The 61851-nt window shown below is 39.7% G+C and overlaps 4 protein-coding genes and 1 long non-coding RNA gene across 7 annotated transcripts; 3 read left to right on the top strand and 2 right to left on the bottom strand.

Moving 5' to 3' along the window:
* Positions 1–15567: 15567 nt before the first annotated feature.
* nubpl (nucleotide binding protein-like) lies at positions 15568–21581 on the bottom strand. The gene is made up of 11 exons (XM_026152661.1): positions 21392–21581; positions 19314–19458; positions 18861–18895; positions 18618–18708; positions 18479–18518; positions 18278–18368; positions 18109–18202; positions 17870–17955; positions 17654–17774; positions 16595–16677; positions 15568–16276 (listed from the first exon to the last, which is right to left on the bottom strand). The coding sequence occupies exons 1-11, from the start codon at positions 21518–21520 to the stop codon at positions 16214–16216; spliced, it is 978 nt and encodes a 325-aa protein (XP_026008446.1). The 5' UTR covers positions 21521–21581; the 3' UTR covers positions 15568–16213.
* Positions 21582–21697: 116 nt separating this feature from the next.
* LOC113012445 (uncharacterized) lies at positions 21698–24476 on the top strand. Of its 2 annotated transcripts, XR_003270697.1 has the most exons (5): positions 21698–21838; positions 22657–22920; positions 23093–23148; positions 23281–23323; positions 23442–24476. It is a non-coding gene; the product is annotated as an uncharacterized LOC113012445 (long non-coding RNA). The 2 variants fall into 2 exon arrangements; XR_003270696.1 differs by having other exon boundaries at positions 22657–23148.
* An 8783-nt stretch (positions 24477–33259) lies between these two features.
* dtd2 (D-aminoacyl-tRNA deacylase 2) lies at positions 33260–34799 on the top strand. Its single transcript, XM_026152185.1, has 3 exons — positions 33260–33659; positions 33955–34024; positions 34130–34799. The coding sequence occupies exons 1-3, from the start codon at positions 33549–33551 to the stop codon at positions 34453–34455; spliced, it is 507 nt and encodes a 168-aa protein (XP_026007970.1). The 5' UTR covers positions 33260–33548; the 3' UTR covers positions 34456–34799.
* A 2809-nt stretch (positions 34800–37608) lies between these two features.
* On the top strand, positions 37609–52346 carry LOC113012302 (uncharacterized). 2 transcript variants are annotated; one of them, XM_026152404.1, is made up of 19 exons: positions 37609–37847; positions 38485–38608; positions 39114–39250; positions 39345–39514; positions 40183–40366; positions 40641–40894; positions 40978–41063; positions 41208–41269; positions 42692–42930; positions 44121–44310; positions 44386–44427; positions 44520–44643; positions 45151–45292; positions 45375–45539; positions 45648–45720; positions 49538–50136; positions 50260–50377; positions 50860–50929; positions 51897–52346. In XM_026152404.1, the coding sequence occupies exons 2-19, from the start codon at positions 38485–38487 to the stop codon at positions 52223–52225; spliced, it is 3108 nt and encodes a 1035-aa protein (XP_026008189.1). In that variant the 5' UTR covers positions 37609–37847; the 3' UTR covers positions 52226–52346. The 2 variants fall into 2 exon arrangements, with proteins under 2 accessions (XP_026008189.1, XP_026008190.1); XM_026152405.1 differs by having other exon boundaries at positions 44523–44643.
* A 157-nt stretch (positions 52347–52503) lies between these two features.
* LOC113012303 (uncharacterized) lies at positions 52504–58226 on the bottom strand. The gene is made up of 4 exons (XM_026152406.1): positions 57478–58226; positions 55881–56081; positions 55122–55332; positions 52504–53923 (listed from the first exon to the last, which is right to left on the bottom strand). Exons 1-4 carry the CDS (start codon positions 58181–58183, stop codon positions 53671–53673), a joined length of 1371 nt encoding a protein of 456 aa, XP_026008191.1. The 5' UTR covers positions 58184–58226; the 3' UTR covers positions 52504–53670.
* Between the last annotated feature and the right edge of the window lie 3625 nt (positions 58227–61851).

The following is a 61851-nucleotide window of genomic DNA, read 5'->3' on the forward strand; positions in this document are numbered from 1 at the left end:
GCTGCAGAGCAGTCAGGGTGCCCAATGCTCACCCAATGTGTCGAGCCAGTCATAGCGTTTAATCTCCTTCCTGACTCTAACAGGGGCCACAGGGATCAATTTACCAAATGACCATTATTTTGTATTCAATAGGGCTTTAAACTAGGGACAACAGATACATTCATGGGAAATGAAGTGGAGAAAAACTGGAATCATCTTTAAAGAGAAGGAGTCTGCAGAGACTTGGGACAACAAAGGCATTTTGGAGACACAAAAGCAATCTGCCCCACAAAAACTGCTCAGGATTTTCCCGTAGCAGAGATGAATGCACCTGTAGAATACACTGACAGGAGTAACTAAAACAGTCAACACATACGGGAAGACTGCATTAGTGAGCACGATGAGGAAACAGAGCAACAATTAAAACAAAAGCCTGCAATGAATCAGCTCTGTCTGAAGCATTCAGGTTCTTTCTTTCCAGTAAAGCGTGACCAGCAACCTCTCCAGCGCTCAGTGACTCCACAGCTACAGGATGAGCGTTATTCTGGAGTTTAAACAAAATGTTATACATAGCTAATAGTGTGGTTTCTAATCTAAATGAACAAGACACAAAAAGATGAAATCCACTGAATTTTATGAAGATAAAAACAAATCATGACAGCTGCATTTTTCTTTTTTTATTTTATTTCTTCATCTCTTCTTTATCTTGACTATTGCTTTAGCTGTTGGACAGACTGTTGTTCCCAAACACAACAGATATATCTGCTTTATTTCAACTTCTTTCATATGGTGGACAGGAAAATATGATTGGTTTAGTTCATTTTCCTTAATGTCTTGCTTTCTGCCTCTACTTCCACAAAACTGATTTAGTGTCTGGCCTGTGGCTGCAGTGGCCAGAGTCTCATGAGATTCACAAGTTCCTGATCCAACTGCCAAGCTTCAAATCACGCAGACCAGTTGACTTGAAATGAGGAAATGCTCAACCCTCCATTTACAACTGTGCAATTGTTTCAGGCGCAATATAATTGGTTAATCTTGTCATGTGCCAGATTTGTCGAGCTGACTCAAAAGTTGTTGTTTTTTTGTTTTAGTTTCTTTTGAACCGCTTGTCCTCATGGTGATTTTGGAGCTTTAAGAATTTAGTAAGTGGTGGTAAGTGTATAAAAAAATTCAAAATGCAAATATGTCATAAATCAAAAGTTTCATCATTATGGTATCAGAAAGATTCTTGACTTTTTTTTAGAAATCATTGTAAATAATCTGAATAGGGAAATGAAAGCGGAAGTATTTAAAAAAGGATTTTTTTTTCATCGCTAATCGGAAAACCCCCAAAACAGGATACTAAAAAGTGAACTTTCCTCTGCAGTGAATCAACGGCTGCCTCCGGGGAAAGGAGGAAGAACAAGGAGATAAACTCATTAGCAGAAGGAAGACAATTTGAAGAAGTAAAAGTTAATATAAAAAGAAATAACTGAGCATGTTTGATTTTTCAGCTCCTTATCCTAATATTTTTTGCATTGCCTTCTTCTCTTACTTATGAAAATGTCTCACTACAAAGAAAGATGGCAGATTGTGTCGCCTAATCCTATCAGTGGCTGCACAAAGCTGGACTGAAAGACCGCTGAGGCACTGATCATGGGAGCACAGGAACAAGCTCTGAGCACACGATCGATAGAGGCTGGGGTTTACCGCACCAGCCAAGGGCCAATGTTCAGGCCCCTGAGACAATCCAGCACATAACAGCAGGGTGCACGATGCTAATAGACAGGGCATACATGGAACTCCATAACCAAATGGAAACCATAGTGTACAGGAACATCTGTGCCGAGTATGCCGAGTAAGATTTAATACATTTATTCTATTATTGTAATATGGAAATTTTTATATCTGAGATAAACAATATTAATACAGTGGAACCCTGACTTACAAAATTAATTCGTTCCCGAGGGTCTTTCGTAAGTCGAAAATTTTCGTAAGTCGAAGCACCCATCGCACCCATTGCTAACTGCAACAACAATACGTCGCTCAAGTGGAACAGCGAAGCGCAAGTACGAAAGCCAAGGGGGTTTTCACATGATTCGGAAGGCATTCTGGGCATTCTGGGCTCAGCCAATCAGAGCCAGCAGATTTCGTAACACGGGCAGAAATATTGCCGTTCGGTGCCTTCGTAACTTGAATTTTTCGTTTAACGGGGTATTCGTAAGTCGGGGTTCCACTGCCTATATTTAAGGTTCCAGGGTGTCAGAATAAAAGCAGCAGGATAAAAGGTTCGAGGCAGGACTAAAAGATTAAACATTAACCCAGACAACTAAAGCATCCACAGAACATTTTGTTCTCTGCTGGAGGTGTACACCAGTCACTTGGTGAGTCTATTAGCAATATTTCATAAAGTACCTCAGTTCACCTGTATCGCCATAGCAACCTCAGCCTGTTTTTAATTGGAGCCTGAGGCCAGTCTGCATCCCTTTCATCTTCCATACACACACACACAGATGCACTTATTATCTCAATCGCTCACACCCACACACACCATCACACACTCTGAGGCGTTGGCTCCCGGTGGGACGGAATGACGATGAGTGGGCGTCAGCAGTCTTGATCTTAGAGGTTCAATATGGAGTTAAATTCTTGCTTCACTGAAAAGGTTTCCTCCATTCAGGCTTCAAAAACATCTGTATTGCAATTCTGAATATACAAAAATGTCTGCTCAATATCGATCGATCCCATTTTCTTATCTGCTTAAAGGCCCACCATGTTAGTAGATCATTAGTGCTACTCAGAGCTTTGCAGCTTCTATATGTTGAAGCTGTGTTAGCTCTTACATTTGACCTACACAAAATGCCGCTGCTGTAAGGTGAAGAGCTGTTGGCTTTCATCAGGACTGACTTGAAGTACATTTCCGCAGACTGTGCATTCATTCATTTTCCATATTTCTTTGCTCTAGGCGGCATAAAAACGTGAGGAGGAGGACCTGCTTGAGGTGGAAGGGGTTGTTATTCAGTAAACCCCACCTATACTGCGTGATCCCCTGCAGCACCATTTAAAACCCAACATATACAAATAATAAAAAGTATGGGTCAGCATGCATACGCAATGCCTGGACCCTACAACCGATACACTCCTGTCAAAAGTAATAATATCTATGCTTTTCCTGTTATTGCATGAAGACGTGTGCCATCTTAGCCTCACTGAGGACAACGTTTGGTGAAGGGGCAGCGTCTCACATTTTATGCTTTCTACAGGCTCTAAACAGCAAAAATTCCTTTTCTTTTCCACACTAGAGCACAAACAACAGCCATCTCTGCATGTTTCCTTTGATGCACTTTCATACCTGCGAGCCAAGCACGACCCAAAAATAGACAACTCACAGACTACATCTCTAAAAGCCTTGTTTAGAGGAGAAGGGTTGGACCCTGCATGGTTTTTGTATTAGAGCCCAGATCTTGTTAAATATAATTCTTAATTAAAAACATGAACGCTAAGCACGCTTTAGCTTTTGTCTCATTTGTCTTGGTGTGTTGTTCTAAATAAGGTTTTTGCACATTTTTGCTTCAAGTAGTTCCAAGCATTTTTACATGAGTCACCAACTGATGTGGATCCCTACTTTTTTCCTGAAAAACAAAGAAACAAAAAATCAAACATCTTCTTTATCCTCAGCAAGGGCTGCTGTCATGAAATCCCCATAGTAGATATATAAAAAATGCTGTTTTGCCCACATCCTGCTACATCACCATGTTGATGTTACAATAAGCCAAAAATAAATAAATCACTGCATCTGGGTTTATGCACCGCCTCCATCAGGTCAGACTGCACATGCACGTCCTTCATAGCTTCCTACACAATATTCTGGTCACAGAAAACATATTATTATTATTATTTTTTTACATAATCATGTTTGAGTTTGTTATTGCAGGGACTGCAACTATGACCATGGCTGATAAGGAGCAGCAGCTCTGACCCATCTGGATATGCCCCATCTGCAGCAATGTTTAGGTGGTTGGAAAGTGTCAAAGTGCACTGCAAAAAGAGGATAACTGTTATACTCTCCACACGCCATACCTTTGCTTTCATCAAGGAGGATCACAAAAGGTAAAAATTTTCTTGTTATTTAACGACTATGTAGTATTTAAGATTCTTGTGCATGGCCCCTGCTTATTTTAAAGGAATCATGAAAAATTGTGGTTTAGTGGGATTTATATAGTGGGTTGTGGGTGTAAGGACTGTCATGATATGGATGCGGCACGTTAGTGCTAACAGCTGTGTGAAGTTTGGGTTTCTCACTATACAACTGGTTAATGTTGACAAACACCAATTATGAACAGAAAGAAATGATTTTATCTTCCTTGTAGCCATAGATTATGCACACACACACACACACACACACACGTACACACACAACACAGACATCTGGGCGTCTGTCCTGAAGGCTTGAGGGACTCTTGTGAACCACAAAGCTTATTAACCCTGGAACATGCACGCACAAACTCACAGACAAAACACACAATCAAACCCATGCATCAACGGGCATATGAATGCACTGTCTCGTCACACACACCGACCTATAACAAGACAAAGGGACGCTCTATCTTTTAACAGGAGAACTGAACAGGGCGTTGTACTCTATCTTTGTTCTGTTTCAAACCAGTGGTGCACACACAGTATCATGGGAAATGAGAGGAGCGGGAGGGGCTCTCAGTTTCCCCTGAAAATACAGAGGAAAGGAAAGGAAAAGAAAGGAAAGGAAATGAAAGGAAAGGAAAGGAAAGGAAAGTCCTAATGTGTGCTGAGGTGTTTGCATTTACACTTAAATAATTCAATAAAAGAAATCATCCAGCTAAAATGAATGAGAGAATAAGTATGTCATCATGGAGGTGCGGTTTGATCATCATCCAGGTGAACTGCAGAATAGATTCTTGTTATGCAAATGGGATTTTCTTAATATGATCACAATTCCGTAATAACTTTGCACGTTTGCCTACCACTCAACAAAAGAGTACTCCATACTTTTTCTGATTGTAGAGGAGAGTTCATTTTCCTACCTTTCCTAAAGAACACAAGATACAATTTGTTTATTGCACTTCTCAGCAGTCTAGCTAAGCTAATGCTAAAAGATTTGACACTTCCATCTATAAACGGCATGAGGTTACATTATTTACACAGCTAACTGTTTACACATTGTTTGATTACAATTATTATTTGCATGTTTAGATTCTTAAATGTTGATGTGCTTGTGTTTAAAGCAGCTTGTTGAATCTACCCTAGTGGATTCCCACTTTAAGCTCAAGATATGACCTTGTAGCTTCTGACTAGTGAGATCAGTCAGGGACTGATCATGGAAGTTGAGCAGTGGAGTTAAATGACCGTGAAGAGTAAAGTTATCTGCATCATCATCCATTTCTGCTCATTATACAGGATGTCCCAGGTAAAACAGGACGGTTTTCAAAGATCAATAAAAGCACAAAATTACAACAGAGAGATGTCAAACTTCTGGAAAATATTCTCATCTATGCATTCAGTACTTGGTTGAGGCTCCACTTGTGTGGTGTGGCAGGGAGGCAATCAGTTTGTGTCACTGCTAAGGTGTTATTGACACCTGGCTTACTTTATTGGCTTTTGGCTTGTCTTTATTATTGGGTCGGGTGTTGACTAAATAATCAAGCACAATCATAACATCCATCCATCTGCTTCCACTTATCCTTTTCAGCATCACGGGGGGCACTGGAGCCTATCCCAGCTGTCTTAGGGCAAGAGGCAGGGTACACCGTGGACAGGTCGCCAGTCTGTCACAGGGCTAACAGAGACAACCATTCACGCTCACATTTACTCCCACTCACAGCATTTTACAGTATTTTAGTGTTTCCAGTTAACCTATCCCCACTAACTACATGTCTTTGGACTGTGGGAGGAAGCCGGAGTATCCGGGGAGAATCCATGCAAACACAGGGAGACCATGCAACCTCTGCACAGAAAGACCCAAAAAACCATTTGGTAGTTTAGGCACCAAGTCCTGCAGGAAACGTGTTAGTATGTCCATAAATCTTGTCAACAGACAGTATAAAGTGCTCTGGTAGAAGTCTTCAATGACTGAGTGACCAACCACCAATGCCAGCAGATCACATGATGCTCCAAATCATCCAGTCACACTGTAAGTGCCTTGGCTTCTTCCTCAGACTCGTGGACCTTTAGTTCCAAATGTTTGGAAAATTATCTTTTATCTGAAAAGACTTTGGACCACAGAGCTGCAGTCCAGTTCTGTTTCTCTTCAGTCCATGCTTGCTATTGATGTTGTGTCTTAAACAAGAGAGAAGGAGTGGCTCAATATTAGGAAAACAACAGTTGCAGAAGCTTTCCTGAAGACATCTGTGGGTGGTGACTCTTGATGCACTGACACCAGCCTTAATCCACTCCTCATGAACAACGTCTAGGTCCTTCAATCAACTTTTCTCAACTGTGATGGCTGCACTTACAGCCACACAGTGGTAATACCCACCATGTTAGTGTAGAGGTAACATTGCATTCACATTTGTCTTTCTTTAAATATAGGAATTAATTTACAGGACAATAAATAACTGGTTTTGGTTTAGAGTTAATTCACATATCCACATAACACTGCATTCTAAAATAAGTGCGCACATTTTAGTTTACACTGCTATGTATGATTAATCTTTTGTTTTCTGAGTTACCTTAGTTGCAGCTGTTCCAGTCCCTTGATTAAGGAGCCAAGAGGTGGAAAAGGGGCGGAGCAAGCTTTAAAGGAAGACTGCAAATTGGTTCATGCTATAACTCGGGACCATGGGAGGGGGGGGGATTGGAGTTCATTATGTTAGGTTTAGTTAGGTTTTGTGTGTTTTACCCCTTCTTGTGTTTTTTGTGGGCTGATCAGCCACTATTTAAGTTTCCCCTTTGTCTCGTTAAGTTAGGTCAGTTTGTTGGAGGTGTCAGTTGTGGTGTCAACTTTGAGTAGTGTTGTGTTATTTTGACCTCTTTTATAGGCCCAAGATTTTGATTCTTTTTGCATGATTTAACCAATTATGTTTTTTGGGTTACATAAAAATCTTTTTTTTTGGACTTTAACCTGTGCCTAAGTTTTCTTTCACTGCTCGGTCCATCACACAACAATCCTCTTAACAGGTCATCCCTGTTGCTTGTGCACCTTTTCCTTCCACTCATTTTTCCATTAACATGCTCAGATACGTCACTGTGTAAGCAGCCAGCCTTTTCTACACTGACCTTTTATGCCTTGTCACAGATGAGCAGATAGTCACCATTTACCCCTGTGCATGGTGGGATGGGTGAGTGAATACTTTTGGTAACATAGTGTATTTATGGTTGAAATAAACTGGGATTGACCTTAAACATTTTTCTGTGCTCACTCTGCCAAAATGACTGAAAATCAAATCAAGTTCTTAGATTACATGTGCTAAATTATATATGATTGACTCCACAGACACAAATATCACTCAAGGTAAATTTAAAGACTGGATAAAAACCTCTAACTCTGCAAACCCAATGAGTGGATCGGGAGGGAGAGGTGAAAAAAATGAGAAGGGAAGAAGTTTATTTTTTTTACCTCATTCTTGAGAAGATGAAGACAGATTACTGGAGAAGTGTGGGGTTGATGCCTTAAAAACAGGACACACATACACACATACGTTCACAGTGACACAGTACAATTGAAACCAGCTGCTGCTGTTTATCCGACCACAAGCAATGCAGCTGTTGCCACGGGAACAAGGCTACGCTCTGGGGCTGTGGGCAGAACAGTGATCGCAAGGTCAAGGAGAAGTGTGTCCATGGAGAGGAACAAAAAGTATGTGGGGGAGACTTTCTTTGAAAAGAGAAATGTGAAGAATCTTTGACCTTACTTCTGAAGAACCAAATAAAGAAAAGGACCCTCCGAAAACTAGAAAGTCACTCCTGACTGCCAAACTAGGCAATAACCCTTGTCCTGGTAAAGGCAACCATTCAGGAAAAATATCAAGACTTCACACTGTTTCACAAACATTGACTTTTTATTGCAGCACTCAGTTTCTTTCATGTGGTACCTTTGCAGAAAAGAATGATTTTTTGAAAACAGTTGGGTAGTGTAAGTGCAAACACTAGGTTGACATGAATAATCACATTCTTCAAAGACCATTTGTGTCATTTTGTAACAGCGCGCATACAATGTCAAGGTATAGCCAGTGTAAGCAGCCTTAGCACCAGCAGCCTTCCCACCCTGCAGGTTAATCTCCAAACACTCGTGCAAATCGTTGTTCCCCTTTTCTCTAGTTGGGTCTGACATAGTCTCCATCCAAATCTTTCTGCAGAAAGTTCTGCAGAACCACCCTGCTTAGTCATAGTCGTACTTCTTACTTTGCTTGTTTTAAATTTTCAGTCATCATAACTCATGCGGAATCATACCTCTTTAAAAACTGGTTCAAAACTCCATGAGTTGTAGTGATTTTAATTGTGCGCAGACCTCCTGGCTTTATAAACATGGTATATTAGGAGCATTGGCTCCAGAGTAGTAGAAGTAAGGAACAGGCTGAACCCTGAAGTTGTAGTTTGTATTTATCAGAAATCAGCTGGCGCTCTAGAAGGGACTGTTCTGTCTCAATTTCTTCTCATCCAGCATTCTTTATACTACACATACAATACAGAAACAGTTGACTTACAGAAGTTTTTCAGTGGCTTGGTAGTTTCTGGAGCACCAGAACAGCATCAGAAGGTGGTGGAAAGCCTTATGGACACATAACTGGACTATGTAGGGTTCACTGGAAGCAGACCCCTGACACTCCTCACACAGATACAACTTTGTATCTGTGGATTTTGTAAAATCCATTTTGTAAAATCCACAGAATTTTACAAATTCTCAGGAAATTTCAAAGTCTTGTCCTTCCCCATTTGCATCATTATCTAGCAGATGTGGCTTGTGTCATTTTCTACATTATAGTGTCCGGGGACACAAGTCTGATCAATCACATTTACTTGTTGCTTACCTGGGGAACACCTCCCACCAGGATGCATTATGGAAGAATGCAGTCTGATGCTTTGGGCAATGTTCTGCTGGGAAACCTGTCATCCATATGAATGTTACTTTGACACATACCACCTACCTAAGCATTGTTGCATAGCATGTACATCGTTTGATGGAAATGGTACTCCCTGATGGCCGTGGCCTCTTTCAGCAGGATAATGCACCAGGCTACAAAACAAAAATGGTTCAGGAATGGTTCGAGGAGCACATCAATGAGGTGTTGATCTGGCCTCCAAGTTTCCCACATCTCAGGGATGTGCTGGGCAAATATGTCAGATTCATGGAGGTCTCGTTGCTAAAGATTTAAAGGATCTGTTGCTCACATCTTGGTGCCAGATACCACGGCACGCCTTCTAGTGGAGTCCACGCCTGGATATGTCAAAGCTGAGGACCAACACAATATTAGACAGGCGGTCATAATGTGACTGGTCTAGAAGCTTTTTGCATTTTTTGGTTTTTTTTTACTCTAGCTTCAACATTTTTTATTAAAATTTATTTGATTTATTTGATTAAATTTAGCTCAAAAAAGATAAGAGAAAGATTAAATGGTGCAGACTTGACTTTACCAAACAAAGCTACACATATGAATGGTTTGACTGAAATTAAATGCTCTGATGTTTTTTCTTTTGAAGTTTGTTGATATAAGTGATATAGCTTCAGCACACAGGTTCTCATCATCTTCATTTTTTCACTTCCATTGTTTACAAATCAAAGGTTTCACCTGTGTTCCTGAACACAGTTGCAGCAGAAGAAGAAGATGGGAGGGAACCGGTGTTTGTTTCTGTGTTTGTAAAAGTCAGCTCTCTCCCACTCATTTTCATCTTCTTCTTCTTCTTTTGCTTATTCTCTAATTTGGGAATGCAGGATGTGGTTTTCATAACAATGCGGAGCTATATTTCATTTCATTGCTGACTGAGGCACAAACACACACACACACACATACACACATATAAATATGTCTGTAATAATCATCTTTCAGTGCAGAAACTTGCTGGTTTTTATAGAAAACACACACTCGCACACATACTTGTAGGGGTGTTTGCCACAATGAGCAGCAAGCACAAATTCATGCACAGAAATCTGGAATAGGGCATTAACATTCCCTGACTTTCACTCACACACAGACTCGCTCATTATCCAGTCACACACACAGACACACACACATATTCGTAAGTGTTATGTGTATTTCACATTATGCAAATATGCAACACTGACTGAACACTGGCACAAAAGCATCTCGATGAAACACACACATACACACACACACACACACACAAAGGAGGAAGAGGAAAGTGGAAACGCTCCTGGAGGAGTAACACAAGTAATTCAACTGCAGCAGATCTTGCGGTTACTTAGATTTTGAAAACTGTGAAGAAAAATATTTGATCTCTTTTCATTACACAAACAAAATTACAACTAAATAAAACGTCAGATTTTAGAAGGCTTGCATTTTTGGCAAGACATATGCACAGTTTGATACAAAGCCTTGTATAACCATGCTAATCGCACTGGTAACAGACAGCATATTGTACAAAAGAAGATGAAAAATCAATTATGTGTTCATGCTAATATCCATCTACACATCACTATGCTCTCAAAAGGAATGAGAGCCTTTCAGGAAGCAGTCAGCCTTCCTTTATCAGACGTGTGGTAGATGTGGACGCTCTTTGGTTTTCCTCTTGGCGTCCACCGTTGTCCAAGTTCTTTCCGCCATGTTGAAGCAGACTTTGGTGCTGTGCAAGTAAACAGTCCATGCTAAAATTGGCCTGACTCAAAAAGAAAAAAGGAATTTAAAAAAAATTCAGCAGCGGGCTTTTTCCTCATTTGGTGAGTGTATCAGAAGTGTTTGGCAATCAGCAGTAAATCAGCGTACACGAACCCTCTTAAAAAGGGACACAGTCAATCAGTTGTTCAATGGACCTCAGTCTCCATTTAGATAAATGTTTTGCTATGTTTTGTTAAGGCTGAGGGCAACTCTGGACTTCCTTAAATACAGCCTTCAATTATGCAAGAAGGACGGGGCACTTGGTGGCCTGCAGCGTAAACAGAAAACAACCCAAACCTGTGTACATAGATGCAAAAAAAGGAATAGAATGAGAAATAATGATAACGTAAAATAACCAGATGGCTCTGGAAAAGAAAGTCTGATGGTTGATAAACATTTCTTTTACTTGTTCTACCTTTTCGATTGATTATGTATGAAAGCTGCTTGTTTTATAAGGAGGGCACCTGTTAAATATGGAAAGGTTTTCATGAATTTGTCAACATTAGGCAAGACAGAAGTTAACATATCCTGAATCTGTAATATATTCCACCCTGTTATATTATTCATCTCTCTCCTCAGTGACAATTACTTGCACAAAGAAGAAAAACTGAAAACACATCTATCTCTTTTTTACCTCCTGGGTCTGGCACAGAGGGGGAAGAAAAAGAGCGAAATAGCTGGCAGAAACACAATTTGACAGAATACACTCAGGAAACAGTGTTTTATGTGCATGTGAAGTTTTCCCATGAGCCGAGGATGAGAAGCTTCACCTCATCTCCTCCCGTCTGTCTGCTTCATTTCCTGAGCTGAAATAGAATTGACTTCCTGATACAAGGTTAAATGAGTTTGATGTCAATTCTCCACAGAGGTACGCACAGAGAGAGAGGGTTAGTCAGTGAAATTAATATGTTGAGTGATGGGTCGACATCCTCCCGCTGGGTTTACCTGCATGTGTGTGTGTGTGTGTTTAGCATCCATGATTTCAAAGCAGCGTTGTGCAGTCAGACATCTTGCGATCTCAGCTCTCAGCTCACACACCATAAACTGAGGATCATGACAGTGTCTCTAGTTTACGCAGAATAGTGTAAAGACTGAAGTGATGGAGCTGCCAGAGAGGCAACAGTAACTCAGATAAGCTGTTTGTTGACCTGAGCAGAAAAGCAGCTCAGGCTCACAACGCTCACGTCCAACCTTGAGCCAAAGCCTTGTGTCAACAGTCTGGAGCGCTGCTGGTGGTTTAATGGTGCAGCGAATGCTCTTTGGCACACTTTGTGCTCCTTAGTACCGATCGATCATTGTTTAAATGGCAAAGCCTGTCTGAATATTGCTGCCATAGCTGCCACGTGGTCAGTTTAGGATAATACAATGTGTCAAAATTCATATCTAAATAGTCCGATGAACATGACAGAATTCAGCTGACTCCTCAATCACCTGAGCTTAATCTAGTACCACATCTCTGACATTTAGCAGCGTGAATGTGCAGAAATGTCATGCAGCCATGTCAGCTATGGAGAAGAATCCCAAAGGAAGGTGTTATCTCGTGGAGTTGAACACTCTCCTATTTTTGACTAGCTAGTTTTTTAGTAACAGTAGTTCATCTTAGACTTCTTTTTTCTTCCATTAGGATTATAATCAAGTGTTGTGATCCTGATTAGATTCATCCAGTGTGTTATTTGTAGAGAATTTTCAAATCAAAGAATCCAGGCACCAAAAAGCCCCTTCATGTTCCATGTTGCTGCAGGGATCATGGGTGCCTAATTCAGATCCCCAAGTGAAAGTAATTAGTAATTCACTGATGGAAAGTTAATCATTTATTCACAGAGAGAAGTTAACTATACACGATAAAACACAAAGCAGTGACATGACACAAATCCAATCCATGGAAAAAAACCTCATTAGACTAAAAACAGCCTGAAAAAGATGCAGAGCAACCAAAAAGACACAAAATAACAACAAAGAGATTTAAAAAAAAAAAAGAGACACAATATGATCACAAACAGATACAAAATTACCTCAAAGAGAAACCAATTAAAATTACTCTAAAGGTTTTTAAAAACATTGTTTTAGTTCAGTCGTATTCGATGATGGGTCCAGACTTTGACTATAGGCCAGTGCGAAAACTTAATTTTGTTTTCTGAATCATTCAGAGGTGGGCTTATAACACGAGTGTGCTTGAGCTTGACAGTGCAAAATAATCCTTCAGGATCTTCTGGTAAAGAGCAGTTTATGGTTTCATCAGTTATGACAAATCATCCAGATCCTGCAGCAGTAAAACAGCCTCAGACCATCACACTACCACTACCTTGTTTGACTGTTGCTATGATGTTGTTTTTATGAAATGCTGTTACTTTTTACGCCAGATGTAACGGGACTTGAACCTTCCAAAAAGTTCCACTTTTGTCTCGTCCACATAATATTTTCTTAAACTCTTGGGGAGTTTGGGGGAAGAGTTAGATGACCCTTTGTGGAACTTTTATGGTCAGCAGTGGTTTTGGCTAAGAACTCACCCATGGATGCCATTTTTGTTTTGTCACTTTTCTTATTGTTGAACCATGAACACTGACCATGACTGAGTGAGGCCTGGATGAGTCATCAATAGAGTAATTCTGGTAGGCCAACCACTCCTGGGAAGTTTTCTCCATTTGTGGATAACGGCTCTCACTGGATTCTCTGGAGTCTTAGAAAATAAAGTCACTGGATTACATTTGACTGAGATTCAAATTTGTCTGATGATCTGAAACATGCATGTGTGACAAATATGCAAATAAAATTATAATTAAGGAGGAAAATACTTTATCATAGCACTGTAAATGTTTTGTTTCATTTTGTATTCGTCTGTTACATCTATTTTACATATAAAACGAAGCAAAAACAAAAAGCAGCCTTCATTCTTTTGTGAAAAGCAGAGGGGCCTTTGTGTACGGGCTGATTCACACACATACCGAGTGGGGAGGGGGAGTTCTCTGGAAAACTGACAGAAATCAGCAGACAACTCAGATAAGAAATCATTGTTCATTCCTTGTGTGTATGTGTCTGTGTATGAACCTGTATGTCGCTGTAACGCTGTGTGGATGAACAGAAATGTGCCGAAATTCTTAGTTGAGACGAGTAGCAGTGAATGTAAGGTCCTCTAAAGTGACAGAAATGTGTGTTTTATGTGTGGGTGTAGTTCTGCGCCAACACACTCAGACATTTCACAGCTGTGGTCAACAGTTTCTGGCAGAGAGCGTGTGAGAAAAACGCCTGTTTTAACCCAAAGACTCAGTCTGGTCGTGTCACTGACTCCCTCCTCTTTGTTTTATGCCCCCTAAAAGTCATGTGACTCTTTCCTGGTCAAAATAAACAAGATTTTAATATATTTAATGATTGCAGCTATCATTAATGAGCTATTGCACTTTAGCTTGTCTCTGAAGCCATTCTTCATCCCCATGTCTCTTTATCACCTTTACTATAGTAACAAGTTTGGACATTTCCTAAAATACTGCAATAACAGCAGTGATTCAAATCCCTTTAAATAACAGCAGACATTTAGCCTGTTATAGCAAGACACTGTGAACACAATGCAAAAGGTGAACCCGCGAATAAACAACGACTCATCAGTTTCACTAGAAGAATAGATTTTACAAGAAACCACGTCATTAAATTGGCCTAACTCAGACTGGATGATGACTAGTATAGAAAAAGATGACCACAAACACACACACAAAATATAAAGAGGCACAAAACAACATCAAAGAGGCACAACAAAAAGCCCTAGAGACACAAATATACACCAGAGACACAAACGTACACTAGAGACACAAAACAGCACTAAAAACACACTAAAGAATAGAAAGACACCAAACAGCCACTGACACACAAATGTACACTGGACACACAATTAAAAACACAAAACAACATCAGACACACAAATATACACCAGGGATGGATAACAACACTAAAAAGGCACAAAACAATCTCAGAGAGATACAAATGTACACCAGAGACACAAAATATATAATTTTTAAAAACCACACACACACACACACTCGCAAAAACACACACATGCACACAAAACAGGATTGGAGGTATGTAATAATAACAGAGTGACACAAAATGACACAAAACAATTTTAAAGTGACATTAAATAATTAAAACAACACACAAAATACAAATAGGATAACAAAAAAGACACTAAATAACCTAAGAGAGGCACAAACACACACTGGAAACAGAAAACAACATCAACAGGAGACAAAAATGCACACCAGAGACACAAAAGAAAACACAAAACCTCAGACACAAAGAGTAACCACAAAGAAACACACTGACTCAAAACAACCCCAGAGAGAAACGCACTGACGGCGGAGATGCAAAAACGCCTTCAAAAAAAACTACAAAAGGACACAACCAAGACAGGAAACAACCTCCAAGAGACACACAACAACCTGAGAGATACAACATCCTCAGGAGACACAAAATGACGCTGCACGGACACAAAACAATCTCAGAGTGACAGGCACAAACACCGGGAAGACACAAAACAACCTAGGAGCAAACAAGGACAACTCCAAAAAGAGACAAAATGTCCAAAAAGCAAACATACGACCTCCTGAAAACACCTCTGCAGACACACAAGAGAAATTGTCCCTATTTGCCACACAAAAGAAATGGCTTTAGTTTCGATGTAAGTACTGCCTGGGCATCAAACTCTTTATCGAGTGAACCCTGACAGCGTGACGAGGGAGACTTCTGACCTGTGTGGAGAAAAGATGAACACAGAATAACAGCCAAGAAAATCACAGAGGAGCAGCCAGAAACCAAAATGTTTCAGGTTACACATCCTGATGTGTAATTCATTTATTTAAATGCACACAGCCCTCTCTGCTGGTTATTCATGGAACTGCATAAAGCAGATGAAAAGGTCATTTTCGTACAGGATCTATCACTTTTACTCTGTATACAAATAAGAGCAATACTTCATAGAGGCAAAAATCCTTGATGTTTTTATTACTTTGATTTCTCACTAAAATGACAAAAACACACCAGAAAAACAAATTCAAATTGACTGTTAAATCATTGTGTATATCATGATGCAGACAATTATCTAATACAATAATATTCAACACTTTTTTTTCTGCAGGAAAAGAAAAGGAAAACAAGACAAAGGAATTATTATATTACTGTCTTTACTTTACTGGCATCCAGCTAATGTGCTGCCATTTATGGCCAACAGCATGCGAGCAGATCAGAAAGGGTTAAGACTAGGGTTGTGTAGCTGACCGTTTTATGAAACGCTGTCAGAGAACTACATGGACACACAATAAAAATACTGTTACAACATGGATAAGAATCGACATTCTTTTGTGCGTTTTGGACAGCAGATGACTTTGTGCGTTAGTCTGTGTTCTGTATACGTGTCATTCAACGTCTTCATGCGTCACCCAGCTGACTTCATCTTGAAGCGTCTGTCAACTACTGACTTTCTGTAGTCTCTGGACCACAGCAGACGCCACCGTCCTGTATGCTGCTGCCTGGACAGTGAAAATAAAATCAAGTTACACCTCAGTGCTGCAGTGTAGCTGAGCAGGTATATGAACAGATTTCTACTGAAGCTGAAGAATAAATAACTAGGACATAATATTATATTTTTGTTGTATTGTGTTATCTGCTTTCAGTGAGTGGTTTACCGATAAAGTTTGAAGTTTTACTCATACTATTTTGTTCATTTATAAAATAAGAATGAGAAAACGAAAGAGAGAAATGTGGGGTAGAATAAAAAAAATAAATAAATATTTCTTTTTTTGAAAAAAAGAAGAGCAAAACAGAATAGAATAGATTCAAACAGAGACCTCAGGGCTGTTGGGAGAAGAGATGACCACTGGCTGTCCTCTGTCTGATGTCTCTCTGATGGTTATGTGAAGAGGGATGTCACCTGGAAACAGTCACATATACATGAAATCACATGTTAAATATAAAAGAAATCAAAAATGGTTTCAATGTTTTCAAAAACAGAAAATCAAAAGCTTTACTTTGTTGTTTTCAAATGAAATAGTTCATAAAACCAATGTCAAATCATCCTTGTGACGGCAATGAGACACATCCAAGTCACTCGGTTCATTCCAGATATGGGGGTGTTGAGGCAAAAAGCTTTTTTTCTTTGCAAAATTAATGCCACTTTCCAGACAGGTCTGGGTTAGGACTCTATAGTAGTCTAACAGTCAAAACATAGCAACTAGAGGCATTTGCAAAAAGCAAGTGTTAGATCTTCAAGGTCACACAAACATCTACCACGATGCGGATAAAACTGTCTCATGTGACAGGCCAGGTCCATGAAAGTTGTGTGCTATGACTTAAATATGGGGTTTGTTCACCATCAATAAGATGGCGAAGAAAATGATTAAGTTAAATTGTACGATGTGTGTTAGGACTATCCACAGCTTTGTCCCAGGGAATACAGAGAGTGCTGCTGAGTTCATGCTGTCAGGCTGCTGTGGTAAATGTGAATCTCTAAGCTGCATTCCTCTTGGTAATCTATATGAACTATAGCTTTTGGGTGCCAGTTTAGCAGACTGATTGAAGAGGTACCCATATTCCTTCCGACTGAAATGTGGTGGCCCGGGTTTGAGTCTGACAAAGGTAAAAAGCCCAAAAATAAATCTTAGCTTTTAACAGATAAAAGAAAAATCTGATTCCTGAGTCTTACTTTGTCAAAAGCCCACTAAAGAATTTAGGAATGACAACATGAATGAAAAAATTCCTATAAAATATATATGTTCCCTCAACTTTATGCATGCCACTTTTACTGCACCTAATGTCTTGGAGCATACGAGGGTTAATACGGACAGCAAACTACTTCGAGCACCCTCGGACATCACTAAAAACAAATTAAATGAAAGTGACGGTCCAACCTAAAAATGTGACTCCCAAAGTGTCTGCAAGCTGTCGGGCCCCATCAGAGCCGAAGATGTGGGTCTCATGATTGCATTTGGGGCACTGGAAGACGCTCATGTTCTGAACCAGACCCAGAACCTGCAGGAAAGAAAATATCACTTCCTGTTGTATTCATCGACCCAACCTGAATCCAATAGTTTATGCATACACTGACACACACATCAACACATTACCGGCACGTTCACTTTCTTAAACATCTCGGCTCCTCTGCGAGCATCCAGCAGAGCGATGTCCTGCGGCGTGGACACAATAACCGCACCTGTACAAGACAAACATCACATGACCCGACTTAACTTTGAACTAAACATGTGTTATTTACTTCTGGGGGCTACAGCAATGAGGATACTTTTAAAAAGTGAAGTTATGTGTTTAGAAAACATCATTTGTATTAGGTGATGTGTGACAAACCCACCTGCTATGGGGATGTTCTGGGTGATCGACAGCTGGACGTCTCCAGTCCCAGGAGGCATGTCCACTACCAAATAGTCCAACGACCCCCAGTCCACCTACAATCACAAAACATGTTTCATCAGCTTCCTTTAAATTCAATAAACTGACAGTGCAATCTAAACTGGTCTCACCTGTCTGAGCAGTTTCTCTATACCAGACATCACCATGAGCCCCCGCCACACTATCGGAGCCACATCATCAACCAGAAAACCCATAGACATGCTGGCAGAGAAGAAAGTGAATCAGAAGAATAGGTCACATAATAGACATGATTTAGGGCTATTTATGAGTATAACAAAAAGGTTGTGATGTAATGTTGATGACAGTCTCACCAAGGAACCCCATAGTTGGTCAGGGGGATCATCCGATTATCTGAAAGATATGTAAAAAAAAGAAATAAAAAAACACTTTTCTGTTATAAAATGTTTACTGGAATTTTAGAAACCTTCAGCTGAATTGAACTAGCCATACTGTCACTGAGCTCTGGGTTTCCTTTCAGGTTCATAAGTTTGGGAATCGATGGACCAAACACATCGGCATCCAACAGACCCACAGACTTTGACTGGAAGAGAGAGAAAAAGTCATACAGTATAGCTCTGAGGAGGACAGACTAACAGCTCACTGTCATATGTGTGTTGTTTTTTGTTGGCTGAAATTACATACATATATAGTATATAAAATATATAATATATAATGATAAAGCAGATTCCTTACCATGTCATTGGCCATTAATCCTAGAGCCAAATTCACTGGCATGAGAGAAAAAACAGACCAAATCAAATCAAATACTTCTCATTGAAAATGTTCAAACATTAGGCCACCTGAAACATGATTTTCTTTTAATATTTTTCTATTTAAAGATCTTTTATGATCAGTGCCAAAGTAAAAAGTATAAGATCTTACGTTCAAAATGGTTTCTTGTTAAGTAACGTTTAGCAGAAAACACTGCAATAGCAGATGAAATCTACTTCACCAATTACTTTTCCATTTCAGAACCTTTTTTCTTCCCTTTTTTTTGGCATTGTTCTATAAACTCCAAACAAGGCCATACCTAAAAAGGAATTCATTCAAAAGCACCAATTTTACCCTCTTAAAAATAAAATAGCTCTGGAAGAAAAAAGATGGTGAGAGAATTTTCCATTGTTTAGTATGAGTTTTACTGAGCACCTGCAGTAGTGGACTTCCCAACACCACCTTTTCCTGAAGCCACAACAATGACTTGCTTGACCCCTGGGATGGGCTTCTGTTTGGGGAGACCTCGGGCCATCTGCTGCCTCTGCCTCTCCTGCAATGCCTTACTGTCCACTGACCTCTGTAAAACAACAAACCAGTAAATAATGTAAACAACGCAAAAGTTTAGTTTGTGTTTGAGAGATTAAAAGACCAAAAGACACATTAACGCTGAAATTACAGATAGTCCCAGATGACACTGTGGTCTATGATAAATGGACTTTGATCTGAACATAAAATGTAAACAAACCTTTTCTTGATGCACGCAGGTAAGTAAATCCCAAAAGGTTGATTCTATTCATCTGGACATAGCATTTTTCAGTGGGAGAAACGTTTCATCACTCATCCAAAAGACTTCTTCAGTCTCAGCTGACTGCAGGTTTCCCCAACCTTATAAAAAGACCCCAAAGTCCATCTTTTAAATGAACTGCAAAAGAAATTTCCCTCGTACCGACCATAGCTGGACTTGCCATCGGGCATACTGGGCATCTGCCCGGTGGGCCGATGGAGTTTTTTTTGTAACGGTATAAACAATAAATAGGTGGTGGGTTGGCCAGATGCTGGCCGATGTGTAAAAATAACTCAGTTGTTTGGTGGTGGCTGTGGCGGAGCTTCGACAGAGGCCAGCAGGTGGATGAGGGAAAAACGGGAGGCAGGAGGAGGAGAGACCCTGAACTTCAGGTAAGAAGTTTCGACCTGCAGTCTATCTGGGTCAGATGTAAACCAAGTTTAGGTGTAGTTTATTTTCGTTGTGCTGACTTTTTACAGTCAGTTATAATAACTCACACTGCATACTAGCTAGCATGATGGAGTTTCTATACATCTGGGTGGGTGCTATGATGTTACTGATGTTGAACTTTATTCATAAGGTTAGTTAGTAGAGTTGCCAACCGTCCCGTAAAAAAACTAATCGTCCCGTATTCAGAGAAAATATTACACTTTTCGTATGAAGGTGAAAAGGAACACAGTTTGTCCCGTACTTCAGCTAGAATGGAAAAAGACACAAAGCTGGAGTTATTCTGCGTCTTTACACTGTCAGCTGCCTCTTCTTATGTGACGTATATATGTGTATATATGTGTATATATGTGTATATGTGTATAACACATATATATGTATATATTGTACTATTCTTAGTTAGCGTATTGTCTGTTTTGTCTTAATGTTGGTTTATAATGGAGCACTGTAACAAAAAATAATTTCCCCCAGGGATCAATAAAGTATTCTGATTCTGATTCTTCTCTCATTCTCTCCCCCTCCCTCTCCTGTTTCTCCTTCTTTAGTGAAAATGCCTGGGCCGATTTTATATATTTCTTTAAGCAAGTTCTTCATGACTGAGCCAAGTGTCCTCTTTTTTGGAAATCAAAGTATGGTCACCCTAGCATAAGGTTGGGGGAACCTGTAATCAGCTGAATCACTTGAATAAGTGACATAACGTTTCTCTCACTGAAAACGCTACGTCCAGATGAACAGATTTAACCTTTTGGGATAAACAAACCTTATACCATCCTCTTCATGAGGATTAAATAGAGAGTGCACAGAGTGGGATTACTATGCTTGCTACTATTCTTAGAAACATGTTCACGATATGTAATTGGTTGTTAATAGTATTAAGGTAACAGTATATATATATATATATATATATATATATATATATATATATATATATATAGTTCTATAATTAACAGTCAAGTATTTATGAAATCAATAACCACTTCCGGTTTAAAGTTTCAAAATTATCTTTTCGTGTTCTAAATGTGGGTGTTACAGCTAAAGTTTAGAACGCTACATAAAAGAGAACAGCAACATCTGATCAAGTAAAACCATTTTAACTCTTGTGTGTGTTAAAATAAAGGTGTGTTCCGGATTGTTTAATTCCCTCAGTATATTTTACGATTGTCGCTTTTATTCTGAACATGTTATTTCCGGTCGTGTTGTTGAGTTTCCGTTTAGCTTATCACCAACAGAGAGCTACATTAACTGAAGTCGTACGAAGAGAAACACAGAAAAACATTACCTGGCAGCGTTTAAACTGTACACAGCACGTAGCTCCATGTTTTATTTCGCTCCCCGTTCGTAAAACCGAAGATTTATAAACTGATATTTTCAGTAAATGTGACAGTCTGCTGTATGCGAACAGGGCCATGTTTAGCTGTTTAGATGCCCCTCAAGTCGAGGCATGTTTGCGTCATAGTTGCGCAAAATGCGCATGCTCGTGGCGGGTGGGAGATTTGTTTATCCATCGTTAGTCCGTGAGAACTAAGCGCTTTCTAAAATTTAATATGAAACATTTAAAACTGTACGTTAAAAAGAAAGAAACTCGTGTATCAACAACACAGGTTTTAAAAATTATATTTTATTCTTCATTTTTCCCCCCTATTTTGATCCTGAGTGGTGAAAGGTGCTGAAAAGTCAATTTAAGGACGACACTACAAGTAAATAGACGGGGAGGGGGAGCAAGTAGGTAAGGACGGTATGCGAAAATAGCGCGCAGTCCTGAACATGTCTGAACAGTTTCAGTTAACGTTGACACGGAAGTGGGTTAAATGGGTCATGTGTTTTCTTCTCATTCATTAACTTTATAACAATAAAAACATATAAGGCACCATTAGTTATCCAAGCATCTAAATATATACGGTTGAGCATTGCAACAGACGAAAAAGAGAGATAAAAAAAAAAACAAAACAAAAACGAGAAATAACAAAAGAAAGAAAAACAGGGGCAATGTAGAATCCAAGAACCTATGCATAGTGTGAACAGAAAGGGAAATCATGATCCACATCTTATATAGGGAGGAGGCGTCCTTTTAACATGAATTGAACTTACTGAAAAGTGTTAAAAGTTTATGGGCTTTGTTTCATTTACAAGTTTCAGCGACTTCTGTCACCATCTGTTTATACATGGTTTAGCTTTGAGATGTCTGCATTTAAGAATAAAAAACTTTCCCACTAACAAGACATTTCTAATCACCAATATACTGAAACTTAGCATTGTGCTAATCAGTACAATTTAAGCATTCATTGCACCTGTATATACACCTGTGCAGCAAATGTATGGTAAAGATACAGCTAATGAAACTTAATTATTAATAAAATATACATCATGAAAAACAAAATCTGAAATTGATTCAGTTTAGTAATGTTTAGTGTGCTTATAAAGGCCCCAAATGCTGTGATATATACAGTAAATGATGTGGAAATAATGAATAATATATGAATAATAATGAAATCACTGCTGATTGTCTGGTTGTTTATGTTTTCAAATGTTTTTGTGTGTCCGTAGGTCTGTTTGATGACGATTTGGACTCCTCTGAGAGATGAGAACACACCCACATCTGTTTCATAGATGTGGGGTGTTACGGTTCTGAGTCAGCTTTGTGGCATCAGACACACACCTGAAAACCAGCACCTGGACTTCATGCAGGAGAGACTGCCTCAGTAATGATGGACTCTGCTCCTCTACTGTTACATCCTCACGAAGGAGGTCTAGGGGTGTGTGTGTGGAGCGGTAACAAAAGGGTCCAGAACAGAATGAAGAGGAAAACAGGTGTTTAGCAAACATAATTCCAAAGAATAACGCAGGAGATCAAAGTCCAGCTATGTATGAATGTAGTTTTATGCACATCTTCTCCTCCCACTGATCACTTCTTCCACCGAGTGGATAGATCACAGCATTCCAGCTTTTCTCATCATCTGTTGTGTGTTTTGTGTGTTTCAAGCGTAATGTGCTCGGGATTCCACAAATGATCCAGTACCTGCATCCTGCTGGAGAACTGTACGTAAAACACACAAACACAAAGTGCTAACATGCAGTTCATACATGTGCCCATCACTGCACTGAATTATGAAGCAACCAGTGCACAGAGTTTGGATCAACTGATGAAAATTCTCATATTTTTGTTTTTAGGGCAAAAAGAGGAAGAGAACACGAAATCGCACCTCGAGCACAGGTGAGAGGAGATTTCTGGGAATTACGACGTTTTTTCATGTGAAATGTGATGAAAAGAAGACGGAAATCTGTTAACAAAAGAAGACTTACTGTGTTTTTGTTTGTGTTTGTTTGTGCAGCATCTGAACCTAAACAGGAAGATCAACAGGCCAAGAGGCTTTGTGTGACGCCAGCTCAGACACAGCCATCTTCTTCCTATTCAGTTGCGAAGGAGCCTCTTGAGCAGCCACAGAGACAGCCAGCTGTTACCAACCTTCCTGATCAGCAGTCAGCGTGTGTGCAGCTGCAGAACACACAGACAACAGTTGATGCACCTGTGTGTCAAGTAAATCCGGTCTTCCCAGCTTCTCGTATGGATTTCTCCCCATCTGCATCACTGGCCTCCTCTGCTGCACCCGTCCAGCTCCAGGCCACTTTTGTCAGTGACACTGATGAAGCACTGCTGTCAGTGGTGGAACAGCTTGACCCCCTCCTCACTTCTGAGCAGTCTCAGCAGCCCTCCTCTCCACTCACTGGTCATCACCTAAATCAGACCAACCCTGCTTCTCCTGTATATACATCTCTATCCACATCATTTACCTCTTCTGCCACATTCTTTCAACACCAAAAAGAGCCTATTGGTTTCGCTGACATTCAGGAAGACATGTGGTCACTCCTTAACCACCTCCCTGCCGCTCCACAGCCGGATACATTCTCCTTTCCTAACATTCCTACTCTGATTAGCCCTGCTTCTCTGGAGAATTCCTCTCCATCCAAATTGCTGGCCTCCCCTGTTGTGCCCACTGAATGCCAGTCAACGCCTCCCTTCTTCAGCCAAACTAAAAAATATGATGTCGCTACTTAACGACCTCCAACCTTTGTACAGCCTCTACAGCCCTCCTCTCCTCAAGCAGACTGGTTCTGACCATAATCAGATCAGTCCTGCACCCCCCAAACCACGGCTACCTTCTGTAATAAAGTCTTAGCTCACTGCAGTCTTTCCTCTGTTTCAGAACTGCTTGCCAGAAATCTCTCCATGTGTGTGTGTTTGTGTGTGTGTGCACGCGTGTACAGATAATCCTTGTTTTGGTGTGTAAATAAAGCTTGATCAAAAAGTAAGTCAGCTCTTGAGTCTGCTTTTGGATCAGCCTCTCGTATGAACCCTCTGGGTTTGTGATGATATCACTCATATAAACTCTTTAAATAAGGCTGCCATTCCCTGGTGGTATGTGGTCTCACACACTGAGGCAACGAGAGACCTTTGGTACTTTATGCTAGGGAAATGGCCTCCAAAATCCAGTGGCAGTGTATCTGTTTATGTAAAGCTTTATACCTGGCTGTCAGCAAAGCAGACGAACAGTCTATCAGATAAATGCACATCCTGAATCTGGTTAATGAAGCAGCACATCACAGGACACAGAGGTTCACAGGGCTGCTGCATTCCATTTGTAAAAGAGCACTGGAAAGAGAAAACACACCTACACTTGCCATTCATAGGCACACAGCTCTTGTAAATTAAGCCCTCACACTTTTGATCATTGCCACCATAGCTGCAAGCAAACCTTTAGCTGAGCTGACCTCTCAAGAGGCAAGACAGAGAATGAACACTGCAGGTAGCAGCTCCAAATACATGATGTACATCTTGCACTGGGGCAGTAATGTCAACTCCTCATTATGGAAAATCACTATAGGCTGTTCTAGAAGTCGCTAGAAGTGATGCCATCGCCTAATTTGCATAATTGGTCATGCTTGTAAACTACGCTGTAGGAAAGTGAAATAACATCGTGGAAAAGACATAAAGTGAGTAAAAAACACCCTAAATGCATTTAGAATATATTTAGAACTACAAGTTACATTTATCTTAATTCCAACCCTCCTCCTTTATTCGGGCTTGGGACTGGCAAAAGTGACCCGAAATAGGCACGCTTTTTAAGTAGTTTTAAACCACACAAGACTAAGGGTAAAAGTTTTTAACCATCATTTTGTTAACAAACTACATTAGCAATCTAAATGGACCAAAAACAGACAGTAGAAATAAACAGTGTCAATGTGAAAAAAAGATTAGTCTGGTCCTAATTCAGGCTGATTGCTTTGTTTTGTTTTTTCAGACATCCCTCCACACACACACACACAGGCTGTGCTGGCTCACAGAAAGAGTAGGTCATCCTCATTTTCATCTCATGTTCAGCAACTGCAGCACTTGACTTAAATGAGTAAGCAGCTGATGTGCCAAAAAGCTGCAAAACATTATTGTATTTGGCTCTCGGAGGAGGCGGATGCACTTTTTCTCCTCTCCTCTCCCTTATCTTCCCTGCTTATGTCCTTGTCTAGTCTCATGTTTTTTGTATTACTTTCCCTGGAACACACTCTCACAGTCTGTTTCTAAAACCTAAAGAGAATTATGGATTTGATCAACTGGTCTCTGAATGCTATTGACACCCTTTTCTCAACGAGAAGTCTGGGCTCGGGAGAGCCCGAGTGCCCTGGAGGGACTTCCCCTGCCGGATACACGATGGACGGGTGACAGAAATGGAGGATCGTGTGCCTGGCGGGACTGTCGATCGAGGACGCTGAAGATATCTATCTATTCGAAACCATGATAACAGTGTTCTTCCTGATCGGAGCTGGCTTGGCCCTGGCTTATCGGAGAATTAAGACAGCGGAACGAGCTGTTCAAACCCCCCCAAGGCTGCCCGCTGGGATTGAAACGATGGGACGAGGCGCGACTTCTCAGAACAGGCTCATTGAAAGCAGCATGGTTAAGACCTTGGAGACGCTTACAGCTGCCGTGAATACTCAGAATAACACCTCGCAGAACAGCTCACTGCAGTTGTGAGTTCTCAGAATCGGCTCTCTGAGCAAAAGAATGACAACACCACGGAACGCAAGTTTGATACCATCATGGGAATCTCGCGGTTCTCCAACGGGAGATTGAGAGACCAGTGTCGGAGTGTTAAAGAACAGCTTTGAAATTCTCATGAGTTGTTGCAAAAGAAAAATTACCATCATAATCCGGCTACCCCTTTGGCGCCAGCTGTGAGCTCAAGGCTGGAGCCGAACAAAAACTCCCTGATAACGACTGTGTTTAGACTGTTCCTTCCCATTCCCTACAAGGCCACCTGGGTTGGCTGGAAGACTGTTTACTTAGCCTGGCAGGGCGAAGGACACTGTCTCAGCTGAACTATGGACACGCAAACACATATACTGATACTGATAAGCACTCACTGACGCATCACCCTCCCTACCCCGGATCCAACGCCACCTCCAACGCTTACCTCCCCTCTGATGTGGACATCGGGTCAGCTGGAGGCGCAGTCGAAGATTGCAGCGGTCCCAGATCAGATGTACACACTGGAACGCTTTCCCATGTTGCTTGTCTGTGTTTATTGTGCTATGGTGTGTTGATATCTGTGCATTCCTGTATTATCCTTTTGTGTTACACATTTCAATGTTTTTTTTCCTCGCTACCTGGCCTGACCTGTCTCCCCAATGTGATGTTGGTGTATTCTATGTACGGTCGGCAAGGTCTGTCATCTCGGTTGTGGGCAAAAGACCTGCAACTGACAAATAAAGGCTATCTCATCATCTCATCTCGTTATCAGGCAGCTGGTGTTTTTTGTTTGCTTTTTACCACACTCATCTGGCTGAATACTCTCTCAACTTCAGCATTTGAGTGTGGCAAGGACAATACAGACACATCAGCCTTTGCAAGTTCTTGAAACGGGTTGATATCAGCTGCATCCCTGTACTTCCAAAACTCACTCCAGAAATTTTTTGTCTCATTCCAGATGGATAGCATGCCATTGGTGGACACTCTTATCTATCGCTTCATGGGAGAAGCCAAGGAGGTTAGCAATTTTTTCTATTTCTCCAGGGCTCTTGTTGTGCTTTAGAGTTTCCTCCACATTGAAAACTGACATGTACTGCAATGCTCCAGTGTTGTCCGGCAGTCTCACTCTCGACTCATTAGTGAGGGATAAGGCTACTCACCACTTTGTGACATTTTTTTCATCCTCAGGTGCAAGGTGCAACTCAGCTGCTTTCAACTCAAAAATGTAACCAAGGTATGGTGTCATGGTGCTGGGTCGTTGACCCAGCGTTTTGTGTTTAGTATGATTATTGTCTTCTGTTCTAGTTTATTCTTATTTTGGTATTCTGTGTCCTCCCCTTGTGCCCTGTTTGTGTCCCTGAGTTCATGTTGTGGATTTCCTGTTTTACTTTGAAGGTCTTGTCTCATGTGAGTGTATTCTGCTTTACTCCCTTGTCTTGTCTTGCCTATTGAGTCCCAGCTGTGTGCCCACCTGTTCCTCGTTTCCTCATGTGCCTGCCAGTGTATTTTAGTCCCTGTCAGTTAGTTATTGTTGTCGCGTCGTTAACGTCGGTTACCTTCAACTTGCTGTGTGTTTGTTATGTTCAGTCCTCCAGCACCTCTGTTTAGAGTCTCGGTTTTGCGGCTTTTATTTTACGAAGAGTTTGTCCAGCAATAAAGCTGCGTTTTCAGAGTCCTGCATTTTGGGTCCACCACTTCTGCCTGCCTGCTAGTGATGGGATTTCCGGCTGTTTTTAGAGAACCGGCTCTTTCGGTTCGGCTCACTAAAAAGAGCCGGCTCTTTCGGCTCCGAACCGGCTCTTCAGGTTGTTTTGTTGCTTTAATTAATTAATTATTAAAAATAATATCAAATTATGCACAAAAGGAATTACTAATGTAAAAAAAAAGTGGTTTTATTTATATATGTTTATATATAAATATATGCGGTGGCCCCTAGAGACAAAACACGTACAAACTCCAAAACACATTTCTAGCATGAACTGAACTTCTAAAACAGAGCTACTAGATCACTTACACAATTGAAAAGCATGAAAGCATATGTGTATTGTTTGTGTATTTATACACAAGCACTATATTCATATATAGTCAAATAATTAAAAAAATTAATTTAAAAAACAAAGGTTCATTTACAGTGTTGGGAAGGTTACTTTTAAAATGTATTCCATTACAGAATACAGAATACATGCCCTAAAATGTATTCTGTAACGTATTCCGTTACGTTACTCAATGAGAGTAACGTATTCTGAATACTTTGGATTACTTAATATATTATCATGCTTTTTACAACAACGTGAATGTACTATTGCTGTGTGATTTATTACTATTACTGAAGGTCCGCGACTCCGAACTGTAGTAAAGGGACCTCTGACTAATACGGCGGGGTCCATGACACAAAGCACCACAGAAACTTACTTTGGAGTGGAGGTGTTGGATGGGGGAGCAGGAGGGACAAAATCCCAGACTGGAACACAGATGCAGAGACGGGTACAAGATAACAGAGTTTATGAAGATACAGATGTTCAGCAGCTGTGTTCACTGGTGTGTTTGTGTGTTTTACGTACAGTTCTCCAGCAGGATGCAGGTACTTGATGATAAGATATTTAAAAGTGTTATATTTGTACTAATTCAAACTAAACAGAAAAATACAAAAAACTAACAAACTAATTAACAGCCTGTTAACCGTCATGACTTCACTGCATTTATATAACAGCAACTGTTCTTGCGTTTGTAACACAAACATTTTATATATTCAAGAATCTGTAATTCAATAACACTAACAAGGTACATGAGCACTTAGAATTTGATGATTTAAACAACATTAAATATTGTTTACTTTTAATTTTGCATCAGCTTAGCCAGTTACGACATTAAAATAATGACTTTTGTGATTTAAAACCTGATTTAGCTGACCTGCACTGCAGAGGGAAATATGGGTTTTTTAAGCTGTAGTTACAAGTTGCTCTGCAACACAATAAGATGCATTGAGATGAAATCACCCCAAAGTTTGATTAAAATGTAACAAGAATGTGCTGTATGAAGGCAGTTACTGCCAACAGGTTTATTTAAATACTGCAGATATATTTTAAAGTACATTTTTCTGATCATTGCAGTTTTTGTTTAAATTTTAATTGGATACTTGTTTTTTTACATGATGTGGATTACTTAGGTCACTGCAAAATCACACAGTAGCTCAATAATTCAAACATCACTTTGCACACTTTGTTTACATGTTGAGGGACACAGTAAAACAGGAAAAATATCGATTTTGAAAAAGTAATTGTGTGGCTTAAAGAGTCAAGTGTATTATTTAGATGTTCCACTGCATTAGATGATCTTAAAACTATGCTTTAAGTACTCACCAACAATTTTCAGCGATGGTTCAGTTACATATTTTAAAATGCTGTTCAAAAGTAGTTTTGAGGTTTGCTTTTGAGGCTCTGAAAAGTACTTGTTCACACAGTGAAGACTCTGTCCTTATCTGTCAGGTTCTGGAGAATGTTACTGTTTAACTTCATTGTGTCACCAGGTAACCAAAACATTCCACTTCATTCCTGTCTGTTTCCAGCATCTCTTTATCCACAGTCATCATCATGGCTGGATCAACCTTCTCAGGGACCCTGGGGCAGACAGTTGATGTTGGGCACCGACTGAGAACACAGCACATGTCAGGATCATTATTGTCTTAGTAACCAAATTATAAGCAGAGACACAAAACCATGCTTAGAAAGGTTCATGCTTGTTTTTTGAGTGTATTGAGTGTATGAATATTTATGTTACGATATGCAAAAAGTCCATCAGTTATTGGAGGAAACAGCTGTGTTGCTTTACACTGTAAAAAGGAATCTGTAGAAAAATAGAAAATGTCCGGGTAATGTCCTGGTTCTGCAAGTACATTTTAAGATTGAGGGCCGGTGTCCTGCAGGTTTTAGATGTGTCCATGATACAACACAGCTGATTTAAATGGCTGAATGACGTCCTCAACATGTCTTAAAGTTCTCCAGAAGCCTGGTAATGAACTGATCATTTGATAATATCAAAAACCTGCAGGACACCGGCCCATGATATGCTATACATATGTAGTCAGTTATGGCCAAAAACTCACCTTTGATTACTGACTTGCATTCACTTCAGTGAATACTTGTCCTACATTAACACTGTATGGCTGACAGGACTTTTCCCCATATAATAAATCAAACACAAAATAGATTAAGACAGATTACTATACCAAACTTAAAGATGAAAGTGCATTTAGTGGATTTGGTTTATCAGCTCTTACTTTTCAAAGACATTGAGGAGAAAAGTACAACTATAAGTGCTTGTTCTGATGAAGACTTTTAAACTGTAAACAGCAGCTAAGTGAATAAGGATCTGTGTCCACGAATCCTCGGCAGTGACAACACTGAAACGCCATAGTTCGAAATCCTCAATGCGCACCTTTTGTCCACTGTGTTCAAAATGCTCTCAACTGTTAAAGTAGAGGAGAAAAGTTTGACATATTTCACGACCATTAAACGTTAGAGAAGCCTCTCAAAAAGAGGTCACGGTTACTTCCCAAGCAAAAACCTCTGCTTGTGCTCACAAACCCTAAAAAGCAACAAATAAGACAATAATAAGACAAGTGACTACAAAGTGACACCAGAGGTTGGTGAAGAGCAACCATGAAGTGAGACATTGTGTGCACACCTTCTAGTGATACCACTCTTCATATACCTGTGTGATAAAGTCCTGGTAGTCCATCAAATTCCATCGGAGCTTTAAAGAAAATACACTCAGCTTTTCCTCGGATTTTCAGAGTTGTTCGGTTCATACAGGAACTTGAGCAATCACACTTAACGTGTCACTGTTTTGCTCCACCACCTCAGCCAATAAGCCCGGTCACAATTTATTTTGAGGAAAAAAGAAACGAAAAAAAGACATTTTAAGAAGTTTGTTTTTTGGTGCTGTTGTTTACATTTAAGCTAAAATAAAAGTACAAAGTTTAGTATTGAGAAAAGTAAGGTCGGCAATGACTTCAGTCTTAGCAGAGGGCAGTGACACTATTGGTTTAACCCCAAAAAGATGATTTTGTTCATCTGGACGTACCTTTTGTGGATGGATACGTCCAGATGAACAGAATCAAGATTTCCATACACAGGCGATTTAGGTGCATTTAGAAACTACTGATTTACGTTAATAAGCGAGTGCACACATTTCCGGCCTCTTATCACTTAGATTTCTGAATCTTAAGAGTGAATCGATTTACAGCAGGAACTGCACACTTAGCCATCAAGCGTTTTGGTAAAGTAGCACGAGTAGTGTAAAGTTTTGTAGGGTCCTGTTAAAAATTACACAAGCATCACAGCACATCTGGCATATTTAGTTCCATTTATTATAAACTATAAATTCCAGTTATCCACTGATCAGTAGTTTTTGAGTAAATGAATGTCACTGATAAATCAGTGGTGATTCACCTGCAAGTGTTTTTATAAACTGTATTTTGTTTTTGTAGAACTCACCAGCAGCTGTATTTGAATATCTCCTGTTCCACTTTTCCCTAACCTGGAAGCAAAGGATGGCGTAATTCTGACTAGGACACAAACCTTGGCGCTTATCATAGACGTTACATTGTCCGTGCAGCAAGAGAGAGAGCAGTGACTACTGATTAAGATCATTCAGAAACGTGTCCCTTTCTGGCAGCTGTGGCAACTTCTAATAAGAAAGTTTGCATTCTTAGAACAATGCTGGGTCATGTGTGATGTGTCATCGTGTGAGGTGTTACATTTGGACTTAATTCTGCTCAATTAAGTGTTTTGATCTTTCATTAAATATGGCAACTGTGTGGTGTGCTGCAAGTTGAAACCCACTGTCCTCATGAGCACAGTATCTAACAACTCACCTGAAAAAACTGATTGAATTCAGCTGGACACAATGGTTTTCAGTGGGAGAAATGTTTCATCACTCATCTGTGACACTGGAGAAGTCACTTGAATGAGTGACAAAACAATTTTCCTTGGAAACATCCAGGGGAACTAAACCTTCGGGCATATCCTTGCCTGTAATTCATTCATCAACAAATGTTTTTATGTATAAATCTTTTCTTTTTTTTCAGATCTTGTTTCTCTTGGCTTAATTTCACAGAAGAAAACCTCTCTGGAGTTTAACACAAAAACTGAAGTCAAATAGTGAATTCACGTAAGACTGGGATTTATAGGAATAAAAAGAAATAAATACTGCTTAAGCTGAATAATTGTTGGGTTAAAGTTACTACTGAAGTTCTGTATTCTCTCTCTCTCTCTGTGTAATATATATAATACACACACACACACACACATACATACATACATATATATATATATATATATATATATATATATATATATATATATATATATATATATATATATATAATTTTTAATAACATTTTTATAAAAATAGTTTTTATTTTAAATTAAATTGTTAAATAATAAATTAATTTAGTAATGTCTGAATAAATAAAATTATTTAAAAACGTATTTGTAAATGAATGTACAAAGGCATAATTTATTGTACAATTCATTATTCAAAGACAGAATTCTTTATTTCGATGCATGTGGCTCCTCCATGGAGTACTAGCGATGCCTTGCAGAATAATCTCTGCACAAAGGTGTCTGGAGTTACCTTGGGATATGCATTAGCCTCTCCTCCCACTCTTCCAGCAAGATCGTGCTGAGAGTCAAAGACAGGTGGCCATATCTCTACAGTCTTTAATGTAGATGTTGATAAGTTTCTGTAAGACTGCTGCTTCACTGATGATGTTCACATTAAGGAATAAACAGCACTTATAAATTCATAAATAGTTTGAACAGCAGAGGGCAGCATAAAGCAAAGCAGTGAATGAATGGGAGATTTCAACAATTACAGAAAAAAAAGATACACAGATGAAAATATGTTATTTTCATACAGTAACCTGATACCCTATGGAGGGACAGGTCTTTAAATATATATATATATTATGAAACACTTAAAAATTTACATTAAAAAAACACGTATCAACAACAGGGGATTAAAAAAAAAATTTATTCTTTATTTTTTCTCACCTATTTTGATCCTGAAACTCCGAACTAATTCTCTGAGTGGTGAAAGGTGCTGAAAAGTCCGTTTAAAGACGACACAGAGGAAAAAGGCAAGTAGGTAAGGACGGTATGCGAAAGTAGCGCGCAGTCGTGAACATTTCTGAACAGTTACAGCCAATGTCGACACGGAAGTGGGTTAAATGGGTCACATTTTTTTCTCATTCATTTCTCTCAGGTGTTAGAGAGGTTTAGCGCTTTTAGGGAGAGACGGTTAGTTAATATTATACATGTTAAGCAGTTTCTCCTGGACGCTAAAGCACTGTTTTGAAAAGTGGAGATTGTTAAGACGTATAAACAAAGGAGACAGGAGTTAAAGCCTGGCAGTAATGACGGAGAAAGGCTGCAATCCGGTGGCCCGGACGGTACTGCAGCAGTGTTTGCAGGCCAGGCTGCAGGTGAAACCAGCAGATGAACACTCCGAAGCTCAGTTTGTCCAGGTGAGAGACGCATTCTCTATCACTGCTTTGCAGACATAAACCAATCAGTGCTAGCAATACTGATAATATGCTTAAAAAGCTATCAATATAAAACAAAGACATTAAGTAAATATTGACAAAATCAATATCAATTACTAGTTCAGAAATACAAAGTAATGTATATATTGATTCACGGATGTGTGTGTCAGACCTTTTCTTATTTTGACTTTATATGTGTTGCACATGATGCAACATCTTGGAGAAAGGACATAATTTTTACTGTATTTAACATTTCTGCTTTTATCTGTACTCTCAGATTGAAAGAGGGATGGTGATCTACATCTGCTTCTTCAAAGGAGCCACAGATGACATCCTACCCAAGATGGGTCAGTGAATTTTTTACTTTTTTCTTTGTTCTTAATAGTGAACCCCTGCTTCCCTGTGAATCCCTCCACAGATGATAAAAAAAGTTGTGTCCTCGCTCTGTCCAGTGTCCACGCTGTTGAACCTGCGGCTGAGCGAGTCGGATTCTGGGAAGATGGTGTCAGTGTTGGACCTTCCCGGGAGTTTGCTGATTGTCCCTCAGGCCACGCTGGGAGGAAAGGCCAAAGGCAGAGGCATGCAGTACCACAACAACATCAGCAAGGAGGATGGGCTGCGACTGTACAGCGCATTCGTTGCTCTGTGTGAGAAGGAGCTGAATGCTGCTGTAGCTGAGAGCAGCGCTGAAGTGACAGTAAAACACGGGACCTATGGTAACAGACAAGTGCTGAAGCTTGACACCAATGGACCATACACACATCTGATGGAGTTCTGAAGCTGAGCTCACCATCTCAGAGACAACATGTCATACTATTGTGTCTACCAATGCAGCTAGAAAGACTGATGTACTCGTATCTGAGTTGTGCATCTTTCAATATAAACAAAATAAAAGAGATTTAGAATTTGTCAGTTGTTTGTGTAATCGGCCAAAACTGGATTGTGTATGAAGGCTTTCTGATACTGTGGGACACTACCAGTCTCTACAAACACATGAAAAACTGAAAAATGAAGAGAGAAGGATGGAAATCCCTCAGCCAGACACAGACAGAGTGCTGTATTGTTTTTATTTATTGTTTAGTTAGACTGGGAGGAGCTGCTGGCACTCTTTTAGTCATGCCTTGGAATAATTGTTTTGCCTAACTGAACAAGTCGCCATGCATGTTGTTTTTCAGTGAGGCTTAAAAATGCTCTCAAAACAATCTATGCCACATGCTTTAGTGATGATTCTCTTATATTCAAGTTTTATTTATATTTCTTCAGCTTCTTCAGATGATGATAACATTGTGTGTCTTGTTAATTCTTTTAACAATCACTGCTTTGCCAAACTCAATCAAGTCACTCAAAAATTGTTTCTCATTCACTGTGGATAAACAATCAATCTCATGGCCTACGAAACACCCATCAAACAACCGAATGACTGTGATTCCATGGGTTTTGTGGTCCATCATAAATATTTCCATAAACCCTTTTGATTCTTATAATGAATAAATTGTAATAATTATTGGATACTAATAAGAGCATTACTTTCATTATTGTTCTTTCCTCCATCTCAGCATGCTGTGTTACTGTCTGATGATCACTGGAATGCATTACTCAGTTACTTTGTAAACAAAGGGATGCACTTGAGATCCCAAATCTCTCTAACTTCCACCCTACTTTTAAAATACCTCCTAACTTTAATGTGTGTAAACTTGATGTTATATTGCTACTCTAGCACTTCATTTTCTTGGTTATATTACCCTATTAATTCACATAAAATAAACAAATATAATAGCAAATATAAAAAAACAAAAGTAATAAACAATAATATACCAATAAAATAATCATACACATTTAAATAAAATTACATATTTGTGTATATTTACTTGCAGGTATTTGCACAGCTGTTGCATTCAGATTGATGTGGTTCTGGCAAAATTTAAACATGATAATTACCCAGCTGCAGGACAAATGTGTACAATTCTAGGAACTATAACTCACAGACAGTAATCATGTAGCTATATAATGAAATCATTAATACGATCTTGTTAAACAGTTTTTATACTACACTTTATCACTGCCATATAACATAAGATGTGAAACTTGTTGTACCATCTCACTATAGATGTAAGTAAGCTGGACTGCTGAAATAGCAATACAATTTACCTCGTTCACCCATTCACGCTCACTCATAGAAGCACTTTTTGCTATGCTTTTCCATTTTCCAACAGTTGTGATCATAATATAAAATAAATGTAGACTTATCTTTTTATAATGAGAGTTTACAGCACATGCTGTTTCGCTCTCTTCTCTGAAAGTTAAAAGGAAAGAAGACAATAACAGACAATAACAAAAAAGAGAAAAACAAGACAAGAGGAAAGTCAATAAATGATTTCAGCAACTACAAAACCTGCTGGTTTCAGGAGGAGTTGCCATAATAATATAAAGTAATCATACACTTATCTTTTTCTAATGAGTTTACAGCATTTGCTATTTCGTCCTTCGTCTCTTCACTGAAAGTTAAATAAAGATAATAACAAAAAATTAAATAAATAAGAAGAGTTACCGATCAGAGTTCTGATACAGTCATAGAATAAATATGTGTCTACTTATCTTTTAAAATTGTCATTGTTCTTGTTTTCTCCATTCTCTCTGAAAGGCAGACAGCAGATGAAGAAAAGTAAGTTAAACAGCAAAGTAGACAGAACAAGTACCTCTCAGGATATCTCATAATGTGTGCATTTCTACTGGACACCTGTCCCAATGTTTCTCATAAGAATCGAATATCTTTGCCACCAAGCAACAGTGAATCATACCAAGAAAAATCTGAGGCATCAGAGTGAAAAATAAATAAATAAAAATCACAGTCAATAATAATTTGGGACATAAAGTCTTCAAAACTAAAATAATACTGTCATTTGATGACTTCCTAATTAAAATACACAGCTGGGGGAATAAAGGCTCTGTATGCCTCCTTTTAAGCCATCTATCTATGTATGTTAACTGGCACAGGTCAGTAACAGACCGGGTGTAAAAAGAGCATCTTAAGCTGGGAGATTTTGTCAGGCATAAAGATGAACAGAGGGTCACCAATCTGCAAAAATAAAAAAAACGAGAAACCAAACAAACAAACAAATAAAAACTGCATCTACAAATTGTGGAACGACTTCAGAATAATGCAGAGAATCAATATTGGATGGCTGTGGGTTTGGCAGTACTGCATCTAAAAACGAGCATTGATCTTTGTCCCCGTCTGGTGGAAACCAATTCCTCTGCCCTTGCTCCTTGATGGCTGGAAGTATCATTTACTTACTTAGACTTATTCGTCACGATCACATGACTCTGGTCTTGCAGAGAGAACAATGCGTCCTCCGGAGTTGCGAGGGGCGCTCTTGTTTCTGTCAGAGAACGGAAGTGAGCTACACTCAGTAAGCTTGGGTTACGGCAGCTTCTGCAACCTGTGTGAAATCATTCTTCTGTCAAGTGATGACCATGTGACAGCAATTAAACTTCCGTTAAAATTATTTCCTGTGAAAATAAAAGCACTGAAAACGCAAACAAACGACTACCATTCAAGAAATAGTTTTATAAGTGTACTTTATTTTCTTTTATATATGTATTTTCTTCCCATCACTACCCATCCGTAAAACGTTGGGGTTTTTTGGTATAGCTTACTCATTTGATTCAACTTATTGTTGTTTGTTCAAAAATATCATATAAATCGTTTTTGAATGAAATATATCATTATAATGTAATTTATTACTATAGAATACTTGGCATGACTCAGTCCCTGCGACCAACATAATACTTGTAATTGTTTCGCGAACATGAAAAAAAATGCACTTTTCGTTTTTTAAGGGCTAATTACTTAAAAAAAAAATAAAAGAAAATGAAAAAATAATTGACAAACGTAATAACCCTTATTTTGAAATTATCCATACCGGAACGTGAAAGATTATTACTGCGGGACAAGTTTGCGCGGAACAAAACGCCACAGTTAGCTATTAATTTGCTCTTAAAATATGTTTCTTTAGAGCACGTGTGTATAAATTCAGATAATTTGAAAGAAAAAGATTTAATTATTTGAAGAAATCTGTGGGAAAAATAAGTACTTGCAGTAGAATTTATGTTAAAAGTTGGAACCGGTGTAACGAGGATTTGTGTCGAATAGACGAAAGATGATCTAAGGTAGGGAAACGTCTGCTTATTTCACGACACGTTTCCACAATTAAAATAATGTCGGTTTACATTTGCGCATGTGCGCGCCACAAGAGCAGGCCTAAATATGAGACTACGTTTTTTATTACAAACCTCTCGGCATTTACTTTTTATTTTTTTATTTTTGTACTTGTCAGTGAACTAATTGATTAACAGTAACTAAATGTTAATTGCTTGTTTTAAATAAACCACCGCCAAAAGCCAAAGTGAGTCAACACATTATTGACAGAATACCAGTTATTTAATCATAAGCACCAAGAAAGAGAGAAAATTCATATTTAGTTCATAATTGACAGACCATTGTGAACTTGCCTTTAAAATTTACAGTATTTAATGAAACATTTTAACTTACTATTGTTCAGTATGTATTGTACCTGCATTTTCTTGGATATCATTTATTACAACAAAACGTTATCATGTACTCATATTTTCCTATAGTGATGTCTTTAATTGACTTCTTCTGTCCAAAATACAGACCAAAAAGTGATTTAAAATTTGTCATCACAGAAGGCAAAGCTTGTAATTGCAATAATCTTTTGTGATTGTTAAAGTTTTAAATCACCTTTCTTAACCTCTCTGTCCTTGTTTCCCACTTTTCCACCTGCAGATGCCCTCTTATGCCTTTCTGGATTGTTTGGAGCATTATTTACTGACAGGAAAGTTTCAAGTAAATACATCAAAAAGCTGGAAAAAGCTGGTCTCTAAAGATAGCAAAAAGTTTACTTACAAAGGTACAGTAGATGTTACACACAAAAAAAACCAGTTCTCAATGTTTGGCAGCATCAAACAAAATGTTTGTATGGTGTTGAAGAGACATTAATTGAAGTTTAGCCAGCGCTGTGACCCTGTGCTCAGTTTGGTGTAATACCTATATTGACCACAAGATGGTGCTTTGTTGTGAGAACTACTACTACTACTGTTGTGACTAAAATTTATATATAATTCATTGTGCTACATTTAGGTGGAAGTAAAATTTCTGATATGTTTTTAGATCATTTTAAGTTGAAATTTTGAATAGCTAATTAAATATTAAAATGTATGGATTGAAAACCATTGAACCATTGCCACAAAAGTTGTTCCAGTAACGTCACATCTTCAGAATCTATGAATTACCCAATGTTCATACACCCATGAACATTTTGTAGATCACCTGGATAATGCATGAGAGAAAGCACTGCACTGAATATAGCCTTTCAGTCACTTATTAGGAATGTTGCTGAATGCTCAAACCTCCAGATGGCTGTTTGTGGCGGTCTTATCGAGGCCGCCTCCTCCGTGTCGTTAGGAGTGACGAAGAAATACGTGAGATCCTGATACAATACCACAATAACAACAACCATGCGCGCCGGGAACGGGCAGTAAGGGAAATAATGGTGAGTTTAAATGAGGTGTGTTCTTTAAGTCACCAAAATGGTTAAAATTAAGGCTATTCATAGAAAAGTGTTTTAACTCTTGATGTCCATCCAGCTGATGTATTACTGGGTTGGAGTGACTGCGGCAGTGAAGAACTGGATAAAGGCTTGTGACGTTTGCCAGAATCAACCTACTAAAGAGCTAGCTAATCTGCGCGTCCAGTTTTGCCTGGTTTATGGTTGTGATTCTTCCAGTTACATACACCCTGAGATCACCTTCCACAGGTCAGGTGGCGTTACACACTGGGCTCAATTGTCTCAGATCTAAAACAAAAAAATTGTATTTTGCACAAAGAATGATTGAATAACTAAAACAGAACTTACCATTCATGTTGTAATAATATGTGAATGACAGGTTGCCATAACTTGCCGTAATTTGTGTTATGTGTGTATAAATTGACAAATAAGAACTTTTTCCAGTCAATACACATTTTAAAGATATGAAGATGTGAGAGAGATCTAGAGATAAAGTCAGCCAGAAGAGGTCAGATTTCAGGCAGTTCTTTAAAAATAAACAAATGAATTTCATATGTAATGTTTTAACCGCAGGAAGGATTTTAATTTGAAGAGACATGGTATTAAGCATCCTAAGAAAATAACTGATTTGTTTGGCACTTTTTAAATTACAAGCGGAGATAGCAGAGGGCTAAAAAAGCTTATGGGGGCTTTGGAGTTGAACCATTTTGAGCTATGAGCCACCCAGGATTTCACTTTGATTCACTGAAGACAAAGTATTGTTGGAACACAATATTCTTGTATTTTCCAGAGTGCATTTACTTAGAACTATAGTGGACCTTAAATGGAGCCTTGTGGTACACCACAGGCAGACTTGGCTTTTGTTCAGCTTTCTCTGTAAGTTCTCCAAAGCAAAACTGGCCTTTGTGCATCTGCAGGTTTCCAAAGGACCCCGGGCAGCGGCAGAAATGGCTGACAGTTGCGCAGAGGGATGAAGGCTCGCTGCGCTCAAACTCCTACATCTGCTCCCGACACTTTGACCCATCCTGCTATACCCTGAATGAGGACGGTCAGCCGACACTATCATCAGATGCTGTACCCAGCATCATGCCCGATGAGGAGGTGACACAAAAGACTGAGAGCACATTAAAAACCTGTCAATTGTAATTAGCAAGTCTGCGGATTTACTTTTGGGTTTTTTTTTACTCACTTCATTCTTCTTAGTGTTTGGACCTGCATATTTACTCATTTCATTACAAAATTTGCAGTGCTTTCAGAAACTTTAACAGAATTAGGCAATAGTGCTTTTTTCCCATCCAGTCCTGCAGAAGCGTACTAAGAGTGTGGACTTGAGTTAGTTCTCAGAGCTGATCAGGTAAACCTATGTGCCTTTCAGGTGCCCATTCCTTCAGATGAGGAAGTCCTGCTTTCCAACACGCTGGAAGACCTCATCTCTGCAGCTGCTGCTAATACCGAAACCGAAAAGCCCCCTCATCCAGCCACTGATCAGTCGGAAACCCCTATGGAGCTGCAGGAACACCAGTACTGCTCGTCAGCTCCAGACTCCACCGCAGTCCAGACAGTGAAGGAGCACACAAGGAGGAAGACTGTCATTGAGCCAACTTTCACCACGTACAACCATGTCGCCAGGTATGTGTTTGATGACACGAAAACTTCACACCCATGTGACGCATGTTCGTTTAAATTAGCATGTTTTCTTTTGCATACTTTAGATATCTGAGCCACAGGATTTTACCAACGCAAAGCAAGAAAAATAGAAGTGCCTTAAAAAGGATGGCCAAGCGCTTTGGCCTAATAGGTGAGTGGAAAGGGTTTTAAACACAACAAGCAATACTCATTTTTATTTGACTGCTTCAGTGCTCTAAAGGAACACATTAAATCATTTATAAAGGTGCTGAAATGTTCATAGTAAAACTTTAGAAATATGTCTTTTCTTTTTAAGATGGAGTGCTGATGTACACACGGGCTTCTCGACCTCTCAGCGTGCCACGCAGCAGAGAGGAGGTAATTGCTAGCTTACAGATTTCAAATGAAGACCTTTTGTGCTGGTGGTCAGTGGTCAGCGGAGGAAACACTTTGTTTTATGACAGTTTACGCCTTATTATAACACATCTGGAAGTGTTAATTTCAGAGACTAAACACAACTGGTTAAAACCATCAACTAATCTGTATCTTTACATCACTGAGGAGTGGATAATGGCATCTTAAAGTGAAAGAGATTTTCACTTTAAGTACAGGTTATATTCTTTATTTAGTTCTTGCAGAAGCTAACAACAAAGAAAATTCGTTCAGCAGTTATAAATGGAATCAAACAAAACAGTCAGCCATTAATTTCATCTGACCCTCATCACTTCATCTGCTGCTCTTCTCATGACCCTCTGAGATTGTGTGAGCTGGCAGGTCCCCGTTTTCTGCAGGTTGTGGTCCTGTATGGACCAGCTCCGACTCGTAGTCAGACCACATCAGGATCCTCTTCAGTTTGCGTTGAGAACGCCATCATCTACCTGCTCAATCGTGTCTGCACCCATCCGTACTAGCCAGCGAGCACTGCGAGTGTCATGTTTTTTAACTTTTCCAGTGCATTCAACCCCATGAGGCCAAACCTCCTGGGTGACAAGCTGAGAATGATGCAGGTGGATGCTTCTCTGGTGTCTGAGAGGCAGATGTTGTCCAGGATAAAGACAATGCTGGACAATACCTCCCACCCACTCCATGACGTGCTGGCTGGAACACATTCAGTGAGAGACTGAGATTACCAAAGAGCACCACTGAACGACACAGGAAATCATTCCTGCCTGTGGCCATCTCCCTGTACAACTCATCCATCTAATAGCTACACTGTAAACACTGCAATAGTTACACCCTTTTTGCACATGCTCTTTTCTACTCTGTAATATTCTTGTGAGTTATTGATATTTATTTATAATGATCTCTGTTAATTCTTGATATTTATAATTGAGTGATTTGTATATATTAGCGCTATCTTTTTAAATTAGTAAAATCTGTAACATATTGTATTGTTTAAATGGCTTAGTCTGTTACTGTTACTGCCTTGGAGCAACCGTAACCCACATAATTTCCTTGGGGATTAATTAAGTATTCTGATTCTGATTCTGTATGGGCCACTTGGTTCTGTCACCTTTGCACCTGGAGCACTACACCAGTGTCCTTTTTGCAATGAGCATTAAGGTGTCTTCGTGTTGTTGGAGGAAGCCTCCTAAGAGCTCCAAAATCCAGGATTTTTTAAATACTGTTAACATCTCTATTTGCACATCTTTCCTCAGCCCATGCCTCAACTATTACTCAGACTGACATTGCATGATCACATAAGACTTATGTGATCTGTAATTTGCATAATGGTCTTACAAATACTATTAAATATCCAACCATGCTTTGCTAACCAACTGTGCTTCCTTTTGATCCCAGGTAAACTCAATCCTGCGAGAGTTTCATGACAGCAAGGGCCACTATGGTCAGGGGGTCTGCCAGCAAGAAATTTCAAAGCACTTCCACTGGGGCAGCATGACTCGAGACCTGGCTAGTTGGATCGCCAACTGCCAAACCTGCCTTAACAGAACCAAGAGGAAGTGGATGCGCTGCAGTGTTCTTGGGTGCACAAACTGCTGTGGACCAGTAGAGAGACGCCTGGGCCTCACCTTCCACAAGTATGAATCGTTTTTTTTCTTGATTGTTTGCTGCTTATACTACGAAAGTAAACAGAGAAACACAGAATTAATTAATGAAAAAATAATAGTCCTAAAACCTTTAGGACTTCTGCGATAAAACATACGGTGTTCGCTCCTGTTCTGGTGAGAGTTTAGTGTGCAGATTATGCTTTATTTTTGCTCATTTCTGTTATTTTATCATGAATGTGATGTCACAAAGGCAGATGTTATCCCTCTAAGTTAAAAGATCAGGCGTTTAAGCTAACTGCTGGGTTAGCAATGTTTTTATTTCATACTTATATGTTGAGCTGTTTTTTTTAAATAGGTTTATCTGGTGCAGATAAAGTACATGCACAAAGTATACAGAGTTTTGCTTATGTTTATACCAAGTGCATTTGGAAGATGGTCGATCAGAAAATTAAACTGGGTTTTAGAGAAGTTGTTATTGATAAGCTGCTGCTTTTGTTTTAGCTATAAGATGAACCTGCCCTGAGCCAGAATAAGATAATTTAGTTTGTGTTTTTGAAATTTGAAGCATGGAGAACATAATAGAACCACTTTAACCACTTCTATATCTTACTTTGTTCTTGAAAGGACAAAAAACCCCAATAAATATTAGTTTTTGTGCTATAGGTTTTGGACCATTATACATTAGAAATCAGTAATGGTGCATTTGACTGAATATAATTGGTACACTTAAGAATTGATGTTGCTTTTGCAGCACAAGGATGCCCAAATATTGTTCAGGGAAGGTTTGAAGAGCACAATAGCTTTGAGGTGTTGACTTGGTCTCCAGATTCAATCAATCCAACCAAGCATCTGTGGGATGTGCTGGACAAACAAGTCGGATCCGTGGAGGGCTCACCTTAAAACTTACAGCACTTAAAGGATCTGCTGCTAATATCTTGATGCCAGATACCACAGCACACCTACAGGGGTCTAGTGGAGTCCATGCCTTGATGAGCCAGAGCTGTCTTGGCAGCAAAAGGGGTACCAACACTTTGTTAGACAGGTGGTCATATTGTTATGCCTGATCAGTGTACTCTGACATGTTACTTCTTGGCTACTTAATGCAATACCCCAAATAAGGCTAAAGGCCTGCCCTTAAACCCATATTAATCATGTAGCTGTGACTTCAATGTGCTTTGGTAAAGTGTGCGTACTTCTTCATCATTAATATATTACCCTAGGTTTCCTCTTCACAATGCAACTCTGTTGGCAAAGTGGTTGAAGGCTACCGGCCGTCCAAACTGGCATCCTCGGCTCCGGTCTTCCATTTGTTCGATACATTTCACTGACGACTGTTTCAGCCATAGTGGGGAGGTCATCACCCTAAATCCAGATGCTGTGCCTGCACTCTCGGTCCACACGGACTCCGCAGTGAGCATCACAATTACTTAGTATTATTAATGCAACAGTGTCACAATTCTAATAACTGATCTGTTTCCTCCAAAGGTCCCATCCAGAGGGGCGAGCCAGCCTGCGGTGGGGGAGGAGGTATGTTGTAGATTTGTCAGGTTGACAAAATTTTATTTGCTGCAGAGATTCATGAACCATATGTATTTACATGATCTACGTCTCTGTGTTAGCAGGCCATTTTTGCCAAGTACGATGCTGTGGAGCTCTACCTTACCAAACGCACTTACCCACCTGGACTGAACTATGTAGAAAAGAACACCTTTAGGAGGTTCTGCAAGAAGTTTGCCATTAAAGGTTCGTACAAATCTGTGTGTTCAAAACTCCTAAAAACAAAATACTAATAATGCCTGTGTAGTGCATTTTCCATGATAAAACACAGGCATGCAGGTATGCATAACAAAGGAGTTTTAATTCCAATATTATTTAGGAAAAGAATGTCAATATTTTATACTATGCACTGCTGGGAACACAAACTTTAAAAAGGGTGGTGGGAAAAATCTCCTTAATAAAAATAGAACCCATTATGCTAATGTCCAGCTTCAGATTTCTGTTCTTCATCTTTGTATGAGTCATATTTTAAATTAGAGCCCTGCGACAGACTGGCGACCTGTCCAGGGTGTACCCTGCCTCTCGCCCCATGACAGCTGGGATAGGCTCCAGCTCCAGCAAAAATCCAAATATAATGATACAATATACACAATGGCACTTGTGCCTCTGCTCAAACATAACTGGAAAGACAAAGGTGTCAATTAGTCTGTTTCACACTGTGCTGTAACATTTACCCTACCCCTGCTTTCCCAGACGGTGTTCTTCATACGGTGAAGGGAGACCAAATGCGTTTGGTTCTGAGGAACAGGCAGCAGGTTGAAACCGCGCTGGTGGACTATCACAACGAGCTCAACCACCTCGACGTCAACAAGTGTCTCAGACTGCTGAATGAGAGGTTTCCCCTCGCGCTGTTTCTCGTTAGTGACACGTTTCAGTCAGAATCATCAACACGGTCTCAGATCTGAACTTTCTTACAGATACTTCTGGAGAACCATGAGGCCTGATGTTGTGCAGTGGATCAACAACTGCTCTCAGTGCAGCATGAAGAAGACGAAGAAACCGAATCACCAAGCAGAGGCGAGAGGTTTAGCGGTTCAGACATCAGCTCAACTACAGGAACTGACATCTCACGACTTAGACAGGTAATTTCTATCTTAGTATCTCAAAGTACTAGTGAACTGTTGATATGGTTTCCCCATTTTTATGTCTAATATCTACCTGCTCTTCTCTCTCTGTCTGCATGTTGGCAGTGCGAATGATGAGGATACTGATAGTGATGGTGATGCAGAGGAGCAGCTGACAGTGAATTCCAAGGACACAGTGGTGGGTTTGCCAAAGCTTTAGCTCCTTGACTGAATGATTTTAGGCCTGTGGCTCTGACTTCTTTAGTGATGAAGACATTTGAGAAGATAATTAAGAAGGAGATTTTAATGCATGTTGAACACCATCTTGACCCCTTCCAGTTTGCCTATAGAGCAGGGAGAGGTGTGGAGGGTGCTGCTGTCACACTCCTGCATCTCTTGTATAACCATCTTGAGGCCCCCCACACCCATGCAAGATTATTATTTGCTGACTTTTCATCTGCATTTAATACAATTCAACCCCTCTTACTTGCTGACAGGCTTTACAATAATTTCAAGCTTGACACTAGTCTGGTCGGCTGGGTGACAGACTTTCTGACTAATAGGTCACAATGTGTGAGGGTAAATCATGTCTTTTCTGATGTGCTCTCCTCCTGTACTGGATCACCCCAGGGTTGTTGCCTCTCTCCCCTTCTGTTCATTCTGTACACAAATGAGTGTCGCAGCAATTTCACAAACAGACACATCCTGAAGTTTGCTGACGACACAGTGATCGTCAGTCTTCTAGTGGGGGACGAGTCAGGCCATGGGCAGGTTGTAGATGATTTTGTGAATTGGTGTGATGAGTCCTTCCTTTCACTTAACGTGTCAAAAACTAAAGACATGATTATTGATTTTAGGAAGTCCTCTTATAGCTCATCACCCACTATCATTAAAACTGCCGATATTGGGATCGTTGAGAGTTATAAATATCTAGGTGTGGTACTTGACCATAAACTGTGTTTTGAATCTCATGCTGATGCCACTACTAAAAAAGTTCAACAAAGACTGTTCTTTTTAAGGAAAATGAGATCTTTTAACGTCTCATCTGAGATGTTGTCCTTGTTTTATAGAAGTTTTATCGAATCTGTGATGTCTTTTTGTATCGCTGCCTGGTTTGGTAACCTGACGGTGAAGAATAAGAATCGGTTGGGACTTCTGGTAAAAACTGCTAGCAAAATTTCAGGGCGCTCGCAAGATGGACTTTTGGCCATTTACAATAGAAATGTGCTTAGAAAGGCTCATTCTATTATTAATTGTGTGAACCATCCACTTCACAGTGAGTTTGAGTTGTTGCCTTCTGGCCACCGTTTTTAGAGTACCTCCGAGGAGGACTAAAAGACTCCAGGTCTCTTTTATCCCTACTGCGTCTTGTCTCCTTAATGGCAAATAATTGTTCTTGAATTTTCTATCATTATTATTGTTATTATTGTTTTATAGTATTGTTCTGTTTGTTCTTATCCTCCTGCTGCTAAACTAATTTCCCCTTGTGGGACAATAAAGAAATTGAATTGAATTGAATTGAATTGACCACTTAGACAGGCTCCAAACGTGAGTCAGAATTAAAAAGCACTTTTGCAGCTTCCTACTCAAACATTTTAGGATAATTTCTGCATTCAAACATACAGTGGCTTGCAAAAGTATTCGGCCCCCTTGAACTTTTCCACATTTTGTCACATTACAGCCACAAACATGAATCAATCTCATTGGAATTCCACGCGAAAGACCAACACAAAGTGGTGTACATGTGAGAAGTGGAATGAAAATCATACATGATTCCAAACATTTTTTTTACAAATAAATAACTGCAAAGTGTTGTGTGCGTAATTATTCAGCCCCCTGAGTCAATACTTTGTAGAACCACCTTTTGCTGCAATTACAGCTGCCAGTCTTTTCGGGTTTGTCTCTACCAGCTTTGCACATCTAGAGACTGAAACAGCTCCAGCTCAGTCAGATTAGATGGACAGCGTTTGTGAACAGCAGTTTTCAGATCTTGCCACAGATTCTCGATTGGATTTAGATCTGGACGTTGACTGGGCCATTCTAACACATGGATATGTTTTGTTTTAAACCTTTCCATTGTTGCCCTGGCTTTATGTTTAGGGTCGTTGTCCTGCTGGAAGGGGAACCTCCGCCCCAGTCTCAAGTCTTTTGCAGACTCCAAGAGGTTTTCTTCCAAGATTGCCCTGTATTTGGCTCCATCCATCTTCCCATCAACTCTGACCAGCTTCCCTGTCCCTGCTGAAGAGAAGCCCCCCCAGAGCATGATGCTGCCACCACCATATTTGACAGTGGGGATGTTCAGAGTGATGTGCAGTGTTAGTTTTCCGCCACACATAGCGTTTTGCATTTTGGCCAAAAAGTTCCATTTTGGTCTCATCTGACCAGAGCACCTTCTTCCACATGTTTGCTGTGTCCCCCACATGGCTTATGGCAAACTGCAAATGGGACTTCTTATGGTTTTCTGTTAACAATGGCTTTCTTCTTGCCACTCTTCCATAAAGACCAACTTTGTGCAGTGCACGACTAAGACAGCAGCTGTAGATTCCCCCACCTGAGCTGTAGATCTCTGCAGCTTGTCCAAAGTCACCATAGGCCTCTTGGCTGCATTTCTGATCAGCGCTCTCCTTGTTCGGCCTGTGAGTTTAGGTGGACGGCCTTGTCTTGGTAGGTTTACAGTTGTGCCATACTCCTTCCATTTCTGAATGATCGCTTGAACAGTGCTCCGTGGGATGTTCAAGGCTTGGGAAATCTTTTTGTAGCCTAAGCCTGCTTTAAATTTCTCAGTAACTTTATCCCTGACCTGTCTGGTGTCTAAATCCAATCGAGAATCTGTGGCAAGATCTGAAAACTGCTGTTAACAAACGCTGTCCATCTAATCTGACTGAGCTGGAGCTGCTTTGCAAAGAAGAATGGGCAAGAGTTTCAGTCTCTAGATGTGCAAAGCTGGTAGAGACATGCCCTAAAAGACTGGCAGCTGGAATTGCAGCAAAATGTGGTTCTACAAAGTATTGACTCAGGGGGCTGAATAATTACGCACACAACACTTTGCAGTTATTTATTTGTAAAAAATGTTTGGAATCATGTATGATTTTCGTTCCACTTCTCACATGTGCACCACTTTGTGTTGGTCTTTCACGTGGAATTCCAATAAAACTGATTCATGTTTGTGGCTGTAATGTGACAAAATGTGGAAAAGTTCAAGGGGGCCGAATACTTTTGCAAGCCACTATTTATGGTGGTTGATTTTTTTGTGTGTTTATTTCAACATCCATTTGGATATTGGTAGCTTTTGGCTCCAAATAAACACAACAACACAGTGGCAGTCAAAATGCTCATATAGGAAGCAATTTCGTGACATCATCAGTCTCCTATGCCTGATACAAACATTTTTATTTAAAAAAAAAAAGAAGAAAAATAATCTGTCAGCTTGTCTTGGGATCCAAGTTTTTCTTGTGTTGGAGCTGTTCAGTTGTTGGGCTGCTTCAAGCTAATTGGCCTTTCCATCCAGCAATCACTGGATATAAATCAGAAACCTCATAAGAGATAAGTACGGCACTCAAAAAGCTTGATTTGATAATTCTGCAGCAGTTCGTTGAAGAAATTCTAGAGGAAAAAGAAGCTGTTCTAAAAATCTCAGACAAGATCAAATCTGTCGCCGGTCAGCTTTTCTGAAAATCTTGTGAATGTGATAACTTAAGAACGAGCCAGCGTAGGATTTTGAAATTGATACCATTGGTGTATCTGCTAGGAGGCTGAGGGCTAGCACTGGCAGCTGGCAGTATTTTTCAATTAAGATTAGACAGATGATTCTATGCATGCACATTTTATGAAACAGAAGTTACTTAGATACCAGAGCTCAGATAAATGGCTGCAGGTAGCATGAGTTGTTTCTAGAAGAACAAAACAGTAACAGTTCAGCCTCTAGTAAAGAACTAGCTCATGCTCTGCCACCTCCATAATTATGTTGTATGTAAGTTATGAAGTTGAACTGACTTTGTCTCCCATCTCACTTGTAGGATGAACCTTCTTCCAGTTTGTCCTCCCAGACTGAAATTCACGATAATCCTCAGCCCAAAATTCCCATCCTCCTTCACCTGAAAAATCCCATCAACTTACAGCCCAGGTCTCCCAAAATCCCCTCTGTCACAAAGCTCTTGTCTATGAAGAGAATGACTTCTTCGCATTTTGAAATACATAAGGATCCTGAAAGCTCTAAGAAGCAAAAGAGGATAGAGAATCCGATAAATCCCCAGCCAGAGAAGCTTGCACAGCCTCAAGAACAGGAAAAAACAAGTAGCCCTCAGGGCAACAATGGGACACAACACTGCATCCAAGCACAGCTTGTTTTAGAGCAGCATGCTCCACTGCAGCACATTCAGGCTCCAAGTCAAAAAAGTCCTCCAGAGGCACATACATCAACCCAAATCCGAAGTCATTGCAGTGTCCAGCGCACAGTGAAGAAGAAAAGAGGCCCAGAGGCAGATTCTTCAGCTAAATGGAGCTCTAGCAGTGGTCTGGAGCCTGTGATGGCCCTGAGCACCAAACCCTGGCCTGTCTTCACCATCGGTAGCTCTGCTGTGGAAAAAACTGCAAAACCCTCGCCTAATGCTGACAGGTGCAGCACAAAATATCAGTCTTTTTATACCTATTTTCATTATTTCATATTCTGATTTTGCTGGCAGGTGGTGTTTGTCAGAGGTTTAATGGGTTTGTTGTCTGTTTTTGTGTGTCCGAGCAGCTCAGCTGTTTTTTATAGGCCCATCAGGCTTCAGGCCCGAACTGTCATTCAGCAGTGTAGTCACGCAAAGATTAAGCTCAAACCTGCTGTGGATGGAGCAGATGCTCAGTGGGCAGAGGTGGGTGCGTTTGTTTTTCAATGTATTTTATTTAATTAAGTCTTTGTCTTGTCGTGGAAATGTAATAATCATGTCCTGCTGCCCCCTGCTTTGGATTTTGGTGTACTTTTATCAAACATTTGATTAATACAATACGTTATATTTTGTGTGATGGTGGTTTATTAACAGTTACTGGATTAATTTAATCAGTTCTCATAAAACTACTGTATTTAAATCAGTCTAGTCACACACTGTTCGGTGAGTATAATCCAATCTCGTGTGGATATTGAGGTTTATGACTACTCAAACCTTTTCCATGTTCAGAAAGGATATACAGTGTAACAGGCTGAAGCATAATGTGGCACTTTATTCTCATAATTAATGAAATGTAAATGCTTACTTGAGGTTAAAACATTAATGTGTGAGACTTTGTTTTTATGTGCGATCCTGTAAAGTACCCAATTAATTATTATTGTTTCCACGCTGTGCCTCCCTCTCCTTAGATTCAGCAGGGATTGGTTGTCTATGTGTGTTTCTTTCACGGAGCCACTGAAGATGTGACAAATGAGATGGGTGAGTTACTGCTGCACATGTTAGCTGACTCACAGTAGCTAATAACCAGAAAACGGTAATAGCAGCTTAGACAAATGAATTTAAATTAACTACTGAAAGTTGCTCACCTTAAATTTCTTATAGAGATCCAGAAATTGGTCTTTGAGCCAAAGTGGGAAAAAAAAAAGTGTCAAACAGCACTTTGGAAAAAAAAAAAACCCCCACAAAACATGTAAAAGTTATCCAAACAACTCAAACACAGTATGTACGCTCACTGCTCTTAAAGGCAATGATCTTATCAGCTAAGAAAAGGAAACTCGGGCTATAGTTCACACAGGCTGATCAAATTTAGACAACAGAAGACTGTAAAAGCATTGCCTGGTCTGATGAGTTTTTCTGCTGTGACATTCTGACAGTAAACAACATGAAAGTGTGGATCCTGCAGGTTGGTGTGGGTGGTGCATACTTGAGTGTAGGATATTTATCTTGGCACACTCTGAGCTGCTTGGTACCAACTGAGTGTTGTTTAAACACCACAGCCAACCTGAGTATTATTGCTGACCATGTCCATCCTTTAGTGATCACGCTTTACTCACCACCTGATGAGTAAAGCGTGATCATGTGCGATTGTGTTATGTCACAAAGCTCGGATCATCTTAAATTGGTATCTTGAACATAGCATTGAGTTCATTGGATGAGGTGGAACTGGAGATTCATGTTATGGATCAGCTGCAGCTGTGTGATGCTTGCATGCAAATATGAACCAAAATCTCTGAGGAATGTTTCCAGCACCTTCCTGAATTCATGCTAAGAATTAATCCAGGTCTGAAGGCAAAGGGGGATCCAAGCAAGGTGGACATAATATGAATTTAAGGGGTAATCTTATGTTAACAGGATGACAAATTTATGTATAACTAAACGTAACAGTCAAACAGATTTCCATCTTGTGGCCTAAGGCCTTGTCTGTTTTCCACCGTGTCCTCAACAGCCAACACTCTGATGACTACCAGGCTTTTCCGGAAACATTCCGGGCATTGTGTGTCCCTCCTGGATCTTCCTGGAAGTATTTTATTTGTCCCCCAAGACTCCCTGCTTGGGAAGCCAGCACCCAACAGAAGGATGCAGTACAAGGGTGGATGCGAGCTGTGGTGGGGTGCTCAGCTCTTCTCAAGTCTGGTCTCCGCCTGCAGAGAACTCATGACAGGTTCAGCGAAGTGCACAAATGCAGGTGTAAAGGTAGAACATGGACTCTATGGACGGAAACAAGAAATCGCCCTGAACTCTGTGGAGCCGCAATCTGTGCTCCTGGAGTTCTGAGGTACATCTTAACATCAGTGTGGGACATTCAGTACTTCATCTGGGCTTTCTTCCATCCCTCATGTAAAGGTTAAACTAGTGTTGTGGAATTTTCATGTTAATAAAATCTGCAACAAGGTCAGCTGTGGTCAAGCTATTTTAATTACTGCATGAAGGCGAGACAACACATCAAATATCACAGTTCTGCAGAATCTTGACTAAAATACTCAAAACAGTTGGAAGTTCTATATCAATTTTTTAGGACTCTTCCATATTGTATAAATCACAGGAAAAAAATGTTCTAATGAATTTTTATTCATCCATAAAAGTAAAACACTCAGCAAAGAAATGTAACATTAACCCTGTTGAACAAAGGAGTTTTTAAAACGAACCCTTCTGCATTTCTTGCTACATTCAAATTGTAAAGCTAAAAAAAATAAAAATAAAAATCTGCAGACATTTAGAAAAATGTTGCGCTTCAGAAATAACTGTAGGGCTTGTTGAAAAGCAATAAATGAATAAGAAATAATTAGCTTACACAACCTGAAAGCTCAAATATTGCAATGATCAATTTGAAATCAAAAAATTAAGTCACCTGGACTCAAAACGTAACAATAATGCGTTTTTGCAGTAACACAGAAGCCGTTTCTGGTCCTGACATTTCATGTAATGGTTTCAAAACAAAAATATTTTGACCACTAGACAACTTTGATCCTGAGGTTTTTGTCCTCTTACCCAGTTTAGTTTTTTCTGTCAAGGACGCAAAGATCTCCATTATTAAAATAATGAACCTATTTTAGAGTCTTTTCAGCTCTTCAAACTATCTTTAATTTTTCATCCAGAAAGCAAAACTCAGATGACCCAACAGCTAAACGTTTGCCTCTGACAGATGTGTCAGACACACAGGCTGATCCCAGCACAACTCTGTTTAAGAAAGAATTTTTTAAGGAGTTTTCAACGTAAACTGCCTTCTCAAAACATGACTTGCTGCTACTGTTCTTCATGTGTTACATTACGTAAACAGTACTGTCAGATCTTACAGAACAAAACGGGCTACTTGAATCAGTCACTTTGGGAACTGGAATAAACTGACAGATCTGATTATTTAAGAGCTTCTTATGTCTTTAAAGACCATGCCTGAGCATGTAAGGCATCGTTTAACAATGCACATAACTAACGTATTTTGTTTGTGGATTGCACCATTTTACAAAACAGCCAGACATAACATGATGCAACTGCTACTCTGCTCTTCTGTTTGTTGCAAAAAAAAAAAAAAAAAGTGTCACATTTCGGCCTATTTATTAGCTTTATGACCGAGAAGACCTTCAGTACTCCTGATCCATGGCTGCCTTCATATGCCTTCAGACAACGGGTCTTACCTCAGGTCTTCTTGACACTGCTCATTCTGGTGCAGTGCTTTTGGGAAGAAAAATAACTTAATTCCCACATTTCTGCCTCGCACCCGTTCAGTCTCCTTCCCACACACAGTCACATTCACGCAGTGGGTTCCTTTGCCGCATCGTTGTTATGACCGTGATCCTGTTCTCAGACAGCTCCTGCAGCTCACTGATCAGCTCCTGCACAGATGGGCTCGGCCAAGGGTGCCCGTTGAGGTAATCTCGGAGGATGAACGAACGCTCCACGATCAGCTCCAGCCGCACCAGGTGTCGCAGCTTGTGGAGGCTCAGCAGGTCTTTCTCTGGTTCCCGGCGGAAAAATCTGCAGGAAACAGGACAGGACTCGTTAACGTACCTCAAGAGCAGGTTCACAATATCTTATAGGGTTGTAGTAAGGTCATTTTCTTGTTTGCTTGTTGAAACGTCTTTAAACAGTAAATGGACTGGTACTTAAATAGCACCTTTCTTCTCCAGCTGAGAACTCAAAGCTCTCATTCACCCAATCGAACACACACATCCATACAAGTGCTTTTCTATGCCCAGGCGCCTTAATCCAACATCTCTTACACACGCACACATCCTGATTAAGGCATCAAAGCAACTCATGGTTCAGATTCTTGCCCAATGGAAATCTGACCACTGACTTTCGGATTGGTAGACAATCCACATCCTGAGCCACTGCCACCCTCATTTACTTATTAATAGGTCTATTGTAGGTCTTTGGGTCATGTGGACCTCATACCCTGTTATACAGATACAAAAAAAAAAAAAAAAAAAAAAAAAAAAGGCCTGCAGCTTTAAAAAACAAAAAACAAAACAGGAAACAATTTTTTCCAGGAAAAAACAAACAAACTTATAGTTAATTTAAAATAGCTGATGCTAACTGAGCAGTTGTAGGGGGGGACTTCCCGATTGACACAAGAAACAACTTGCACAAATCAAACTGCCACATCCGATCACCACTGAACGGACTAAGATTTCATCATGTATGGATGCTTTAGTGCCCTGTATATTTTGAGGCAGGTTATATAGAAGAGAAGTGCACATTTAAACAATCAGCATTTCTTAAATGACTGATTAATGCTTATTTTCATTTTTAATTAACAGTAGTTTGTGGAGACCTCTTCACTGGGATTTTATCCAAATCTTCCCTTACTTAGATCATTACATTTCTTGAAACATAATTTTATTACAGGGATTAGACATTTAAAAAAAAACAAAAAGAACAAACTGTTCATTCACTGCAGAAAACTGTCCCCACAGATTAGTTCCCTGCAAAATCTTGAAATGACCAAATTTATCCAAATAATTTTGGGTAACCTGATGGGATAATCTGTTAGTTGAAAATGAATCTAAAATGTTTTATAACTGAATACTTGTTTTTAGCCATTCTTAAGGAAAAACCTAATGTTCTCAAATGAGAAGACATTATGCTTTACTTTATGATAAATAATACAGTCTGATCAACATTCTCCTGCTTAGACTGCCAGGCAGAAAAACTAGGATGAACTAAGGCTCACCGTATCCTGAGTGTCTTGAGTTGAGGAAACAGCATAGGGATCCGTCTGCAGAGACTGCCACTGGAGCGGTTCTGTTCAATATCAAGGTGCTCCAGTCCTGGAACTTTAGGCGCAATAGAGTCCATGTCTTTCAGCGTTATGGCTACTCGCAGCGTCAGCCTGGTCACACTGGGTGGGATGGTAGTGGTATAGGTAGTGAGAGAATTCCCACCTACAAGGACAGAAAGCAGCACCAAGAGTTAAGGAGAAACTTGGATTTCGGGCGATCGTGGCTCGAGAGTTGGGAGTTCATCTTGTAGTTAGGTCGAGCCCCGGCTCGGACAGTCTCGGTCGTTGTGTCCTTGGGCAAGACACTTCAACTACCGCCTACTGGTGATGGCCAGAAGGGCCGATATGGCAGCCTCGCTTCTATCAGTCGGCCCCAGGGCAGCTGTGGCTACAACTGTAGCTGCCTCCACCAGTGTGTGAATGTGAGTGAATGAATGAATAGTGGAATTGTAAAGTGCTTTGAGGGTCTCGAAAAGTGCTATATAAATGCAATCCATTATTATTATTATTATTTCCCCCGCCTGAGGCTCAGTTCTGCTTTGAAAACCAGGAATTAAGATGCACTGACATTGCCAAATAAACTGCATATAACGATGCAGAAAGATGCTTTTTAAACCTGCGCAAAAAATATTAGTTGCCTAACAATTATGCAGTTGTCCCAGACCAACTAAAAGAAACCCACACAAACTGCAGAACAGCAGAGTTACTCACCGATGATAGTGAGAGATTTTAAGTGTTGCAGAGGACTCAGCCAGGCCTGCAGGCGACACTCAACGCCCTCTCTGATGTACCTGTACCTGACGGCCAGCGACTCAAGAGAGGTGAGACTTCTCAGCGCATTCTCTGACAGGGTGGTTTCTGGGTAATCCACCAGTTCCAGAGTGGTCAGCACAGGGCCACCGTAGCAGAACACTGCAGGACCAAAAAGTATGTTTATTTCTATATCCTAGCACAGGGGCGTCCAACTCCAGTCCTCGAGAGCTACTGTCCTGCAGCTTTTAGATGCATCCCTACTCCAACACAGGTGAATTAAATGATTGGATTACCTCTTCAGCATGCCATCAAGTTTGGTAAAGGCCTGGTAACAAGCCATTCATTTGATTCAGGTGTGTCAGAACAAGGATGCATCTAAAAGCTGCAGGACAGTGGCTCTCAAGGACTGGAGGTGGACACAACGGACTTTGACCACAGTGCTGCACAGCAAATAAAACCATCTGCAGTTGTAATAGTATAAAACGTTGGGTAAAAGTTGCAGCAATTAAGTAAGAAACAGAACACTGCAGTATGCAGTAAGGGAAACTTGTCTTTAGTCACTATTTGTACATGACCTAATCTGCAGCTTGGCAGCAGAAGTATTTTTCTTTTGTTTAATCAGCCCTTTCAGGATATGTTAGTTTGTTGATATAGTGGCACAGCCATCTCATTATGCTGGATACTTTGTAATAAAAGCATTTACACAAACTAATCTGTTTGGTTTTGTTCTTCTCCTGGTTCTTACCATTGTTGCTGCGCTCGTCCCTCTGGCCCTCGTTTGGAGACAACGCACACTGCTTAAGCTGATGCAGTGGACAATGAGGCCCACTGTGTCAAATGCAGCACCGAGATACAGTAATACTAGTACAGCAGATTGGCCATATGTATCAAAACTGCAGTATCAAAACAAATTTCTCCAACACACTAAATTAAGTCTAAAATTTGGATTTTGAGTCATTTTCCTTTCCACTGCCATGTTTAAAACAAGCTGTCCCTGTCACTAAACAAATATTTGAAATTGTCATTTGAGGTAAAGTGAACTGACCAGCAGTAGTTCGTGTGATTAGGCAAGATCGCGGATTGCATTCAAGGTTTGTCTATGTGTAAGAGTGCAGGAGCAAAGCACACGTCTACAAAAAGTTGTTTCAACCTAGACAAATTCCCAGGAAAAACTCAGGGCTATGTGGCAACTTCAGCGTCGTCTGTACTGGGATTTGTAATGCTGTAACATAATGTACACTTACAAATAATAGTCATAAACATTATCCTAAACACACTGCATTGGTGTTACTGGTGTTGCAAGTTTGCAAATAGGGCATTTTTATGTAATTTACAAGCTAGAGCATATCTATGTGCAATATTAGAATATTTAAGGTTTGTTAATAGTGACCTCCTGAGCCAACGTGCGTTAGGTCTCTTGATGGATGTGAAGGACAGCATAGAAAATCTTGAGGACAATGGCACAGTTCTTGGCTTACCAGCTCTAAAGCCTGGTTTTGATGCTTTGATAGCCTATACCACAGCAGTTTCCCGTTGGATGAGTGACGAGACTCACCTGGTTGGTCCGGGTCCGCTGGGTTGAAATAATCATCTGGCAGGGGCTCCGGCGGCTCCCCTTTCATCCCCCAGGATAGGTGTTTGAGCTTGGTCAGGTTCAGAAGCAGGTTGTGGAAAACACTGCAGGGCACCGGCCTGACCGTGTCCAGCCCGTAGCCCTCTCCCTGCTGGTGGAAGAGCAAGTACCGCAGGTTGACCAGGTGCGACACGCTGTTGACGAACTGCACCGTGTTGGGCAGACGGACGTTGCACACGCTTAACTGAGTCAGCCGCCTCCCCAGCTGGACTGCCAGATTGTGCCCCAGAACCGGCTCGTCCCAGATAGCGTTTCGCACCCCGACACCCCTCAGGTCGGGGAACCTGGAAAGGGCGTCCAAGTATTTCTCCTTATACTGCCGTCCTCCGTCCACAAACACAATGGTGGAGAGTGACGGGAGGAACTTCACGAGGCGTCGCCACTCTTTGCGCCCCAAATGCCGCACCGTTACTCGGGTGAGACTGCGGTAGTTTAAAGTGTCCCAGAAGCCGTACGTATAACGTCGGAGGTCGGACAGCACTACCGTGTAGTCTCTCCACAGAGACGGGTGGTCGACGAGATTCTTTAGGTGCTTGCAGCAGAAGCGGACAGTGTGTTTTTCCTCCGTGTTCAGGTAGCTGAGAACATAGACCCAAACTTCTGGTGGCAAAAGCTGTATCTGTTCCATAGTTAATGTTACTACCCGATCCGTACCGGAAACCCGATCGGTACCCCGCATGCGCGAAAGGTTTCTACTTCCGGTCGTAGCGTTTTACGATAGTTCTGGGTCAGAGTATCTGTTAAGATGTTAAGAATAACAAGTATATCTTAAAATGTTTGCAATAATGAAGCATTTCAGTACAATGTAGACAAAAACGAAAAATAAAAAGATAGTTACGGATCAGGACTCCCCGATCCTTACTGCGCATGTGCAGATGTTTTCTTCTTCTTCTGTTCGTTTAATGGCAGTGTACTCCCCAGTGTACGAGGATACCGCCACCTGCTGACCGAGCGAATAAACCCTATTATAAACTGAATTAGCGTCATTACAAACGTGTGTTAAATTTGATTTAGCGATAGTCGAGTGTGTTTATGCTTGTCTGTGAGGAGAGGATTGTTGGAATAGTGATGATGATGTGCGCTATCACTGTCAATTGTCAGTAAACACTTCATCTGGCTGATGAATCTACACGTGAGATATTACAAAGTCTGCATTATTAACTCTGTAATTAGGCGCCATTCTTCTTATTTTACGGCGCTGTTGCTCAATCGGGGGACGCTCTGTTGAGGAGAAAAGCATGAATTTCTTTGTATACGGATTATCCATTGTTTAAATGTCCCGGGCAGTCGAAGAGGAGGCAGAGCTGTTGAGAAATGCTAGGAGCTAACTGGGCGCTAACCGTATCTTTTTTTTTTTTTTTTTTTAAATACTTTAATTAAATTTATGCACATATTACAATCTCTCGTTGGGAGACAACATTTGTGCAACAACATCTTGAAAAGGTTGAATAAGAAATCAAACGAAAAAAAAACCCCACATATATACATATACATAAATATATGAAGGCCATTTTTATGACATATAACAGTTTCCTTTCTGCGAACACTTTAACATACATGTGGCTTACTTAGTACACCAAAAACACAATCATTAAAAGGATAGAGATTGAGTCCCATTGTCGCATATCAAAGCAGCCTCTTTACATGAATCCCTCAGTAATTCTAAAGATGACAAAAAAGATTTTAATTCAATTTTCAATACAGTTAGGGAAGGTCTTTTACTTTGCCATTTGCATTTGTGTATGTGGTATTTGCCCATAATTATCACCACCTTGTGTAGCTTAGATGGATCACCATTATTATATAAAACTTGTGTTAGAGTCAGTGGGGTCATCCCATCTATTCTTATACTCAACCAGTCTACTAGATCTTGCCAAAAGTCAGTTGTTACTGAGCAGGATAAAAACAAATGATCAATACTTTCCGCATTTTGTGAACAAAATCCACATGGCTCTACCTCAAACCCAAACCTTTTTTTAAGCATTTCAGCTGCTGGGTAATATCCATTAATTATTTTAAATTGCATTTCTTTGACTTTGGGGGGGATAGGCCATTTTAAAAAGTGCGTATATTTGTTCGTTATTTTAACATTACTCCCTTTTAGTTTTGTGTTACTGTTAAAGTCGTGAAATAATTTGTTTTTAAATATCTTGTTCATGGTTTTATTATTACAGTTTTTATCCGTCAAAAGAATCTGGTTTAGATGTAAAGAAGGTAGACTAATTTGTGCCTTAGAGTAATACAAATAACCTTGAATCAAACTCAACAGAGGTAAGGGGATTGCCTTACAAACCTTGTCATATTCTCTAAGGGAACACTGAATGTTAAACTTAGCATTAAAAACACCCACTGAGAGAAACTGACCCCTTTCATCAAGTAAGTCTGTTATAAAGATTATGTTTTTTTCAAACCACTCTTTAATAAACAATGACTTCTTATTAATTGTAATTGTTCTGTTATTCCACAAGGTGGAGCAATGTGGTGAAAAGTTATGGGCAAACACCATCTTCCAATAAGACAAGACCTGCTTATGATATTCTGACAGTTTCACAGGCAACTTCAATATATCAAAATCACATTTCAGGAGAAAATCCAACCCTCCCACCTTTTTGAAAATATTTTTTGGGATATGGAACCATATGGAGTCAGGTTTCAAGAGGAAGGCTTTTATCCAGTTTATTTTAAATACTCCAACCATTGATTGAAAATCAATTGACTTTATACCACCTTTAGCGTAACCTTTGACAAGTTGTGATTTTTTAATGTAATGTGTTTTATTGCGCCAAATGAATTGATAGATTATAGAGTTAATCTTTTTAATGCTTTTCGGGGTAATGTATAGTGAGTATGCTGGATAAACCATCTTTGAGACGCCCTCTGATTTGGATAATAGATTGCGTCCAAAAATTGTAATATCTCTCGTCAACCAATGATTTAGTGTTTTGGACATGCCATCAATTTTGTCTTTTAGGTTTTTTGATTCTCTAGTGTTGATGTCTTTGTCTAAATAGATGCCTAGATACTTAACTTCATTTTTCACTGGAATCGTCCTCATGCTATTTTCCAAACAATCATAAAGTGGCAAAAGTTCACACTTCTTTAGGTTCAGACACAAGCCTGAAGCTTTAGAAAAAATTGAAATGACATTCAATGCTTTCTCGAGTATTGATTTATCCTTTAAAAATATTACTGTGTCATCTGCAAACTGACTTATTTTCAGTTCAATATCAAAAATGTTTATTCCTTCGATGTCTGAATGGTTCACAATGAGGTAAGCCATTAATTGAGTGCAAAGAATAAATAATTTTGGAGAAATTGGGCAACCCTGTCGAATTCCACAGAATATGTCTATCCTAGATGTTATGCCTGGATTGAGCGAAACATAACTATAAATTTGCTTGTAGAACAGTTTGATCATTTTGCAAAATTTGTTTCCAAATCCAAAAAGTTCTAAAGATCTAAATAAAAAAATTATGGTCTATTGAATCAAATGCTTTAAAAAAGTCAATAAATAGTATTAAACTTTCTGAATTAATAAAGGATCGATAGTCAATCATATCTAATATTAATCTTATGTTATTATGAATCTGCCTTCCTTTAATAAACGCTGATTGGCACTCATCAATCAATTTGGTTAAGACGCTTTTAAGCCTATTTGCATATACTAAGGCTAATAATTTGTAGTCGTTACATAAAAGTGTTATGGGTCTCCAATTGTCTAGCATTTGTAAATCTTTGTTTGGTTTGGGTAATAAGGTTATTAATCCTGTTTTCATTGTTGGGGATAGTTCTTCATTTTTTAAACAATCCAAAAAGCCATTAAATAACAAATCTTTAATGTCTTGCCAAAAGGTTTTATAAAATTCAATCGTTAAACCATCAATTCCAGGCGATTTTCCATTTTTCATTTGTTTTAGAGCTGTATCTAATTCGGATATTTTCAAATCTTCTTCTAACCATGTTTTATCATCCTCTTCCAATTTTTTAACCTGATCTTTAATCATACCAAAAAAGATATCTGCATTTTCTTTTTCAGTTCTTGATTTATACAGATTACTATAGAACATGTTAATTTCCTCACTTATTTTGTTTGGTTTCTCAATTATAGTACCATCCTTACTCAATTTAGTTATTTTTTTCTTTGTTTGTCTACGCTTCTCTAGACTATAGAAATAAGATGAATTTTTTTCTCCATGTTCAATCCACTTGGCTCTAGACCTTACATATGCTCCTTTAGCTTTAATCAAGTACACCTCATCTAGCTTATTTTGTAAAGATTGTAAGCGTTCTGACTCT

This window comes from Astatotilapia calliptera, chromosome 19 (assembly GCF_900246225.1).
Source record: "Astatotilapia calliptera chromosome 19, fAstCal1.2, whole genome shotgun sequence".
NCBI classification, from domain to species: Eukaryota; Metazoa; Chordata; class Actinopteri; order Cichliformes; family Cichlidae; genus Astatotilapia; species Astatotilapia calliptera.

Coding starts and splice junctions, on each gene's coding strand:
- LOC113012303 (XM_026152406.1), bottom strand. CDS start 58,183: ATGGAACAGATACAGCTTTTGCCACCAGAAGTTTGGGTCTATGTTCTC. Junction 56,082..57,477: donor AGCGGACCCGGACCAACCAG/GTGAGTCTCGTC, acceptor TTGGTCCTGCAG/TGTTCTGCTACGGTGGCCCT. Junction 55,333..55,880: donor AAAATCTCTCACTATCATCG/GTGAGTAACTCT, acceptor CTGTCCTTGTAG/GTGGGAATTCTCTCACTACC.
- nubpl (XM_026152661.1), bottom strand. CDS start 21,520: ATGGCCCTGTTCGCATACAGCAGACTGTCACATTTACTGAAAATATCA. Junction 18,896..19,313: donor TGGGAAGTCCACTACTGCAG/GTGCTCAGTAAA, acceptor CTCTCATGCCAG/TGAATTTGGCTCTAGGATTA. Junction 17,956..18,108: donor CCAGAACATCCCCATAGCAG/GTGGGTTTGTCA, acceptor TGTCTTGTACAG/GTGCGGTTATTGTGTCCACG.
- LOC113012302 (XM_026152404.1), top strand. CDS start 38,485: ATGCCCTCTTATGCCTTTCTGGATTGTTTGGAGCATTATTTACTGACA. Junction 45,721..49,537: donor TGAATTCCAAGGACACAGTG/GTGGGTTTGCCA, acceptor TCTCACTTGTAG/GATGAACCTTCTTCCAGTTT. Junction 50,137..50,259: donor CCCTCGCCTAATGCTGACAG/GTGCAGCACAAA, acceptor GTGTCCGAGCAG/CTCAGCTGTTTTTTATAGGC.
- dtd2 (XM_026152185.1), top strand. CDS start 33,549: ATGACGGAGAAAGGCTGCAATCCGGTGGCCCGGACGGTACTGCAGCAG. Junction 33,660..33,954: donor CCGAAGCTCAGTTTGTCCAG/GTGAGAGACGCA, acceptor CTGTACTCTCAG/ATTGAAAGAGGGATGGTGAT. Junction 34,025..34,129: donor TGACATCCTACCCAAGATGG/GTCAGTGAATTT, acceptor CGCTCTGTCCAG/TGTCCACGCTGTTGAACCTG.